The 72,089-nt window shown below is 37.8% G+C and overlaps 2 protein-coding genes and 1 long non-coding RNA gene across 4 annotated transcripts; all 3 read right to left on the bottom strand.

Moving 5' to 3' along the window:
• Positions 1-23,538: 23,538 nt before the first annotated feature.
• Positions 23,539-28,338, bottom strand: LOC133061435 (uncharacterized). 2 transcript variants are annotated; one of them, XR_009693983.1, is made up of 4 exons: positions 28,263-28,338; positions 27,790-27,866; positions 26,937-26,968; positions 23,539-25,496 (listed from the first exon to the last, which is right to left on the bottom strand). It is a non-coding gene; the product is annotated as an uncharacterized LOC133061435 (long non-coding RNA). The 2 variants fall into 2 exon arrangements; XR_009693984.1 differs by lacking the exon at positions 26,937-26,968 and having other exon boundaries at positions 23,539-23,838; positions 25,390-25,496.
• Positions 28,339-36,089: 7,751 nt separating this feature from the next.
• Positions 36,090-49,883, bottom strand: MARCOL (MARCO like). The gene is made up of 4 exons (XM_061152248.1): positions 49,835-49,883; positions 44,710-45,755; positions 42,595-42,716; positions 36,090-36,501 (listed from the first exon to the last, which is right to left on the bottom strand). Exons 1-4 carry the CDS (start codon positions 49,881-49,883, stop codon positions 36,090-36,092), a joined length of 1,629 nt encoding a protein of 542 aa, XP_061008231.1.
• Positions 49,884-56,561: 6,678 nt separating this feature from the next.
• LOC133061434 (serine protease inhibitor Kazal-type 12-like) lies at positions 56,562-64,181 on the bottom strand. Its single transcript, XM_061149452.1, has 4 exons — positions 64,067-64,181; positions 62,424-62,449; positions 56,986-57,110; positions 56,562-56,741 (listed from the first exon to the last, which is right to left on the bottom strand). The coding sequence occupies exons 1-4, from the start codon at positions 64,125-64,127 to the stop codon at positions 56,696-56,698; spliced, it is 258 nt and encodes an 85-aa protein (XP_061005435.1). The 5' UTR covers positions 64,128-64,181; the 3' UTR covers positions 56,562-56,695.
• Between the last annotated feature and the right edge of the window lie 7,908 nt (positions 64,182-72,089).

Here is a 72,089-nt window from a genome sequence, read left to right as displayed (position 1 = left end):
TACAAAAATTTAATGAAATATATCCACCATCTAGTCAAGGCTATGGTTTTTCCAGTGGTCATGTATGGATGTGAGAGTTGGACTATAAAGAAAGCTGAGCGCCAAAGAACTGATGCTTTTGAACCCTGGAGAAGATCCCACTCCAGTATTCTGGCCTGGAGAATTTCATGGAGTTGCAAAGAGTCGGACATGAGTGAGCGACTTTCACTCTGACTTCCCATTTCATACACATGTGGGTTTTGCTGATTTCCCTCATAGACTGTTTTGCCTATGTTCTCTTCTAGGAGTTTTATGGTGTCATGTGCTAGATTTAGTCTTTAAAGCATTTTGAGTTTATTTTTCCATCTGGTGTAAGAGAGTGTCCTAATTCATTGATTGATATATGGCCATTCTGCTTTCCTAGCACCACTTGGGAAACAGACTGTTTTCTTTCCATTGTCTGTTCTTGCCTCTTTTGTCATAGATTGACTGTAAGTGTTTGAGTTTACTTCTGGGCTCTCTATTCTGCTCCACTGATCTCCATGTCTGTGCTTGGGCCAATACCATGCTGTTTTGATTACTCTAACTTTGTAGTATTGTCTGAAGTCTGGGAGGGTTATGCTTTCATCTTTAGTCTTTTTCCTCAGAATTACTTAGGCAATTCTCTTTCTTTTGTGGTTCCATATAAATTTTTGGATGATTGGTGCTAGTTCTGTGAAAAAAGTCATGGGTATTTTGATAGGGGTTACATTAACAAGATAAGAGAAACCCAAGTAAGACAGTAGGTGTTGTGAGAGGGCATCAAAGGGCAGACACATTGAAACCACAATCACAGAAAACTAGCCAATCTGATCACATGGACCACAACCTTGTCTAACTCAATGCAACTAAGCCATGCCATTTGGGGCCACCCAAGATGAACAGGTCTTGATGGAGAGGTCTGACAGGATGTGGTCCACTGAAGAAGGGAATGGCAAACCACTCCAGTATCCTTGACTTGAGAACCCCATGAACAGTATGAAAAGGCAAACTGATAGGATACTGAAAGAGGAACTCCCCAGATCCTTAGGTGCCCAATATGCTATTGGAGATCAGTGGAGAAATAACTCCAGAAGAATGAAGGGATGGAGCCAAAGCAAAAACAACACCCAGCTGTGGATGTGACTGGTGATAGGAGCAAGGTTCGATGCTGTAAAGAGCAATATTGCATAGGAACCTGGAATGTTAGGTCCATGAATCAAGGCAAATTGAAAGAGGTCAAACAGGAGATGGCAAGAGTGAATGTCAACATTCTAGGTATCAGTGAACTAAAATGGACTGAAATGGGTGAATTTAACTCAGATGACCATTATATCTACTACTGTGGGCAGGAATCCCTTAGAAGAAATGGAGTAGCCATCATGGTCAACAAAAGAGTCCGAAATGCAGTCCTTGGATGCAATCTCAAAAATGACAGAATGTTCTCTGTTCATTTCCAAGGCAAACCATTCAATATCACGGTAATCCAAATCTATGCCCCAACCAGTAACACTGAAGAAGCTGAAGTTGAACCATTCTATGAAGACCTACAAGACCTTTTAGAACTAACACCCAGAAAAGATGTTCTTTTCATGATAGGGGACTGGAATGCAAACGAAGGAAGTCAAGAAACACCTGCATAACAGGCAATTTGGCCTTGGAGTACACCACAGTTTTGAACACCACAGTTCAAAAGCATCAATTTTTCAGCACTCAGCTTTCTTCACAGTCCAACTCTCACATCCATACATGACCACTGGAAAAACCATAGCCTTGATCAGATGGACCTTTGTTGGCAAAGTAATGTCTCTGCTTTTTAATATGCTATCTAGGTTGGTCATAACTTTCCTTCCAAGGAGTAAGCATCTTTTAATTTCATGGCTACAATCACCATCTGCAGTGATTTTAGAGCCCCCAAAATTAAAGTCTGACACAGTTTCCACTGTTTCCCCATCTATTTCCCATGAGGTGATGGGACCAGATGCCATGATCTTAGTTTTCTGAATGTTAAGCTTTAAGTCAACTTTTTCACTCTCCTCTTTCACTTTCATCATAGGCACACTGAAATCACAACTAACTGTTGAACAACCATTAGTAAAAAAGACTGGAACCTACCAAAACAGATAGCATTAGTGTTAGTCACTCAATCATGTCCAACTCTTTGCAACCCCATAGACTGTAGCCCACCAGGTTCCTCTGTCCATGGGATTATCCAGGCAAGAATACTGAAGTGGGTTGCCATTTCCTTCTCCAGGGGTTCTTCCCAACCCAGGGATTGCACCCAGATCTCCCACCTTGCAGGCAAACTCTCCACCATCTGAGCTACCAGGAAAGCTCCAGATATATACTACATCTTCGTTATCTATTCATCTTTCAATGGACATTTAGTTGCTTCCATGGCTGTTGTAAATAGTGCTGCATTTACTTTGGGTGAACACTGGGTGGCCTGTGTCTTTTCACTTTATAGATAAAACACTTCCCTTGATCTTAGACAAAAGTGTAGTCCAATTATTAAAAAAAAGAAGTCAAAGAAAGCTGAGCCATCATCATTTTCTGCCTCAAGTAAAAAGAGCCTGGTGTCTGAAATGAGAGGGAAGCTGCTGCAGAAGGTTGACTAAATCTGTTTTAGTTCCTGGCCTGTGCCCCCCAATGCCTTGGAGCTCCAAGAGCGAACATGCCAGCTATGCCTTTTAGGACAGAAAACCACACACATTCTTAAATGATTTGCAGAGTTTCATTTTCCCAAGTATACATCTGCAGGAGGAGATACAAATATCTGCAGATATTCTACATCCAATGACATAAAGAAGAAACCACTACTAGGTGGTAGAAGGAGCACACTCACAGTATAATCAAGTCTCATACCCAGCAGTAGGCCACTTACAAAGTGGAGAAGTATTATATCACAGTTCTTCTACAGAGAGAAAGTTCTGAGCCCCACTTCAGATTTCCCAGATGGGGGTCTGACGTTGGTAGAAGAAATCCCCAGAACATTTTCCGTTGAAGTCCTGAATAGCCAAAGCAATCGTGGGAAAGAAAAATAGAGCTGGAAGAATCAGACTCCCTGACTTCAGATTATACTACAAAGCTATGGTAATCAAAACAGTATGGTACTAGAACAAAAACAGAAATACAGCTCAATGAAACAGGATAGAAATCCCAGAAATAAATCCACACAGCTATGGTTAATTAATCTATAACAAAGGAGGCAAGAACATACAATGGAGAAAAGACAGTCTCTTCTATAAGTGATTCTTGGAAAACTGGACAGCAACATGTAAAAGAATGAAATAAGAACATTCTCTAACTCCATATACAAAACTAAAATCAAAATGGATTAAATACCTAATTGTAAGATAGGATACTATAAAACTCCTAGAAGGAAAAATAGGCAGAACACTCTTTAATGTAAATCCCAAAAGTATCTTTTTGAATCCATCTTATAGAGTAATGGAAATAAAAACAAAAATAAACAAATAGAACCTAATTAAACTTAAAAGACTTTGCATAGCAAAGGAAACCATAAACAAAACATAAAACCTACAGAATGACAGAAAATATTTGCAAACCAGGTGACCAAGAGGAGATTAATTTCCAAAATATATAAACAGCTCATGCAGCTTAATATCAATAACAACTCAGTCAAAAAATTGGCAGATAACCCAACTAGGAATTTCTCCAAAGAAGCCATACAGATGGCCAACAGGAAATGAAAAGATACTCAACATCAATAATTATTAGAGAAATGTGAATCAAAACTACAGTGAGGTACCACCTCATAGCAGTCAGAATGGCCATCATCAAAAAGTCTACAAATAATAAATGCTGGAGAGGGTGTGGGAAAAAAGGGGCACTATTGGTGGGAATGCAAATTGCTACAACCATTATGGAGAATAGTATGATATTCCTTAGAAAACTAAAAATAGAGATGCCATATGATCCAAGATTCCCTCTCCTGGGCATACATCCATAGAAAACTCCAATTCAGATACACGCACTCAGTGATTACAGCAGCACTACTTACAATAGCCCAAACATGGGACCAACCTAAATGTCTATCAACAGATGAACAGATAAAGATGTGGTACATATATGCATACATAGACACACACAATGGAAAATTACTCAGCCATTAAAAAAGAGTGAAATAAATAACATTTGAAGCAAAATGATGGACCTAAAGATTGTCATACTAATTGGAGTAAGCCTGATATTGCTTACATGTAGAATCTAAAACAAAATAATACAAATGAACTCATTTCCAAAACAGAAATATACTGACAGATGTAAAAAACAAACTTATGGTTAGCCAATGGGGAAGCCAGGAGGGATAAATTAGAGTTTGGGGTTAACAAATACACAATACCATATAGGGGCTTCCCTGGTGACTCAGACATTAAAGAGTCCACCTGCAATGCGGGAGACCTGAGTTCAATCTTTGGGTTAGGAAGATCCCCTGGAAGAGGACATGGCAATGCACTCCAGTATTCTTGCCTGGAGAATCCCCATGGGCAGAGGAGCCTGCCAGACTACAGGCTTTGGGGTTGCAAAGAGTCAGACACAACTGAGCGACTGAGCGCAGCACAATACTTGCCATGTATAAAATAGGTAAACAACCAAGACCTACCATATAGCACAGGGAACTATACTTAATGTGTAATAACCTAGAATGGAAAGAATCTGAAAAAAAGTGTGTGGAAAAAAAAAAGTGTGTGTGCACACATGTGCATGTGTGCATATATGTATACATGTGTGTGCACACATGTGCACACATACATATATGTATATACATACTTTTATATATACACATATAGCTGAATCACTTTACTGTACACCTGAAGCTAACAGAATATTATAAATCAGTATTCTTCAATTAAATTTTTAAAACATTTTTACAAAGTAAAAGAAAGAAAGCATGCATGAATTTACCAGCATTCACTGAACAATGCTTTTATATTTTAAAAAAGACCATGAAAGTAGTTGAAAGCATTTTTATAATGTGGCTCCAAATTTGTACATTTTAATGGTTATTTTCATTAAGAATTAATACTAAGGAAGGTAAATGAAAGTAACTCCCATGTAGATTATCTCTTAGAGGTGAAAATGTTTACTGAGATGGAGAGCAGGTCTGATACCACATATGTAGCACTTTGGAACTTGCTTTCTAGTAGTCTGCATTTCTGCCATTATAACCAAGCTTTAAATGAGTTTTTGACTAATCAAGTTTCACTCAGTTTCTTGTTGGTTAAGAGGTAAAGAGAAATATTGAAGCATCAGACTTGGACCACAAATGAATATCCTAGATCAGTAAAAGTAGAGTTGCCTGGCCTGCCAGGATCACTGAACTGTCCCTTGATTTATGAGAGAAAATAACATAATTTTTTTTTTCTCTCAAACTTCAGAAATCATACAATATATTTGAGTAGTCTTTGCACTTCATTCAGTTACATTAATAGATATATCTTTTGTTTTATAATTTAAGTCTGTCCTGGTTAACATTTTTGATCAGAAGATTGACGTGGAGTATTTATGAGAATTCAAGTCCCTAGATTCCTCTTCTAAAGGGTTTGACTTTTTAGAATAAAGAGAAGCCCAGCTGTCTGTACTTTTAATAAACTCCCAAGTAATGGATTATTTGTTGACTTTTGAGACTTTTTCCTTAGTGATAGTTACCAGAAGTATTTGTGTGCTGTAATCCAATAATACAACCAAAAAAACAAGAAAGAATATTTTAATAAAGGAATGCTATTTAACATTTTATTGATTGAAACATTCAATATTCATGATTACAAATTCCATTAGATTTTCTGTTCTCAAACACACAATTAAGATAGCTTTTCAACTATCAATGTATAATTGAAGAAAGAAAATGGAAATCCTTCATTGAGGGGTTCTTAGAGTTGAAAAATTCTCCAACAATATATATTCTGTCTTGTGTGCTACTGAAGGCTTAGTCTGGTCATCTAAGAATTTAAAGCCTTGACTGAGAAGACTAATTGATTGTAGAATCTATAGCAAAATAGGATTGCAATAAAAGCCATAGGAATGTGTAGCTGAGGCAGAGTTAACAACAACCCCAATGACTAAAACCAGCATTTCCTCTACTTTTTCTGTAAAGAAAGAAAAAGAAAGAAAAATTATTTTTGAAAAATATTTTAAATTGCCTAAGTATTGCACTGAGTGCTTCTCCACGAGGAGAGTCTGACTGTGACAGAGCTAGGAGGGCTGTGCTCCCTTCCACAAGCACCGGGGCCCCTCCCACCCCCCACCCTGCACAGGTCCTCCTGACCCCCTGGGGCTCCTTGACTCTTCCTACATGCTCCCTCCTGACTCAACCTGGGAACCCTCCCAGACCTCAGGAGGAGGATTAGAGACTGTTTTCTTAGTTCTCTAGAAATAGAAGCCCATCTGGGGATTCAGTGAGAGGAAACACCAGTGAGAGAAAAGGAGGCGGGAAGTAGGATGGCTGGCTGAACCTTCAAACTGGGAATTCCCTCAGGGGGAAGGAGGCAGGCAGGGAGGTTGGGCAGAAGCGTCCCAGACTGCCCTACTCTCTGAGGAAAGTTTGAAGTCTTGTCATGGAGTTCAGAGGACAAAGTGAACCATCAGAGGAGCTTTTTCCTGATATAAATTGCCAATTGTGAAGGATTAAAATTTATGAAGTTGGTAGCGTTTCTTGCTCAATTATTCTCTCTGTAGCTTGGAGCTTGACTTCAGCCTCTGAAGTTAAGAGTTACTTTATGTTGGTGACCAGATTGCCAACAGTAAGTGATAGTAATTAAATCAAATTAATGTAATTGGTTTATGCTGTGGGTAATATCCAGCAGGGATATACCTCAAGGTCAAATAAAACTACTTTTAGGAATATGACTTCAGGGAAAGGTACCAGTGTGTTTCTGTGGCTTTGCTAAGAAAGAACAATTGTTTTCCATGTATATTGTGCCTTGACTATCAGAGACATGGATGTTCCTATTATTTTCTGATTGTTTGTTCATTATTTTGGAAGGGGCAATATTGAGTCTTGTGCCCTTACAGCTTTTCAGTGCAGAAAATGCATTTATTGGCGTACGTGTGGCCATTGGTTGCACAGACTGGATCTAAGTCTTTTGTGCAAATATTTGGTTGATCCACATACTCGTTACAATCTGGCTGTTGAACATAAACAGACAAGATAAAATTTTTCAGATAATGAACTTTTTGAATCAAATATTCTTTACTCTTAATACAACATGATATGCATCAAAATCCAATAAATATTTTCTATATTGAGGCTAAAAATAAACAGCAAGTATCAACAGTCTGATTATATATAAATATATATATTGATATATTTTTACTACCCCAGCATTACGTTTTAAAAACATACAAATAGCTGAATAAACTCGTTTTATAATTTAACCACTCTGCCTCTATTTCTCCTCATACCTGGGTGAGATTTCCCCCATTATCTCATACCACAAAAATTATAAAGGTGGATGTGTTATGATTCTCCTTTTTCTCAATAGTTTTACTACTATATAATCTGATAGTTTAAATTATCACCATATATGTATGTGTTCATATATATGAGCATTTGTATATGTGTATTTAGCCATATACATGTATATGTAATTTGGTGAGTAATGGCTCTGTAGGTAATACACATAAATAAACAATGTATGTAATCTTACATGGCCTGCTTTCTGAATGTCTTAAATACCTTTATTTTTTTAGATATTTAGAAGTATAGTTGATTTTCTTCACCTCTATGTAATATTTGGCCCTGTGACAATGTAAAAATTAGTTTACATTCCTCTAAGTAGAAAAAAATTTTTTTGATGTTCTTGTTTGCTAGGATTATCAATTCTACATTAAAACCACTTTTCAGATGTCTGTATATAAGAAGTTTATTCCCAATAATTTTGAATAATGTGATAATTTTACCTTGTATGAAAAGGCAAACAGTTTTATGTGACTGGCAAGATACTATTTCTTGAACTTAGTGGAATAATGACAGTTTGTTACTTTTTGAAGTATGTTGTACACTTTTTTGGTGAAATTTGCTATTAAAATTTTATGCATAAAATAATAATTTTTTTTTCATTTCCCAAATTAATTGCTGTGAACTTGCCCCTCTGTGAGTTTCTCCGGAAGGTGCAAAAGCAGTTTCTGCAACCAATAGACAAAAGAAAAATTAAAAAGAAGAAGAGGAGGAAAAACAGTGTCTTTAATGGGAAGTACCCACATCTTTTGGGCTTCCCTAGTGGCTCAGATGGTAAAGAATCCACCTGCAATGCAGGAGATGTGAGTTCAATCCCTGGGTTGGGAAGATCCCCTGGAGAAGGGCATGGCAACCCACTCCAGTATTCTTGCCTGGAGAATCCCATGGACAGAGGAGCCTGGTGGGCTACAGTCCTTGGGGCTGCAAGCAGTCAGGCACGACTGAGCGACTAAGTCACACACCCACATCTTTTACTAGCAAAATACTATGTAAGTTGCATACTCAAAACGTCTCACATAATGAGGTGAGGCTTTTGTGGCAGTATCAAAAAAATAATTTCACAAAAGAACTCGAAATCTGGAAACAGAATTCTAAATTCATCTTAATCTGTGAAAAATTACTAAGTACAGTTTAATAATTGCCAGATCTTTTGGAGATACTACTTTTTTTCATATTTGTACCTGACGCATTGTTGTCAGAGAAAACAGGGCCTTGCCTGTTGTGTGTGTGTGTTAGTCACTTAGTTGTGTCCAACTCTTTGTGACTCCATGGACTGTAGCCCACCAGGTTCCTCTGTCCACGGGATTCTTCAGGCAAGAATACTGGAGTGGATTGCCATTTCCTTCTCCAGGGGATCTTCCTGACCCCGGGATCAAACCCAGGTCTCCTGCATTGCAGGCAGATTCTTTATCATCTGAGCTATAGGGAAGTCCCTAATATGCCTGTATGAAGTCACTTAATATGAACAAGTTATTTACTACTTAATTCTTTCACACTTAGCTCAAGTATCATGGACAACTTTCATACCTCACAGTTACTCTACTTTGAAATTGATGGGCTACCTCTGTTTAAAGGAAGATAAGTTGTCAGCAGAAGGATCAATTAGTTCTCTCCTTACACAAAATCTTGACTTTAGTGCACTCAGAGCTGGCAAACAATAAATTGGATTGTCAAGGAATATTGGATCTAGAGGACAGTATTACTCCCCACACTCTGCATTTAGCAACCATGAAACCTGACCTCCAAAAAGGGGGGAAATTAGATAAATATCTTTAGTCATAACTTATCAAACACCTAAATTCTATTGCTCATTCTAACCATCCCTTCTGTCTCCATCTTTCTAAAGTGGGAAATGAGAAACCAATCTACTGATGCAATTTTTAAAAAGATATTTGTGACATGTCTCATTTCATTTGCCAGTTTAAGTATTACACATCCAGCACAGCAAGTTCCTCCATTCCTGTGTAATAGTAGTTGTTTCCCTCATCATCTATGATGCTTGAACTGCTTCATTCAGAAGTGAAAAATATACTCACCAGAATAAAGACGAAATGCTAAGCCAACGATGAAAATAATGTTGATCCATGATGAGAAGGACATGTTGTTATCAAGTCTGTGGAAGACACCTTTAGGAATGTCTGTAACAGTTGTGCATGCCACTTTAGATAGAATCTGAAGCCAATTTCTACTAAAGAAATTGCTTCCACCTAGATGGCTTTTCCTTTTGCTTTCCCCACAACCCAATGATTCAATAAAACATGGTGTCATTGTTGGAAGGCTTACCCAGAGACATTTAAGAGAGCCCAGGAAAATAACACTGTTGACAAAATGGAAGGAACTAATTACTCTCTCACCTTCTCCATCAGCCGAGAAGGAGCCTGGTTGCCTGTATTACCAGTGCACATTGTGTCTCAGTTATTTTCCTCAGGAAATAGAAACAGTTATTTCTGGAAAGACTAACCTGGAGCAGTCCTCCTGGGAATGGTACAAGCCAGGGTACCCACACCTTCCTAGATTCCCCACCTGACCTACCTGACAGCGAGATAATAGGGAGTGATGTCAGCAGCTCTGGAGACTGTGGCTGTCCTGTTCACCTGCCTCCTCAGCCATCTCCTCGCAGCTCAGTCTCTTTTATTGTTCCACTGGTGAGGAGTTTGATGGGGTAAGATTGACAGCCCAGGACAATAAGACACAGAGCTATTCTGTGTCCTCACTGGAAGCTGTAAAGTAGGTCAGGAGAGATGGTTCACAAGTAACCCTCCATTAATCTTCCCTCAGTAGGAGGCTTGGGGACAACTTGATCTCATGTACCCAGAAATATGGGAAAGGGTTAGAGATCCTCAGATAGAGAAGAGAGGTGAAAGCTTTCCAAGCATGTGAGTTGAACAAAGTAAAGAGAATCAAGCAGGAAAGAGAAGAGTCTGGGAATGGTAGTTAGATAATTAAGGACGTAAGCTCTCAAACATTTTCAAAACTGTTGGCATATTACAGTTACCTGGGAAATGGTAACAATAATGCATTCACCTACTGGTAATCAGAATTGTGAATCAATTGTTAGAGGAGTACACCTGTGAAGTGGAACAGTGTAAAAGCTCCCAGAGGAGTTTCATGTGTAGCCAGGTTTCGGGGAAGCTTGTCTTGAGGAGAGGGTGCAAATATATGAGGTTTTTTGTTTGTTTTTAATGGAGATAATTGACATACAACATGACACATATTTAGGGTGTACAGTGTGTTGATTTGATCATTTATATATTTCATTATGATTACCGCTATAGTGTTACCTAACACATCTGTCATGGTAATTCATTCTTTTTTTGTTGTTGTTTGTAATAAGGGCAATGAAGTTTATAACAGAGTACTGTTGACTGTAATCACTACACTGTGCATTAGATGTCTGGAACTTACTTTTTGGAGCAGGAGAGAGTGAAAGATGGGGAGTGAAGTTGAGACTGAAGCAATGCCTAAATTATGGTAAAAATTTGATTTTACATCAGAGGTTCTTGGGGATATTTTTGAGACATTTTGAGATGTCGTAGCCCTTTTTAAAAATGCAGAGATTTTTTTCATTGGTATTTTCTCTTAATCATCTCCTTCAGTCTGACTCAGTAGAAAGAGCACTGCAGGTGAAGGATACAAGTACAAACCCCATGTACCACTGAGTCACCTGGACTCAATACTCAAACTGCATAATCCACAGTTTTCTTATTGTAAATATGAGAGTTACAGTATCCATCCTATATGTTTGTGATAAATGGGGCTAAAACATTTAAACTTTCTGTGCTTAAGTTGTATGTTGGATGGTCATTTGTCACCCTAATCCTGCCTGCTACTTTTCGCAGAGAAGTCTAGGATACTTAGATAGAAACTTTGAGATTAGTAATATTTCATGCTAATTTAGTTGAAGAGCTCACATATAACAGTACAGAAAATATTCCTTTACTATAGTAAAATGAATATTGTGTTTGTACTTCTGTTTGAATTCTTTACAGAGACACCATCAGGGATGCCTGCGGGAAATCAGTCCTTCTGGGGCAGGACATTTTAGAGAAGAGTAAGCTAAAGTCTAGAGGTGGAGTTGTGGAGAAGCTCTTTATATTCCTTTGATACATATTTGTCAGCAAAAATTAAGAGCAGGAGATAAGGTCTGTGAATCATGGCAGGCTACAAGTATTTTTAATTAACTAGTGAAGATAATGTTAGGTAGCTAAATTATTTGGTGTAGCTTCATGAAGAAAAAAGTAAGCAAGGAAATGAAAATCTTATAGAATGAAAAATTTAAAAATTTCTAGGATTTCCCCAGTGGTCCAGTGGTTAAGAGTCCACCTGCCAGTGCAGGGGACATGGGTTCGAGCCCTGCTCTGGGAAGATTCCACATGCCAGGAGGCTGTTGAGCTTGTGTGCCACAAGCACTGAACCTGCGCTCCCGATCCCCTGAATTGAGTTTTGTAAGAAACTACAATTATTGTCTTCCAAAATTGTTGTAGCAATTTTGGAGCATTTCCAAATGTTCCACATCTGGCCAACATCTGTTGTTCTCAATATTCTAGATTGTAGCCATTGTATTAGAAGTGTAATGGTATCTCGTTTTTTTATTTGAATTTCTCTGATGACATACATGATTTGAAGTATCTTTTCATGTGATTATTTGCTACCCATATCTCTTCTTTGGTGAGGTATTTGTTAAGGTCTTTGGCTTATTTTTTAATCTGGTTGTTTGATTTTTATTTTTTAGTGGAAGTAGTTGATTTACACTATTGTGTTAGTTTTAGGTGTACAGCAAAGTGATTCTGATATATATATATATATATATATATAAATTATTTCCATTATAGGTTATTTTAAGATATTTACTATAGTTCTGTGTGTTATAGACTAAATTCTTATTACTTATATTTCATATATGGTAGTGTACATCTATTAACCCCATACTCCTAATTTTTCCTCCATACTCCTCTCCCCTTTGATAACCTTATATTTAATTTCTATACCTGTAAATCTGTTTGTGTATTGTAAATGAATTTATTTACCTTATTTTTTACATTGCATTATTTAAATGATATCATACCATATTTGTATTTCTCCATCTGACTTAGTATAACACCTAGGTGCATCCATGTTGCTGAAAGTGGCAGTATTTTATTCTTTATGACTGTTGTTGTTGTTCAGTTGCCCAATCGTGTCCAACTCTTTGCAACCCCATGAACTGCAGCATGCCAGGCCTCTCTGTCCTTCATCATCTCCCGAAGTTTGCCCAAGTTCGTGTCCTTTGCATCGGTGATGCCATCCAGCCACCTCATCCTCTGATGCCCTATTATCCTTCTGTCTTCAATCTTTCCCAGCAACAGAGACTTTTCAAATGAGTCAGCTGTTCACATCCATCAGATGACCAAAATATTGGCGCTTCAGCTTCAGTCCTTCCAACGAGTTTTCAGAGTTAATTTCCCTTAAGATTGACTGGTTTGTTCTCCTTGCTGTCTAAGAGACTCTCAGGAGTTTTCTCCAGCACCACAGTTTGAAGACATAAATTCTTCAGTGCTCTGCCTTCTTTACGGTCCAGCTCTCACAACCATATGTGACCACTGGGAAGACTATAGCCTTGACTGTAAGGACCTTTGTTGGCAGAGTAATCTCTCTGCTTTTCAGCACATTCTCTAGGTTTGTCATAGCTTTCCTGCCAAGATGCAAATGTCTTCTGATTTCATGGCTGCAGTGGACATTCGCAGTGATTTTAGAGCACAAGAAGAGGAAATATGTTACTACTTCTACCTTTCCCCACCTCTATTTGCCATGATGCACTGGGGCCAGATGTCATGATCTTAGTTTTTTTAATATTTAGTTTTAAGCCAGCTCTTTCACTCTCTTCCTTCACCCTCATCAGTTCAGTTCAGTGCAGTCACTCAGTCGTGTCCGACTCTTTGCGACCCCACAAAACCGCAGCATGCCAGGCCTCCCTATCCATCACCAACTCCTGGAGTCCACCCAAACCCATGTCCATTGAGTTGGTGATGCCATTCAACCATCTCATCCTCTGTCAACCCCTTCTCCTCCTGCCCTCAAGCTTTCCCAGCATCAGGGTCTTTTCAAATGAGTCAGCTCTTCACATCAGGTGGCCAAAGTATTGGAGTTTCAGCTTCAAAATCAGTCCTACCAATGAACACCCAGGACTGATCTCCTTTAGGATAGACTGGTTGGATCTCCTTGCAGTCCAAGGGACTCTCAAAGAGTCTTCTCCAACACCACAGTTCAAAAGCATCAATTCTTCTGCGCTCAGCTTTCTTTATAGTCCAACTCTCGCATCCATACGTGACTGCTGGAAAAACCATAGTCTTGACTAGACAGACCTTTGTTGGCAAAGTCATGTCTCTGCTTTTTAACATGCTGTCTACGTTGGTCATAACTTTCCTTCCAAGGAGTAAGCGTCTTTTCATTTCATGGCTGCAGTCACCATCTGCAGTGATTTTGGAGCCCAGAAAAATAAAGTCAGCCACTGTTTCCACTGTTTCTCCATCTATTTGCCATGAAGTGATGGGACCAGATGCCATGATCTTAGTTTTCTGAATGTTGAGCTTTAAGGCAACGTTTTCACTCTCCTCTTTCACTTTCATCAAGAGACTCTTTAGTTCTTCACTTTCTGCCATAAGGGTGGTGTCATCTGCATATCTGAGGTTACTGATATTTCTCCCGGCAGTCTTGATTCCAGATTGTGCTTCCTCCAGCCCAGTGTTTCTCATGATGTACTCTGCATATAAGTTAAATAAGCAGGGTGACAATATACAGCCTTGACGTACTCCTTTTCCTATTTGGAACCAGTCTGTTGTCCCGTGTCCAGCTCTAACTGTTGCTTCCTAACCTGCATACAGATTTCTCAAGAGGCAGGTCAGGTGGTCTGGTATTCCCATCTCTTTCAGAATTTTCCACAGTTTATTGTGATCCACACAGTCAAAGGCTTTGGCATAGTCAATAAGCAGAAATAGATGTTTTTCTGGAACTCTCTTGCTTTTTTGATGATCCAATGAATGTTGGCAATTTGATCTCTGGTTCCTCTGCCTTTTCTAAAACCAGCTTCAAAATCTGCAAGTTCATGGTCCACGTATTACTGAAGCCTGGCTTGGCGAATTTTAAGCATTACTTTACTAGTGTGTGAGATGACTGCAATTTTGTGGTAGTTTGAGCATTCTTTGGCATTGCCTTTCTTTGGGATTGGAATGAAAACTGACCTTTTCCAGTCCTGTGGCCACTGCTGAGTTTTCCAAATTTGCTGCCATAGAGTGTGGCACTTTCACAGCATCATCTTTCAAGATTTGAAATAGTTCAACTGGAATTCCATCACCTCCACTAGCTTTGTTCATAGTGATGCTTCCTAAGGCCCACTTGACTTCACATTCCAGGATGTCTGGCTCTAGGTGAGTGATCACAACATCGTGATTATCTGGGTTGTGAAGATCTTTTTTTGTATAGTTCTTCTGTGTATTCTTGCCACCTCTTCTTAATATCTTCTGCTTCTGTTAGGTCCCTACTATTTCTGTCCTTTATTGAGCCCATCTTTGCATAAAATTTTCCCTTAGTATCTCTCACCCTCATCAAAAGGCTCTTTAGTTTCTCTTCGCTTTCTGCCATTAGAGTGGTATCATCTACATATCTGAGGTTGTTGATGTTTTTCCCGCCTGTCTTTATTCCAGTTTGTAACTCACCTAGCCTGGCATTTCTTATGAAGTTCTCAGCCTATAGATTAAACAAACAGGGTAACAGCAGACAGCACAGTCCTACTCTTTTTTCTCAATCTTAAACCAATCACTTGTTCCATACAGGGTTCTAACTGTTTCTTCTTGACCCACATACATGTTTCTCAGGAGTCAGGTAAGATGGTTTGCTATTCCTGTCTCTTTAAGAGCTTTCCAGAGTTTAGTATGATCAACACAATCAAAGACTTTAGCATAGTTGATAAAGTGGAGGTAGATGTTTTTCTTGAATTCCCTAGCTTTCTCAGTAATCCAGTGAATGTTGGCAATTTGATCTCTGGTTCCTCTTCCTTTTCTGAACCCAGCTTGGATATCTGGAAATTCTTGGTTCACATATGCTGAAGCCTAGCACACAAGATTTTAAGCATGGCCTTACTAGCATGAGAGATGAGTACAATTGTCTGATGGTTAGCACATTCTTTAGTACTACCCTTCTTGGGAATTAGGATGAGGATTGATCTTTTCTAGTCCTGTGGTCACTGCTGAGTCTTCCAGATTTGCTGACATATTGAATGCAACACTTTGATGGCCTCATCCTTTAGGGTTTTGAATAGTTCTACTGGAATTTCACAGCTTTATTAACAGCTGTGCTTCCTAAGGCCCACTTGACTTCGCCACTCCAGAATGTCTGGCTCTGAGTGGCTGACCACACCATCATAGTAATCCAGTTCATTTGGATCTTTTTTGTACAGTTCTTCTGTGTATTCTTTCCATCTCTTCTTGATTCTTTCAGCATCTACTAGGTCTCTAACATTTATGTCCTTTATTGTGCCTATCTTTGTTTCTTCTAGTTTCATACACTGTTCACTGAAGAAGGCCTTCTTGTCTCTCTGTGCTGTTCTTTGGAAATCTGAGTTTAGTTAAATATACCTTTCCCTTTCTCCCTTGCTTTCCACTTTTCTTCTTTCTTTTGCTATTTGTAAGGCTTCCTCAGGTAACCACTTTGCCTTCTTGTTTTTCTTTTTCTTTGGGATGGTTTTGTTCACTGCCTTCTGTACAGTATTTTGGACCTCTGTCTGTAGTTCTTCAGGCACACTGTTTACAAGTTTTAATTCCTTGAATCTATTTTTTACCTCCACTGCATATTCATAGGGGGTTTGATTTAAGTTGCACCTGGCTGGCCTAGTGGTTTTCCCCACTTTTTTTTTTTTAGTTTAAGCCTGAATTCTGCTGTGAGAAGGTGATGATCTGAGCTACAGTCAGCTCCAGTTCTTGTTTTTGCTGACTGTGCATAGCTTCTCCATCTTCACCTACAAAGAATGTAATCAATTTGACTTTGGTATTGACCATTTGGTGATATCCATGTGTAAAGTCATGTCTTGTGTTGTTTTGAAAGGGTGTTTGGCATGACCAATGCATTCTCTTGGCAGAATTCAGTTAACCTTTGCCTGCTTCATTTTGTTATCCAAGGGCAAACTTGCCTGTTACTCCAGGTTATCTCTTGACTTCCTACTTTTGCATTCCAATCCCCCAGTGATGAATAGAACACCTTCTTTTGGTGTTGGTTCTAGGAGGTCTTCTAGGTCTTCACAGAACTGATCAACTTCAGCTTCTTTGGCATCAGTGGTAGGGATTACTTGATTACTTGGATTACTGTGAGGTTGAATGGCTTGCCTTGAAAATGAACCAAGATTATTCTGTGGTTTTTGAGATTGCACCCAAGTACTGCATTTTGGACTCTGTTGATTATGAGGGCTACTCCCTTTCTTTTATTGGATTCTTGCCCATGGCAGTATATTTAATGGTCACCTGAATTAAATTTGCCCATTCCTGTCCATTTTAGTTCATTGATTCCTAAGATGTTGATGTTTATTCTTACTATCTCCTGCTTGACCATGTCCAATTTATCTTTATTCATGGACCTAACATTTCAGGTTCCTATACAATACTGTTCTTTGTCGCAGCAGATTTTATTTTCATCACCAGACACATCCACAACTGAGTGTCATTTTTGCTTTGGCCCAGCTGCTTCACTCTTTCTGGGGCTATTAGTAGTTCTCCTCTGCTCTTCCCCAGTAGCAAATTGGACACCTTCAGATCTGGGAGACTCTTCTTTCAGTGTCATATCTTTTCGTCCTTTTGTACAGTCCATGAGGTTCTCAGGGCAAGCATACTCGGGTGTTCTGCCATTCCCGCCTCCAGTGGATCACGTTTTGTCAGAACTCTCCGCTATGACCAGTCTGTCTTGGGTGACCCTACATGGCATGGCTCATAGCTTCACTGAGTTATGCAAACCCCTTCAACATGGCAAGGCAGTGATCCTTGAAGGGGTTTTATAGCTGAACAGTATTCTATTGTTTGTTTACGTGTATACATGTGTAAAATCTTCTATATCCATTCATTTGTTGATGAACCCTTTGTTGCTTCCATATCTTGGTTCTTATAACAGTACTGCTATGAATATTGAGTTGCATGTATCTTTTCAACTTAGAATTTTCATGTTTTCCAGATTTATACCCAAGAGTGGGATTTGTGGATCATATAGTAGTTTTATTTTTTGTTTTTTAAGGAACCTCCATACTGTTTTCCACACAGCCTGTTTACACTGCCATCAATAGCATAGGCGTGTTCCTTCTCTCCACCCTATTTTCAGCATTTATTATTTTCAGGTTTTTTGACAAAAGTCATTCTGACAAGTATGATATGATACCAGTGGTTCTGAATTGCTTTTCTCTAATAATTAGTGACTTGGAACATTTTGTACATATGCCTGTTACCCATCTATATATCTGCTTTGCAGAAATGTCTATTCAGGTCTTATGCCCATTTTTTGATTAAGTTGTTTGTGTTTTTGATATGAGTTATAGAAGCTATTTGTATATTTTGGTAAGTAAACCCTTATTGGTTGCATAATTTACAAATATTTTCTCTCATTTTGTGGGTGTCTGGATTTTGCTATGATTTATGTCATAGAATGTTCTGCCTATGCTCTCTTCTAAGAACTCTATGGTGCCATGTCCTAAATTTAGTCTTTAAAGCATTTTGACTTTATTTTTTCGTTTGACATGAGGGAGTATTCTAATTTTGTTGATTGATATATGGCCATCCTGCTTTCTCAGCATCAGTTGGTGAAGAGACTATCTTCTCTTTATTGTGTATCTTTGCCTCTTTTGCCACAGAGTAATTGACTGTAGATGTATGAATTTACTTCCAAGCTCTCCAGTCTGTTCCATTGATCTACCTGTCTGTATTTATGCCAATACCATGCTGTTTTGATTACTCTTAACTTTGTAGTATTGTCTGAAGTCTGGAAGGGTTATGCTTCCATCTTTAGTCTTTTTCCTCAGAATTACTTTGGTAATTCTCTTTCTTTTGTGGTTCCATGTAAATTTTTGGATGATTTGTTCTAGTTCTGTGAAAAAAGTCATGGGTAGTTGATAGAGATCACATTAACTGTGTAGATTGTTTTGGATAGTATGACCATTTTAGGGTTGTTTACTTTCTTATCTTTGAGATTTAAATGTTCTTTGTATATATTGGATAACAGTCCTTTATCAGATGGGTCTTTTGCAAATCTTTCTCCAAGTCTGTGGCTTGTGTCTCATTCTCTTGATATCTTTCACAGAAGTTTTAATTTTAATGAAACCCAGTTTGTCCTTTATTTCTTTCATGGGTCAAGCCTTTGGTATTTTATCTAAAAAGCCATCACCATACTCAGGGTCATTTAGGTTTTTTCCTATGTTATCTTTTAGAAGTTTTACAGTATTGCCTTTTACACTTAGGTCTGTGATCCATTTTGAGTTCATTTATAAGGTCTGTGTCTAGATTAATGTTTTTGCATGTAGATTTCCAGTTGTTCCAGCACTGTTTGTTGAGAAAACTATCTTTGACCCATTGCATTGCCTTTGCTTCTTTGGCAAAGACTAGTCAGCTGTATTTATGAAAGACTATTTCTGAGCTGCATAAAATTAAAAGACGCTCGCTCCTTGGAAGAAAAGCTATGACAAACCTAGATAACATATTAAAAAGCAGAGGCATCATTTTGCTGAGAAAGGTCCTTATAGTCAAAGCTATGGTTTTTCCAGTAGTCATGTATAGTTGGACCATACATGAATTGGACCATAAAGAAAGCTGAATGCTGAAGAATTGATGCAGAATTTTGAAATGTGGTGCTGAGAAGACTCTTGTGAGTCCCTTTGACAGCAAGATCAAACCAGACAGTTCTAAAGGAAATCAACACTGAATATTCTTTGGAAGGACTAATGTTGAAGCTGAAGCTTCAATATTTTAGCCACCTGATGCAAAGAGCTGATTTATTGGGAAAAAACCCTGATGCTGGGAAATATTGAAGTCAAGAGGAGAAGGAAACAACAGAGGATGAGAAGGTTAGATACATCACTGACTCAATGAACATGAACTTGGGTAAACTCTGGGAGACAATGAGGGACAGTGAGGCACAATCCATGGGGTCACAGAGTCAGACATGACTGAAGGACTGAACAACAACAATTTCTAGTCTCTCCATTCTGTTTCATTTATGTATTTCTTTGCCAATACTACACTCTTGGCTAATCAATTGAGTTTTGACAAGTCTTTTTCCTGATTTCTGATTGATTTTTTCCTCAGAAAACTAAAATGCAAAACAATATTCTTTTCAACAAATTGTCCTGTGACAGCTGGATAACCACATGAAAAAGTAGAACTTTTACCCATAATTCTCACCATATACAAAAATTAACTCAAAATGGATCAGAGCTATAAATGCAGGTACTATTACTGTGATACTCTTAGAAGGAAATCTAGGAGTAAATCTTCCTGAGATAAGATCAGGAAGTAATTTCTTATATATAATATAAAAAAGCACAGGCAATAAAAGAAAAAGAGAGAAGTTGAAGTTTACTAAATTCTGAAATATTTTACATCAAAAGATGCTGTGAAGAAAGTTCAAAAGGCAACTCAAACATGGGAGAAAATATTTACAAGTTGTATATCTAATAAGGGCCTTTTGTGTTGTTGTTCAGTCGCTAAGTCATATCTGACTCTTTGAGAGCCTGTAAACTGCAGCACACCAAGCTTTCCTGTTCTTCACCATCTCCCTGAGTTTGCTCAAACTCATGTCCATTGAGTCAGTAGTGCAATCCAACCCTCTCATCCTCTGTTGTCTCCTCCTCTTCTTGCTCTCAATCTTTCCCAGCATCAGAGTCTTTTCCAATGAATCAGCTCTTTGCATCAGTTGCCAAAGTATTGGAATTTCAGCTTTAGCATCAGTCCTTCCAATGAATATTCAGGGTTGATTTCCTTTTTTGAAACTGAAAGTCACTCAGTCGTGTCCGACTCTTTGCGACCCCATGGACTGCATAGTCCATGGAATTCTCCAGGCCAGAGTACTGGAGTGGGTAGCCTTTCCCTTCTCGAGGGGATCTTCCCAATCCAGGGATCAAACCCAGGTCTCCCGCATTACAGGTGGATTCTTTACCAGCTGAGCCACAAGGGAAGACCAAGAATGCTGGAGTGGGTAGCCTATCCCTTCTCCAGCAGATCTTCCCAACCCAGGAATTGAACCTGGGTCTCCTGCATCACAGGTGGATTCTTTACCAACTGAGCTATGAGGGAAGCCATGATTTCCTTTAGGATTGACTTATTTGATATTTGAGCCCAATAAAATGAAATCTGACACTATTTCTACTTTTTCCACATATATTTGCCAGGAAGTGATAGGGCCAGATATCATGATCTTTGTTTCTTCAATGTTGAGTTTTAAGCTAGCTTTTTAACCCTCCTCTTTCACCTTCATCAAGAGGCTCTTTCCTCTTCACTTTCTGTCATTAAATTAGTATCATCTACATATCTGAGGCTGTTGATATTTCTCCCTGCAATCTTGATTCCAGCTTATAAGTCATCTAGCCCAGCATTTCATATGATATATTCTGCATATTCGTTAAATTCGCAGGGTAACATTAGAGAGCCTTGACATACTCCCTTCCCAATTTTGAACCAGTCCGTTGTTCCATGTCCAGTTCTAACTGTTGCTTCTTGTCCTGCATGCAGGTTTCTCAGGAGGCAATTAATGTGGTCTGGTATTTCCATCTCTTTAAGAATATTCCACAGTTGGTTGTGATCCACACAGTCAAAGGATTTAGTGTCATCAATGAAGCAGAAGTAAATGTGTTGTTTTTTGGGGGGGGGAACTCTCTTGCTTTTTCTATGATCTATCATATGTTTGCAATTTGATCTCTGGTTCCTTTGCCTTTTCTAAATCCAGCTTGTATGTTTGGAAGTTTTCGGTTCACATACTGCTGAAGCCTAGCTTGAAGAATTATCTTGCTGGTGTGTGAAATCAGTGCAATTGTATGGTAATTTGAATGCTCTTTGGCATTGCTTTTCTTTCAGACTGGAATGAAAACTGATCTTTTCCAGTCCTGTGGCCACTGCTGAGTTTTCCAAATTTGCTGGCATAATGAGTGCAGCAATTTTACAGCATCATCTTCTAGGATTTGAAATAGCTCAGCTGGTTACTAGTGCCTAGTAACCATATTATATAAAGAACTCTATCAAATCAAAAAACGAATTTTAAGAACCTAACTTTTAAAACTCAGCATTCATAAAACTAAGCTCATGGCATCCAGTTCCAACACTTCATGGTAAATAAATGGGGAAAAAGTAGAAACAGTGACAGGTTTTATTTTCTTGGGCTCCATTGCAGTCACCACTGTGGACAGTGACAGCCATGAAATTAAAAGACGTCTGCTCCTTGGAAGGAAAGCTGTGACAAACCTAAACAGCATATTCAGAAGCAGAGATATCACTTTGCTGACAAAGTCTGTATAGTCAAACAATGGTTTTTCCAGTAGTCATGTATGGATGTAGATTTGGACCATAAAGAAGGCTGAGCCCTGTAGAATTTTTGCTTTCGAATGTGGTGCTGGACAAGACTCTTGCGAGTCCCTTGGACTGCAAGGAGATCAAACCAGTCAATCCTAAAGGAAATCAACCCTGAGTTTTCATTGGAAGGACTGATGCTGAAGCTGAAATTGCAATACTTTGGGCACCTGATGCAAAGAGCTGACTTATTTGAGAAGACTCTCATGCTGGGAAGGATTGAAGGCAGGAATAGAATGGGGTGACAGAGGATGAGATGGTTGGATGGCATCACTGATACAATGGACATGAGTTTGAGCAAACTCCAGGAGATAGGGAAGGGCAGGGAAGCCTAGCATGCTGCAATTCATGGGGTCTCAAGGATTCAGACATGACTTAGTGACTGAACAACAACAATTTTTTAAAAAGACAAAGAATTTAAATAGACATTTCTCTAGAGAAGTTATGCAAGTGGCCAATAAGCACATGAAAAAACATTAAACACTGTTACTCATAAGGGCATATAAATCCAATCCCAATTGAATATTAATTTATACCCACTAGGATAAATATAATTTTTTAAAAATATAAGATTGTGATTTGGTTTGAGAATATGGAGAAATTGGAACTCTTTAACAACCCTCATGAGGGAGGAAAGGGTCCCCGCTCTGCTGCAAACAGTTTTGCTGTTCCCTCAAAATATATTAAAGCATTATCTCTACATTTCTTTTACTATAATAAAGCTTTAAATGAGCAGTGGGCCCCTTAGTCAATGTCTGCTTTTTGTTAGTGGGAGATGGAAAGTAGTGGAAAGCCATCATCAGACTTAGACTAACTTAAACTAGAAATGGATAGCCTAGGTTGAGGAAAGCAGTCCCATCTAGCACTTGAATATCACTCAACTACGTTTTGGCTTATTTATGAAACAGAAAGAAAATAACATGTAAATTTTTCCCCAAGCTTCAGAAGTCCTATGCTATCTTTGAATAGATTTTTCAACTAATTCAATTATAGAACTTAAGTTCTAATTAATTATTTAACTCATTAAGGTTCTTATTGTTTAACATTTGTGGTCATAACATTAACCTTAAATGCTTATTAGAATTCAACTTCCTAGTCCCTTTTTCTTGGAGAATTTGATTCAATAGGATAGAAAGGAGCCAAAGAGTTTGTACTTTTGGTAAATACCAAATGATTTCAAAATAGTTCAAATTTTCATCTTTGAAAATATTGAAAATATATTTGATTATAGTTACCAAAAGTATGCATATATCCTAACCCCTTATTGAAAGAAAGGATATTTTAATAAAAATAACACCATTATTAACATTTTTTTCCTTTTTTTTTCATTTATTTTTATCAGTTGGAGGCTAATTACCTTACAATATTGTAGTGGTTTTTGCCATACATTGACATGAATCAGCCATGGATTTACATGTGTTTCCCATCCCGATCACCCCTCCCACCTCCCCATTATTAACATTTTAATGAGTGAAATATTTACTATTTTAAATTACACTAGCTTTTATGTTATCAAGCATGCAAATGACATTAGTTTTTCAAACTACCACTGAATAAATTGAACACAAAGAATGAAAATCCTGAAATCATAAAAAATTAATTTTGGAAAGAATCTGAATGCTCTATATTCTATCAATAGCTCTTGTTTCATAGAATTGACCTGGTCAGCTTCTGATTGAGAAGACTCTAATTGCCTGTAGAATGCACCACAAAATGTAATTACAATAAAAACCAAATTATGAGTTGCTTCATCAATATTCACATTCACCAAAATATTGAAAATAAATATCGGTATCATTATTCCTATAAAGAAAGAGAGGAAACAATTAGAGTTTTAAGGAAGAAATAAAGTACATTACACTTAAAAAAATTAAAAAGGATATTAATGGAAAAACTGGTGAAATCCAAACAAATTCTGTAGATTAGTTAATAGTGATAAACCAAAGTTAATTTGTTACTTTTGACACATGAGCCAGATTTCCATAAGGAGTTAATCTTAGGAGAAACTGGATAAAGGATACAAAAACTTGGTACTATCTTTGAAATTTCTCTGTAAATCTAAAATTACCCCACCATAAATTTTTATTTAAAAAGGAATATTTTAAACTGCCAGTATAGTATCACTGAGAAAATTACACTCAATGCTGTGAGTTCTACCGTAGCTTGTACAGATTGGAGTCATTTCTGTGGTACAGAAATGTAGATAATATGCATGCAGAATAGAGTTTGGATGTTAAACACAAAAACTCCAAAAATCTTTTCAATAAGGAGGATTTGAAAGTGGAACAAGATAGAGTGGCAGTGTTCCACTTGCAGAAGCAACTGGACTCTGCTTGCTCCTAGGGCCTGGCACATGTCCTGTCCCCATCTGGGCCCACCTGACTCTTCCTGTGTTCTCAGTCCTGATCCAGGTTTGGGACCCACCCAGATCTGAGAGAGGAGAGATTGGAGACTATCTCAGCAGTCTTCCAGAAACACATGCCTCTTTGGGGATTAAATGTGCAAAGATTTTGTGAGAGGAAATACCCCATGAGAGGAAATGAGGCAGGAGGTAGAAAGGCTGGCTGAACCTTTAGACTGCAGACTCCCTCAAAGGAAGGAGGCAGAAAGGGAGATTAGATAGAGGTGCTCTAGAATGCCCTGCTCTCCAGGGAAGCTTTGGAGGCTGTCATCGTGGCTCAGAAGGTAAAGCATCTGCCTGCACTGTAGGAGACCCGAGTTTGATTCCTTGGTCGGAAAGGTCCCCTGGAGAAGGGAATGGCAACCACTCCAGTATTGTCTGGAAAATTGCATGGATAGAGGAACCTGGCAGGCTACAGTTCATGGGATCTCAAAGGGTTGGACACGACTGAGTGACTAACACACACACACAGTTTTTGAGACATAGTCAACCTTGACAGGAGTCCTTTTCTAACATGAATGGGCTGATTATGATAAATTTCTGAATTCAGTGGTCTGTTTGGTTCTTGAACAATTATGCTCCCTTCAGCTAAATCTGCAAGGGTCAATCACATGGCCACCACAGAGAGCTATCATTCTGCATCTGGGCTCTGGAATTACATTATATTGGTTGTTAGTCTGCCATTAGTAACTCATAATTAAGTTAAATTAATTGTTTACACATTTGCACAGTATCAATCAAAGTTATTGATAGCTCAAACACAAAATTACTTTCAGAAACAAGAACTTCAGGGAAAGAAACAACAGTGGCCCCTAATATTTTACAATGAACTTACAGTTATTTTCTATATACATATATTGTGCCTTGGTACAATCAGCAACACAGATTTACCATCATCTTGTGATGATTTCTTCATACCTTGGAAGACCAAACATTTACTATTGTGTACGTACATCTTTTCAATGCAGAAAGTACATTCATTGCTGTAGGTTTTTCCATCACTTGCACAGATTGGATCATATTCTCTGGTGCAAACTTCTGTATACAGTTGACAGTCTGGCTGTTAAATGTAGAGAACATAAAATTCATCAGGCAATGGAAGTCTGAGTAAAATTTGTTTAATCTTGATATTAAGTGCCATGCATGAAAACTGGGAATATATTTTATATTTAGGTTTTTTAAAAAATTATTTATTTATTTTTAGCCTTGCTGGGTCTTTGTTGCTATGTGGGCTTTCTCTAGTTGTGGTGAGCAAGGACTGCTCTAGCTGCAGTTCGTGGGCTTCTGACTGTAGGGCTTCTCTTGTTGCAGCGCATGGACTCTAGGACACGTGGGCTTCAGTAGTTGTGGTTCCCAGGCTCTAGAACACAGGCTCAATAGTTATGGAATGCAGGCTTAGTTGCTCTGTGGTATGTGGGATTTTTCCTGTTCAGGGATCGAACCTGTGTCTCCTGAATTGGCAGACAGATTCTTTACCACTGGGTTACCAGGGAAGCAACCTATGTTATAGTTTTAAAAACTACTATCTATAACACTAGAACTTATAAAACTAACACATATCCCATTTAAAAGTAAAATATTATTGTTTTCATAAACTTGCTATAATTTTTTTAAAGAGGTCATATAACTGGCTAAATGTGTTTTTTTAATTTTGTGACCATCATCTTCACTTCCCTTTCGAACTCAAGAAGAAATCATGAAATTAGATTGTTCTTTTTCTCATTCCCTTTCTTGATAATTCCAACTAAATCTATGGTGTTTGTGCATGTGTGTGTATGTGTGTGTGTGTATATCTATATCTATCTATCTATCTATATAGATATACAGAAGATACAAATGCAGTCTGTTTACTGTTGACAGTTTTGGTAATTGACATAATAAAAAATACTGTGTATCTGCTTACATCATCTACTTTTTAAATGTGTGACTGTTTATTCAGATATTTAGAGCTATAGGCTTTTTTTCACCTTTATGTAATATCATACTATGTGGATCTGTAGAAATTTTCATCTTAAATATATATTTAGGTTGATTCTTTTTTTCCTTTGTTATGCTAAGATGAACACTACTACTCTAAACACCTTCAACCTTTCTCAGATGCTTGTATGAAGCAACATCTATGCCCATTAATTAAATTTTTGTGTAACAGGATATGCACATTTTTATGTTGTCTAGATAATGACAGATAGCTTTGTATGGCTAAGTTTCTATTTTTTGACCTTGGTGTAATACTGCTGCTGCTATTTCTGCTAAGTCACTTCAGTCATGTCCAACTCTATGCGACCCCATAGACGGCAGCCCACCAGGCTCCTCTGTCCCTGGGATTCTCCAGGCAAGAATACTGGAGTGGGTTGCCATTTCCTTCTCCGGTTGTAATACTATCTTTTTAGTTTTGGAAAGACCTCTCTGATGCACAATTTTTGATGAATTTTGCTGTTAAAATTTATAATATATGAAAGTTAATTGCTTATCTTTTTCAGCCCTCATCTGATTAACTTACCGGATATCTGAAATCACGTTCACAATAAATTTCTGCAACCAACACATAGGTAAAAAAAGAAAGTTAAAAATGAAGGAGGAGTGGGGGAAGGGGCATGGGAGGAGAGAGAGGGAAAGGAAGATGGAGAGGAGGAGAAAGAGAAGAGGAGGAGAAGAAAGAAATAGGAGTGGGGAGGGAGAAAAAGGAGGAAGAGGAGGAGAAAGGGAAGGGGGAGAGAAGAATCAATTTCAGTAAACAAGGCCCATATTTATTAGTAGCAGAAACATGTACACATTAAATATTAGAGACTCTACAACTAATGAAGCGAGACTTTCCTGTCATTAACAAAACAAAAATCATAAAACAATACCAAATTTGGAAATATTTTATTATTATTTATTATTCAATTATTAAAACTCTGTGAAAATTAACGTGACATATTTTTGAATTCCAAACAGCTTTCTTTGAAGGTATCATAAGGGATTCAGATTGGGTGATAAAAAAATCAGAATATCAAGCAACACCAGATCTAGAAAAGATCATTTCTCCCCCCAGGTTTGCCTTTAACAATCTGACCGCCAGAAAGAAAAAAACATAGGTCATGTTCAATAGTTGTAGACAAAGAAAGAGCAAAATTCTAGTGCCCACTGTAACCCACTCTACTCTGTCTCTACTTGTCCAAAACAGGAAATGGGAAAAAGCAACCCACTGATGCCTTTCAAAAGACATTTGTAATATGCCCTTTTTCACTTTATCAGTTTAAGATTTACAAGCCCAGTACAAAAACAACCTCCTTCATTCCTAGATTAGAGTTGTTTCCCACATTTTCTAACATATGTAAAATATTTCACCTTGCACTGGAAAATTCACTCACCGGAATAAAGAGGAAATACCAAGGCAATGATGAAAATAGCTTTGATCCATGGTCAGAAGAGAGACATTTTGTCAAGTCTGTGGAAGGAAACTTTGACATGTTTGTAACACAGAGACAAATTTCTATTTCTAGATGAAAGTTTCTTATGATATAGAAACCCCTCCAGCCCCACAGACTCCTAATTATAGTGGGCTATTCCCTTCTCTTCCCTTAACCCACAGAATCAGCATGACACATATGTGAACAGAAGGCCTTGTACAGACTTGCAAGAAATGCTAGAACAGGTCCTGTTTGTCCACTTCAGAGGGAACCAACCTTGGGCTCAGCCCACAAGGAGCCCGGCTGCATTTAAAGAAGTTCAGTTTTTCCTCAGAAAATAGAAACAGTTATTTTCAGGAAGGACTGATCTGGAGCGGTCCTCACGGCAGTGTGACACACCAGGGCAGCCTCCATAGCATCCCCACCTGACCTACCTGACACAGAGAAGGTGGTAGAAAGCAAGGACAGCAGCTCCAGGGACTGCGCCTGCTTCTATCTCCTTTTCTTTTCAGCCACTTCCCCCCACTGAGCTGTCTCCTTTATTGGGCTGTTGGTGAGGAGCCTTGTTGGGGGAAACAGATGGTCTCCAGCAGATAAGACTCTGAGGTTTTCTGTATTCTTTCTCACAAAGATCTCACACAGATCCTCTCTCTATAGGAGGCCTGGAACAATTTTATCTGATGAACCCAGAACTATGAGGAGAGGAGAAAGAAATACAAAAAATGATAGATCTTAAGATAGAGAAGAGATGTGGAAACTTTGCAGGCTACTGAGTTGGAGAGGACAAGAGAATCAAAGTCAGGAGAGTCTTGTGAACTATAATTAAACACATGCTGAGAGCCTCTATTTCACAACAGAGCATTGTAGACTCAAGATTTATTGTAAATTTAGACTCTCCTTAAAGTTTAAATTTAAACTTTTTATGTTGAGATAGTTGTAGATTTATTACATAGAGTTGTCAGAAATAAAAGAGGTTCTCCTGTATCTTTTAACAAGTCTCTCCCAGTGGGAATGTCTTATAGAATTACAGTACAAAGTCCCCACCAGGAATTGACATCAGCTGGAGACCTTTTATCAGTGTTGGTTATCAATACCAAGACTGTGAATCAATTGTTGAATATATGAGATCTGGGCAATGGTATGTTTGCAAAGCTCCCAGACGAGTATTGGGACAGTTTTGGAACCCTGAACTTAAACAATGTTATGTGTCAACTATATCTCAATAAAACCAGAGAAAATAAAAGAAGGCTCATTGGAGTGAGGTTGAGTCCACGTGGAGCAATGCCTTAAATTCTATATTAAATAAGGTAAGTGGGTGACATTGGAGGCTTTGAAGTAAGATAATATTTAATCAGTCATTGTCTCCCTAAATAATGTATCTCCTTCACTGATTTCTAGAAAAAGTTCTGGCAGTTGAAAGACTTGAATTCAAATTCAAATACTACCACTCAGTAACCATGACACACTACTTAGAATTTCTAATACAAAAATTCTTTATTTTAAATAGGGAACTGACACTTCCTGCCTCTTAGATGTCAGGGATAAAATATTAAGATAATCTGCCTACAGGTTTGGTGTAGATTTACATTTGCCACCAAAATCTAACTTGCCTTTTATAGCTGTGGAGAAAGGTAGGATTTAGAAAGGAAACTTTGAGTGTAGCAGTGTTCAGTTCCAACTTAATCGGAGAATACAAAATCTGATGAGTGCAGAAAGTACTCTATCATTATAGTACAGTCAATATTACTCTTACAGTAGCTATTTGAATTATTTACATAACTACAACCGGAAGTGTCTGCAGTACACCAGTCCTTCTGGTGCAGGACATTTGAGGAAAAGTAAACTGAAGTTTAGAATTGAAATGTCTTCAGGTTGCACACACTAGATCTCTCCTTTTATATATGTGCGTCAGCAGAGATCAAAAGCAGAAGAGACTGCCTATGAATCACAGCAGGCTACAATATTTTCATTTTTTACCTAGCCAGTAGAGGGAATGTTAGATGTGTGAATTAAAAGTTCCATGAAGATTAAAAAAGAACATATTACTCAACTTGACCCAGAGGTAAGAAAAATACTCTGTATTTAACATAATAAGGGTATTAAAAGAGAGAGAAAAATAGGAAATAAGAGCAATCTCTAGTCTCCCTGGTGTCACTGCCTCATATGTTGTGGGCAAAGTAACCCAGCACTTTGGGCAGTAACAAGAAAGAGCTACTGAATTTAACCTACACATGTAAAACAGCAACTAAGACGCACATGTGAACGTCCCCTGGTCACTGAACAAAGTGTGCTTTGTTTGGGGGATCTTTTGTTTTTTGGAAACTTTGTACTGTTAAAGAGAGAATAACAAAAGTCTCCGTTTACCAGTATTTCAAAGGAGACTGAAGTCTTCTAGTCTGTCTTTTGTCCTAGAAGAGACTCAAGTTATTGGGTGCCATATAGCATGCTTTAAAAGATACCTCAGGCTATGATCAATATAAATGTCTGGACAAGAACAAGTCTTATCTCATTTGTCCAGGACAAGAAAACCTAAAATATTATGAGAATATTTGTTCTGCATCAAGACATTGCAGTTTCTTCTAGGGAAAGTGAAAGTGAAAGTCGCTCAGTTGTGTCCGACTCTTTGCAACCCCATGGACTATACAGTCCATGGAATTCTGCAGGTTAGAATACTGGAGTGGGTGACCTTTCCCTTCTCCAGGGGATCTTCCCAACCCAGGGATCGAGCCCAGGTCTCTTTTAAGGAAATAATATTCTAAATGCAAAAATCATTTTACTAAACATAGTATGCCACCATTTTATGTTCAAGATTATACTTAAATTATGTCAGATATGACTTTAATAGCAAGCCAGAACTTTCCAACAGAGGTGACGATAGTATTTGCCTGCTGAATATTTTACACTCAGTTATAGGAATATCTAATCCAACAGCTGAATATTAATTATCAAAAGACCAAAAAGACCATAAAATAACATTTTTACTTTAAATACATTTGGGAGATAATTTTCCTTTAGGGACTCATAAATGCCTGCATATCTTTTTAATTGTATACAGTCACAACTCTGGGTTATCACATCCACTAAAAGTTATCCAGTGAAATTCAGATCTAGAGCTTATCATTCCTATTGTTCTAAATTGAAAAAAAAGAACAACTGCTTTTTTTTTTTTTTTAAACCAGAGGTAGATAATAGAACAGAACTGGGTTTAGATAATACAACTATTAAAAAGGATGACTGAATTTTGAAATTATTTCTTACGCTTATTAAATTATCATTTGTATACAGTATAACTCAACTTTCATAGTTGTATAGTTCTATAAATTTAGACAAGCTTATTGTAATTGTGTAAGCACCACCACAATAAAAATATAGGATATTTCTTGAACTCGCCCAATTTCCTTTCTGTTGTTTTGTAATCAATTCGTTCCCCTTCTCCTAGCATTTGGGGACCACTAATCAGATTTCTCTTTACTATATTTGATCAATTTTATGTCGAAATAGATTTAGATTCATGAAAGATGTAGAAACAATATAGTCAGGTCCTATTTTGTCTTACCAATCTTCCTCAGTGATAAAGTCTTACATAATCACAATCACAAAGAGGAAACGAGTAAATTGACATGGTATACTACTGTTAACTGAATTATGTACCTTATTTGGATTTCAACATTTGATAAATGAACTCTTAATTCTTTGATGCATAGTTCTATGGAAAGTGTTTCATGTACAGATTAATATAACTACTACCATATTCAGGATATAGAATGCAGTCATCACAAATGAGCTCCCCTTTGCTTCCCCTTGATGGGGAAACAGTGGAAACAGTGTCAGACTTTATTTTTTGGGGCTCCAAAGTCACTGCAGATAGTGATTGCAGCCATGAAATTAAAAGACGCTTGCTCCTTGGAAGGAAAGTTATGACCAACCTAGATAGCATATTAAAAAGCAGAGACATTACTTTGTCAACAAAGGTCCGTCTGGTCAAGGCTATGGTTTTTCTAGTGGTCATGTATGAATGTGAGATTTGGACTGTGAAGAAAGCTGAGTGCCAAAAAATTGATGCTTTTGAACTGTGGTGTTGGAGAAGACTCTTGAGAGTCCCTTGGACTGCAAGGAGATCCAACCAGTCCATCCTGAAGGAGATAAGTCCTGGGTGTTCATTGGAAGGACTGATGCTGAAGCTGAAACTCCAATACTTTGGCCACCTGATGCGAAGAGTTGACTCATTGGAAAAGACCCTGATGCTGGGAGGGATTGGGGGCAGGAGGAGAAGGGGACGACAGAGGATGAGATGGCTGGATGGCATCACTGACTCGATGGACATGAGTTTGAGTAAACTCTGGGAGTTGGTGATGGACAGGGAGGCCTGGCGTGCTGTGATTCACGGGGTCGCAAAGAGTCGGACACGACTGAGCGACTGAACTGACTGACTGCTTCCCCTTGATACTCTCTCTCACCAACCATAACCACTGCCATTCATTCCTTTTTTCTTCATCATTATAATTTGGCAATTTGGATAGTGATATATGAATAGAACCATAAAGTAAATAAGATTTTGAGGTTGAATTTTTACCTCCTGATTATAATGTAGCTGATCATAATGTGTCCACTTGGATTGGTGTATACATCTTTAGTCTGTTCCTCTTTATTTCTGGGTAATTTTTTTAAATTTTTATCTTATATCAGAGTATAGTTGATTAACAAACAGTGTTGTGATAGTTTCAGATGAACAGTGAAGGGACTCAACTGTACATATACTTGTAGCCATTCTCCCCCAAACTTCCCTCTCTGGGCAGTATTGTATTGTACAGATATACCATAATTTATCTGTTCTCCCATTGAAGGACATTTGAGTTGTTTCCCATTTGGGGATATTATTTTTAAAATGCTTTTAGGAAGATTCAGGCTCAGGATTTTGTATAAATCTAAGTTTTGCTTTTACAGGATAAATGTCTAGGAGTACAATTCTTGAGTCATATGGCAATTTTTAAAATCTGCCAAGCTGATTTTTGAAGTATGTATACACTGCACCTGGCAATACATGATAAACCAATTCTTCCTTATCCTTGACAGGATTGCCTACTGTTAGTATTGTTTATTCTTGCCAATCAAATAGGCATGCAGAGGTATCTCACTGTGGCTTTGATTTGCATTTTTCTCATGGTTAATGACAGTTATGTTGAACATCTTTTCCATGTGCTTATTTCCCTTTCAAATACATGCACATTGACACACCAGGGCTGGTTGTGTTCTTACTGTTGAGTTTACAGAGGGCTGTATTCTGGATACAAATCTCTTTCAGATACTTGATTTTCACCCTTTCCCTCCAGCTCTGTCACTGGACTTTTCATCTTTGTAACAGGGTCTTTCCCAGAGCAGAGTTTTTAAATTTAATGAAGTCAATTTATGGTATGTTTTTTAAAATAAATTATGTTTTTGTTTAAACTCTAAGAACTCTTCATTTAACTGTAGATAAGTAATAATTTCTTATTACTTATAAAGTAATATAATTTCTTATTACTTATAAAAAAGGTTTTTATAAGAAGATAATTTCATTTTTACATTTAAACACTTAAATCTGTTTCATTTTGGTTTACTCTTTTAGTAAAGTTGTGGGGTATTTTCAGATTCATTATTTGACTGCTCACGTTTAATACTTCTAACACCATTTGGTAAAAAGTGCCTGCTAAGTATGTTCATTAAATTTCCTCAAGACAATTTGTAAACTAATTAAAGTATGCTTCACTGTCATTGACTGAAGATAGAAATTAAAATCCTCAAGTCATAAGATCTTAGAACTGATCAGGACCTTGAATATCCTACATTCCTTCCTATTTTCTCTAGAAGGATTCACCTGGTTTAGGAACATAAGAGCCTGAATTATGAAGAGTACTTATAGAGTCTGCTGCAAAATGGAGTAAAAATAAAAGGCATACTATTATGTAGCTCCATCAAAAATGTCCATCTTCATAGAGTTCTGCACACTTTTCCTTCAGAGAAAGATGAGTTACAGAGAAAGAAAAAGAAATAAAAGAACACAAACTCCCCAGGACATCTACAAAGTGTTTCTCAATAAGAAGGATTTGAACTTGGACACAGTGAAGAGGTTGTGCTCCATTTCCTCCAGCAGCTGATCCTGACTGGCTCCCTGTCTTCACACACATCCTCTCCCCTTTGGGGCGGAGTGTCTCTTGATACTTCCTGTATGCTCAGTCCTGACTCAGAACTCAGACCTGACCTAAGAAAGGGAAGCCTTTACATACTGTATTATTCTAAGTCCAAGAAACAGATGCAATTTAGAGATTAAAAGTGCAAAAATTTTGCAAGAGGAAATGCCTATATAGGATGGAGGGGAGGGGTGGAATGGGGAGAGAGACAGAAAGGCTGTCAGAGTTTGAGATCACAAACTCCTTCCGGGTGAAGGAGTGAGGGATGAGTGGTTGGAGCCCTAGACCACCCTGAATGGTAAGAAAGATTTGGAAAGTTTTCATGGAGCTTGTGAAACAAGGTAACCATCCAGAGAGTCCTTTTCTAGTGTGGATGGGCCCACTGTGATGGATTTGAGTTCAGCAGTCAGTAAGGTTCTTTGGGTAGGGTCAGTAAGTATAACAGTATGCCATGTAAACAACGAAATGCCAAAGTCAAGAGGAGGAAGAGAAAAAAAAGACTCATAATAAAAGGTACAGGGGAGCAGTAAAGAAGGGCAAAACATACAGAATTTTAAAGCTACGATAAGGATTGTGGTCACAATCCTTCCTAGGATTGCCGTGGACCCTAGATGCATTAGAAGTACTTTATGAAAGATATGATAAGATTGACCCCTAAAAAATATTCCTCTGGTTATAGCAGTGGAATAAAAAAAATGGCTAGATGGATATAGATAAAAATACTTAGGAAATCATTGCAATAGTCTTGAGTAAGAGAACATAGTATCTTATACTTATTTGGTTGATAGTAAAGAGACATAATAATTGACTTTGAAAGACAACACTGTTGGTGAGGTGGACAAGGAGAGCTCACTGTTGGTGAGCTGCATCAAGGAGATTCAGAATTTCTGACTTGTGTAATCAAACCACCCAGTGAATTTTAAACCTTGTAAGTGAAGCACATTGCAGTGGAGCAGGAGAAGGATATTAGTTAAGTTTTGACATTCTGAGTTTAAAGATTAAAAATGATGTTTTGAAGTTGAGACAGCCAAGTGCAAATATCATAGGTCAGTGAATATGTGTTTAAAAATTCTGGACACAGATTAAAATATATGAGTGAAAAAAATTTTTTTTTAATGTATGAGTATTCTTTATGGATATGTGATAATTGAAACGTCTGCTATTGTCAATGAGATCATTACCAATAGAGTGTAGTGTGTATATATATATATATTTATATATAATTACATGCTAAGACAGAAATCTGTGGGAATTCAGAATCACTGGCTGATAAAGGACATTGAGGATGGAAAAATAAAGGTTAAAAACAGTTTAAGTAGAAGGAAAAAAAATTATATATATATATATATATACACATACACTAATACGGGAGGGATAATAATCCCAAATAAAAATTAATTTATGAGAAAAAGGAAATAGCTTTGGACTGAAAAAGTTAAGAAAATGTATATTTTGTTTATCTTCTGGGGGCCAGGGAAGGGGTGATTTAAAAAAGAACCCCCCACCCCCCCCAAAAAAAAAAGAAAACCCACAACTCCCCAGTGGTCCATTGGTTAGGACTTGGTGTTTTTTCCTGCCAGAATCAATCCCTGGCCAGGGAACTAAGATCCCACAAGTTGCACACAGTGACCAAGAAACAACAAAACAACCTCACTCTTGCGTTGAAACCATGTTTCTCATGCTTACTTTATATTTAAAGGACTACAAAGGCACAATGGTCTAAAAAATCACTTATGAAAATGCTCATTTTGTTTGTATTTTTACGTATCTTGTAGGTTCCCTAACCTTGGAGAATTGGCCTTGTGCTGGAGAAGTCCTGGGCATCCCAGCAGCACACGCCCCTCTCATCACCCAGGCTGTGTGCTCTAGGGCTTCCCTCTCTGAGGGCGGGGTGGGCCTTCCGTCGCCGCAAGCTGACTGTGTGGGCGGCCTGTGGGCGGGGCTGGCCCCAGGCCCAGCCTTGCGCTGGAGCCGGTCACAAGAGGGCCCTGGGACTAGTGCTGTCTTGGGGTCCTGAGGACTCCGGGACTGTTGCTCGCCTAGTTACTGGTGGGTGAAGCCAGGTCCTGGCTGATTGGCAGGCAGAGCTGAGTCCTAGAGTCTGGTTGCAGGACCCAGGGGTCCCAGAGCCAGTGTCAGTGCCGGGCTGGTTCCTGACACAGCTGGACTTGGGGTCTGGGGTATCCTGAAGCTTGTGTTGAACTGCAGTCGGGCAGGACCAGGGCCCAGCTGGTTCCAGGGCAGGGTCTGACTTTCTGTGGGCAGGCCGGTCCGCAGGCTATGGGACTGTGGTGGTGGTGTCTGCCCCCTAGAGGGTGAGGCTGCCCCAGAGGCATGGGCCGGCTTCCTGGAGGGCAGGGCCAGGGCCCAGGGGATTCTGGGACTGCTCCTGCGCACTGATAAATAGAGCTGAGTCCTGGCTCTTAGGTGGGCGGGGCGTCTGTGTCCAGAGGCCTTTGTGGGGTCCAGAGGCCTTTGTGGGCTCCGAAGTACTTTCTGCTGTGGTCTGCTGAAGGGTGGGACTGTATTCACATCCAGTTAGTTGCTTGGCCTAAAGCATCTCAGCACTGGTGCCTGCAGGCTGTTGGGTGGGGCCAGGTCTTGGCACTAATAAGGTGAAGGGAGGATTCTGCAGTGGCTCCTGCCAGCGCTGGAGCTCCCAAGAATGGCTGCTGCCACTGTATCCATCCCCAGGGTGAGCTGCAGCTCCCTGCTGTCTCTGGCCGCCTCTCCGGGAGACTCTCCAAGACCAGCAGGTGGGTCCAGGCCAGGCTCCTGGTCAAGTCACTACTTCCGCCCTGTGCCAGAGCCTGTGAAATTTTGTGTGCTCCCTTTTCCAGTGAAGTCTCTATGAACCCCAGTCCTGTTTATATACCTAATGGAGTATTATTCAGCCTTTAAAAGAATATAATGTTGCCATTTGAAAGAACATGGATGGACCTGGATGGTATTATGCTAAATGAAATGTCAGACAGAGAAAGTCAAATATTGTATGATAGCACTTGTATGTGGAATCTGAAAGCTACAACAAACTAGTGAATATAGCAAGAAAAAAAAAACAGACTCACAGATATAGAGAACAAACTAATGGTTACCAGTGGGGAGAAAGAAGGGGGACAAGATAGAGGTAGAAGATTAAGAGGTATTAATACAACCTATTATGTATAAAATAATCTACCTCCTATTAAAAAAATACATGAAAAATTTTCTAAAAGTCTGTAAGGATATACTGTAAAACATAGGTAGTACAGTCATTATTTTATAATAAATGAAGTATAGACTTTAAAAATTGTGAAACACCATATTCACAGCTGTAACACATATATATTATACATCAACCATACTTCAGGTAAGAAAAAATAGTGTTCCAGAAAACAACAAAAAAAAGACACTTAAGGGACAGCTGGTTCTATTTCACAGATAAGGAAATTAAGACTCAGGGTAGTGAATTACCTGGTCAGCATTGTAAAGTCAGCTCAAAGTTTTTGTACATTTTCTCAAATAATTTATAATCACAATCTGTTCATGAGAAAAATACCACACAAATCTCAAATGAGAAACATTCTACAAAATAGCTGACCAGTGCTATATAAGACTATCAAGACCTTCAAAATAAGGAAAGTCTAGAACCTTGGTAGTTAGAAACAGTTGATAGATATGATGATCACCTGAGGAGCTTTATAAACAGCACCTGGTCTCCTTCTCAGATCATGATTCAGGTGCTCTGCCTTAGAACTTGGGCGTTGATCTTTAAAAGTATCCAAGCTAAATATGTGGCTACAGTTGGGGGGGAACACAACGAGAGGTAGAAATATTTCTGGAACCCCATTCCAGCCATTTTTTACTATTGTAAACCAGAGGTTTTGTATTTACTAGAAGCATAAACTTTTCTGCAGCTTGCTTTATTTACTTTACCAGATAAGCTGGGCTTTTTCAATGCAAAAAAAAATTATTCTTTGGAAATATTAACAAGATGCCTTTAGTGCTACGTGTTAGTTTAAGCATCCATATTAATAGAAATCTACTCATTTCACTCATGCTCAGAAAGATTTAATTTTTCCTTTGCCTGTTGGAAGAAATCTTGACTCCAGCTTGTGCTTCACCAATGATGTACTCTGCATATAAGTTAAATAAGCAGGGTGACAATATACAGCCTTGACATACTCCTTTCTCAATTTGAGAAATTAAGATTGCTGGGAGAAATTTCAAAAACCTCAGACATGCAGGATGACACCACCCTTTTGGCAGAAAACGAAGAACTACAGAGCCTCTTGATGAAAGTGAAAGAGGAGAGTGAAAAAGTTGGCTTAAAACTCAACATTCAGAAAACTAAGATCATGGCATCTGGCCCCATCACTTCATGGCAAATAGATGGGGAAACAGTGGGAACAGTGCAGACTTTATTTTGGGGGGCTCCAAAATCACTGCAGATGGTGACTGCAGCCATGAAATTAAAATCCTTGGAAGAAAAGTTATGACCAACCTAGACAGCATATTAAAAAGCAGAGACATTACTTTGCCAACAAGTGTTGGTCTAGTCAAAGCTATGGTTTTTCCAGTGGTCATGTATGTATGTGAGAGGTGGACTATGAAGAAAGCTGAGTGCTGAAGTATTGATGCTTTTGAACTGTGGTGTTGGAGAAGACTCTTGAGAGTCCCTGGGACTGCAAGGAGATCCAACCAGTCCATCCTAAAGCAGATCAGTCCTGGGTGTTCATTGGAAGGACTGATGTTGAAGCTGAAACTCCAACACTTTGGCCACCTGATTCGAAGAGCTGACTCATTGGAAAAGAGTCTTTCCCACCTGATGCTGGGAAAGATTGAAGGCAGAAGGAGAAGGGGATGACAGAGGATGAGATGTCTGGATGGCATCACCGACTCAATGGACATGAGTTTAACTAAACTCCAGGAATTAGTGATGGACAGGGAGGCCTGGCGTACTGCAGTCCGTGGGGTCACAAAGAGTCAGACATGACTGAGCGACTGAACTGACTGATGGTAGGAGAATAGATTTCAAGAAGTTCTTAACTCCAGTGTTGCAGAAGGACTAAGAAAATTCACAGGTCCTGATTTGTAAGTAATCCGTGGATTCCGATAGTGGGAAGATCTCTGTGGTTAGGCAGAAAAAGTTAGAGGATTCCAGGCAGACAATGACTTTGAACAGACAGGAAGGAGCCAGGGACTTGCTAGTCTCATGAGCTGCTAAGGATTAAGGGTATTGATGATAAGGAAAAGAATGTGCAGTGTTTTTAGAAAAGGATTTCTAAACTCTTTGGAATGATCAAAAGTGGCTGTAGTCAAACTAGCTATTAGGACAATGATTATCCTGTGGATCAGGGGTAGAATATGGAGGTCGTCCTAAATATTAGGGACTCAAGGGTTGTAAACTAGGATAGCAGTAGTACATCATAAAATGCATATTTCAAGCAGGTCACTCTTGCTACTCTATGATGGAAAATAAAAGGACACAAACCATTTAAGGAGATCTTGCAGTGTTTCAGGAGGAAGACAGTGAATAATAGCTTGCACTAATATACAGGCAATTGAGAGAAGTGAACAGCACCTGTTTCACTGGTCTTCTCCTGCATTGATTGATCGATGATTTATTCATTAAAACAAATTTCCTAAGTCCCTTCTGCATACAAAAAAAAGTCTAAAAATTTCTCCCTCAAGATGCTCACTGTATATTTGAAAGATTGCATTAATGTCTTTTCATGTGATTATTAAATGCCTCTTTAATATTACAGACTAATTATTGTGAGCATACTCAGTTGTAGCTTCTGCCACAGAACATTTTCCTGAGATAATTCTGATAGTAAAAATACAGAAATAATTTATTTGTGCATGTTTGCAAAACAAATCTGGGTAGATATAGAACTTCATTACATCTTTTATACTTAAGTATTTAAGAAAAATTTACAAGTTCTGTCTATGTAGTGGCATCATTGTGTCTGAAGTCTGAGGTCTGTGTTCAATATGAATTGTTTTGTTTGTGAGGCACAGGCAAATAAAGAAAACTAAACTAACTTATTTAACCTTAATGGTAATTAAGTCCTGAGGTATTTTCCAGCATTAAATTCTATTCTGTATATAAGTGTATATTAATTTAAAAATAATTTATTTAGTTCCACAATATGAGGCATTTTGCTCCAGGCTCAGTCATTCCCTCTGTTTAATCTTCCATTAAACAGAATCACAAGGAAACATCCTAGAGTACTAGGAAAAGTCCAAGATAAGAGTTTGCTTAGATTCTACCCATTTGAATTTGGGATTGAGTTTCTAGTTGAATGATGTATGAGGGGATTCCACAGTTGATCTCTGAGGTTTGTTCATTGCCAATTAGATATGCAGAATTGAATGCCCTTGGTATGCCTCTTAATGACTCACATATCCCTCAGTGATAGCTTTCTGCATCTTTTTTTTTTCCCCTCACTTTCCCAGACCATGACACATTATGTTTTTCTCTCCTTAGATTTAACCACTTATCATGTCTGATACCACAGCTTCCCTCTACATTTTCATCTGGACCATGTGCCTTATTCCATTGTCTGTATCCTGCTATGATTGTTGGGGTCTACCCATATATTCCAAACATAGATTGCCGTCTGAATCCCTTACTGTTGAATAGGGCTCCTGTGGATATAAAAGGACCTGTAGTTATCACTGACCTACAGAGCTTGTGCAAGCTCTCTGACTTCATTTTCATTAAACCATTCTTATCACCAGCTCTGATCCCAACATCATGTTGGATCTTGTTCCCTTTCTTGGGCCCCATCTTGCTAACCAATATGATTAACATCCTGGTGAGATTTCTTCTAAGCATTCTGTTTTGGGATGATGCCAGACGTCAAACACAACTTCAGATAGTACAATAAATTTCTATGTTTCAGGTCTGTAGATCAGTGGTTTTAAACTCTAGTTGTGCTCACATATCCCTTTAAGAATCTAATGAGGGGATTCCCTGGCAGTCCAGTGGTTAGGACTAAGCGCTTCCATTGCCCCGGGTCCAGGTTTGATTCCTGGTCGTTGGGGAACAAAGATCCCAGAAGCCACAAGGAGTGGCCAAAAAAAATAAAAAATAAAAATTAACAAAAGGTTTGGATACTCTCTTAAGAAAAAAGTTTCCAGAGAATTTATTTTGTGTATCATTTCCATAGACCCTCTGAAGCCAATCATTGCATCCTTAAGAAATCTTGAATCAGTTTTACATCAAGTATCCAGAGACCACCTTTGTTAGAAACACCTGGAATGTGGTTTCAAGCTCCACTTTCTTGAGCTCTAGCAGAGACCTACAGCACCAGTATTTCTCAACTGGGGAATCTTTATTTTTTACATGCAATCCTGAGATTTTTATATTAATTAGGATTTCCAAATTGCTGCTGAAGTTGCTGGTCCTAAAGTCTTAGCCATTTTGGCACTTTGGGAACAGGTGGATCATAGATGCAAGGTTTGGGAAAGTCTAGAAAATAAACAATCCCAGAAATTGGAAGCATCTCTGGAACCGACTTTATTTGCAGTGGAAAAATCTAGAGAATAATGTAAGATCCAATGTATCTATAAGACTCCTGCTGGCCTCAGTAGAACTCCCAGGGAAATCCATTGTTTAAAGAGAATTGAAAGTGGATTCTGAGGTTCCAGGTAGTTGGTTGTAACAAATGCTTAACATTTCCCCTCATGGTTCAGACTCAGTTTTCCATTACTCAACCTGAAAACAAGATAATGAGAGCAATCAAGGACCAGGTAATTGTGACATGACCATAAAGAGACAAATGGGAAGGCCAGGCCTAGGCTGTGGCTAGCCTGTTTCACATGGAGTACTCTGAGAATTTGTATACTCTGTGGCAGTCTTTTCCTGTCCCTGGGCCAGGTGCCTTATCTATAAAATGAGAAGCTGTCCAGTCTGCCTTCCAATTTATATTTTATAGCTATAGAGGACACTTACCTTTAATATTTACATTAACATTAACCTTAATAAATTCTGGAACTGTCCAAAACAGAAGAAGTGTGATTTTTACTTTATTCCTTTCAGAGATGTAGTCATTAATTTTGAAAGCTGAACTATCTCTTAGCCACACATTCCAATTTTAAATGGCTTTTTCATCTTATTTCTTATAGATAAGAGTGTAACTCTTAAAATTTGGCTTACCAAATCCAACATTTAATATTATTTACATTTAAAGTATATTTTAGTAGTCAGCACTCAGTAATCCATGAGATTCATAATCCTTCTTTGCCCCCTAATATATTTTGTCTGCTGCCTTTCCTTGCAAAAATGAAGGCTCCATGGAAGCAAGAGATTCTGTATTTTGCTCACCATCTTAGTGCTTTGAACAGTGCCTGGTACATAGCAGATGTTTAATGAATATTTGGTAAGTGAATGACTCAGTAATAAGCTTGCACCTATTTAAAAAGCTGAATGTATCACATTCTGTCAGGAAGTGACTGACTTTACTGTTCAAGTGTCCTTTTAGGTTTCCTTTGGACAAACATCCAAAGTATTATTGAGAGATAACGAATGTTTTTCATGACATCTCCATAGTTCAGTCCTTTTGGATCAGAATAGTACTTGCTAATACAAACAAACCTGAAGTCCTCTTACCTTTTTGCTTCATTGAATGCACAGCGGTTGCCATAAGTTTTTCCATCAGAACCACAGACTGGTTCATATTTAGATTGACATTTTGTTTTTCCAGTTGGGTTCTTGTTGCTAGTACGGCCAGTCTTCAGTAATGTGAAAGACCATTAGGTAAATATAGGATACTCTAATTATGTTATTATAATAAAACATATTTATTACTCATTAACTACTGATTAAGCATTGTACTAAATTAATTATTTTGTTGACCCTTTACATTTTAATGTAATCTGTGCAACAGTATGAAAGAAGAGTTTATCTTTTTCCAGGAGGACAGTGCATTTAAGTGACATGCACAAAATCATGTATGGACTAACTACCCAATCTGGGATTGAAACTGAGTCATCTGATTCCAGAACGTCTGCTCTTACTATGTATCTCAGACTGCCTCACTCGAATGCTTTGTACACAAACTGGCAAATACAAAACACACATGGTCATTACTTATTGAACCTTTCTTTTTTCTTGTTTCATAAAAGAAAATGAGTCAGGAGGTGGGGTTATGAGGGTTAAGTTAACTATAATCGTACCTGAAGCATATCTCAGAGTCGAGTTATAGGATGGCAGAAGGCTGTGAACATAAAGAAGCTTTGACTAGCAAATGAGAGCAGAGGCACTAAATGGAATGGTGAGTACCTCTAGTAGGGAGCTTAGACTTCCTAGAGCCAAGGAAGTTGACAGATAACTCTAAACCACTGGAAATGACAGAGGTTTGCTCCTCATTTTATATACATCTGTTATTTTCATTCACACCTACTCTGTGAATTGGACAGGGTTATCTCCCCCATTTTAGAAAAGAATATAAAATTGAGAAAGATTAAGTGATGATTTAAACATTCAGAAACCTGCAGGTGATGGCATTAAGGTCTGGACAGCAGGGATGTCCCTGGGAGATTAGTACTACATGCTAGAAGAGGCATAAGGGCAAGGCACATTAGGCTGCTTCTACTTGAAAGGGTATTGATGAATGACACGTTATGAGTTAAAAAATGAAGTTTCCATTAAGATAACAAGGTGGAGGAAGTGTTGTAGAAAACGGTTTTGAATCTACTAAGTGGAGTGTCCAAAGCCATTGCTGAATGGAATTAGAAAGCTGGCTGTTGGGAAAGAGACTGGCAAGGAAAGGCAAAGCATAGCAGGACTTAGAAGGGAATACAGGAGTCATGGATATGTACCTGTTTGCAGTGATGCCTCTCAAATACAAGCCACTTATTTCCTCATCTGACAAATAGTTCAAGAGAAATTATTATATGCCTATCTTGTTTTAGGGTCTGGGAATACAAGTTTGAAAAGAAATGGCACTTTGTCTGGAAATTCTCTGGCAGTCTAGTGGTTAGGACTCCGGGCTTCCACTGAAAGGGGCATGGGTTTGATCCCTGGTTGGGTAACTAAAATCCTGCAAGCCACATGACCAAATAAATAAATAAATGAAATTAAAATGGCACTTTCTTTAAGAAGTTAATGCTCTAATTGAATAATAGTCTACTGTAAACAACAATGTCCATTCTATGATAGAAGATATCATTAGTATCAAGAACACATTCTTGGAAAACTACAATGTAGCTGGTGTGTGAGCAAGAGTGACGTGAAGTATCCAATCATGTTTAATCTTGGGCTTGAGGTCTAATCATGACAAAATCTTATGTGCCATGCTCAGGCATTTGGGTTTTATAGTCTAGGTAGTGTGGTTTCACTGAAGAATTTTTAGTAGGGAAGTGATAGACTTGTGACTCAGAAATATCGTTTAAGTGGTTTGTATATTATGGGTGGGATGAAAATAGACATGAAAGTTAATTCTGGTGGGGATGGAGACTCAGTTATTGAGGGTCTGTGCTAGTCCAATTATATGTGGAAAGGCTTGAGTGCAAAACAGTGGAAGACAATGAGACAGAATGGAAGAGCATGACACTCCTAATGATTATAGGTATATAGGAAAGTAACCACCTCCAGTTCCCTCTCATTTTGTTAAATCAATGTTGTCACCAACTGTTTGTCATTAGTACAGTGTATTCTTTTAACTAGAAAATAGAATGGCTGAAGTAAGCTGACTGAGGAAAAAAAAGAGAAATTAACACTAACCTGAATCTCCATTGTATTGTCATTCAAAGGGTTGACTCCAGTTTTTCTTTCTTCTTGATTATAAAAAGACTTTGATTTTCTCTGTTGCCTAGACAATCCTGTCTTTCCTTTTTGGCTAGATGACCCTGGCTTCCCTTGCTGGCTGGATGACCCTGGCTTCCCTTGCTGGCTGGATGACCCTGGCTTCCCTTGCTGGCTAGATGATCCTGACTCTCCTTGCTGGCTGGATGACCCTGGCTTCCCTTGCTGGCTGGATGACCCTGGCTTCCCTTGCTGGCTGGATGACCCTGACTCTCCTTGCTGGCTAGATGACCCTGGCTTCCCTTGCTGGCTAGATGACCCTGGCTTCCCTTGCTGGCTGGATGACCCTGGCTTCCCTTGCTGGCTGGATGACCCTGACTCTCCTTGCTGGCTGGATGACCCTGGCTTCCCTTGCTGGCTAGATGACCCTGACTCTCCTTGCTGGCTGGATGACCCTGGCTTCCCTTGCTGGCTGGATGACCCTGGCTTCCCTTGCTGGCTGGATGACCCTGACTCTCCTTGCTGGCTAGATGACCCTGGCTTCCCTTGCTGGCTAGATGACCCTGGCTTCCCTTGCTGGCTAGATGACCCTGGCTTCCCTTGCTGGCTAGATGACCCTGACTCTCCTTGCTGGCTAGATGACCCTGGCTTCCCTTGCTGGCTAGATGACCCTGGCTTCCCTTGCTGGCTAACAGATCCTGGTTTTCCTTGCTCATTAGAAGCTTCTGGATTCCCTTTTTGGTTAGATTGTCCTGAATTCCCTTGCAGACTCCCAGGCTGATTGAAAACTCCTGGCCTCCCTTTCTGTTTAAAATTTTCTGGTTTTCCTGGCTGAATAGAATACCCTGGTTGTCCTTGCAGAATGAGTGGCCCTGGTTTTCCTTGGGTGTTGCTTCTTGTTTCCCTTTTAGGTTCTTTTTGTCCTCCTTGCTGATTAGCTTCATTTTCTCTCTCTAGAATAAGTGCAGGTTCTGGACTGTCTCCTACTTTAAAAACACTTGTCTTCAAAGGCTGGGTTGAAGATACTGGAATGATAACCATAAGCACAAAAACAAAATTATTTATCTTTAAGAATATAAAACCAACAGTATTCATCCCAAGATATAGCATGTATTTAATGCCTCCTTGATCTTTTAAAACCAAACCCCAAGCTGTAGTCTTCCCACTATGTCTCTTAACTTGATTTTTTGAGTCCTCCTTTTTTTCTTGACTGTATTACATGGTTTCCAAAAATAATGGTGTCAAGTCATCTTTCCCCTTTTCAAAATCAGAGTCTGAATTATTTGAACTGGGCCTTCACATTATCCCGAGCTTCCCTGGTGGCTCAGATGGTGAACCTGCCTGTAATGTGGGAGACCCAGGTTCAATCCCTGGGTTGAGAAGATCCCTGGAAAAAGGGATGGCAGTCCACTCCAGTATTCTCGCCGTGAGAATCCCATGGACAGAGGAGCCTGGTGGGCCACAGTCCATGGGATCACAAAGAGTCGGACACAACTGAGCAACTAACACTTTTCAGATTACCCTAAAGTCCTGATTTAATGGATTACTAATTAATCAAATGCTTCCCTGGTGGCTAAGCTGGTAAAGAATCCACCTGCAGTGTGGGAGACCTAGGTTCTATCCCTGGGTTGGGAGGATCCCCTGGAGAATGGAAAGGCTACCCACTACAGTATTCTGGCCTGGAAAATTCCAAGAGGGGTCACAAAGAGACGGACACAACTGAGCGACTTTCACTTTCAATTAATCAGACAGCCTCTTCTTAATACCTGTTGTAAGGATGTGAGAGTTGGACTATAAAGAAAACTGAGCGCCGAAGAATTGATGCTTTTGAACTGTGGTGTTGGAGAAGACTCTTGAGAGTCCCTTGGACTGCAAGGAGATCCAACCAGTCCATCCTAAAGGACATCAGTCCTGGGTGTTCATTGGAAGGACTGATGCTGAAGCTGAAACTCCAATACTTTGGCCACCTGATGCAAAGAACTGACTCACTGGAAAAGACCCTGATGTTGGTAAAGATTGAGGGCGGGAGGAGAAGGGGACGACAGAGGATAAGATGTCTGGATGGCATCACCGACTCAATGTACATGTGTTTGGGTGGACTCTGAGAGTTGGTGATGGACAGGGAGGCCTGGCATGCTGTGGTTCATGGGGTCACAAAGAGTCAGATATGACTGAGCAACTGAACTGAAAGTTTTCAGCACATCACGGAATACACATACTGAACCTCACTGTACAGAAGATGCCATCATTAACTCTCCAGACAAAAGCTATCAGGCATGAGCCCTCTTTCCACATCCTTTCTCCCATCTCCATACATGTTTTCTGTAGTCATCTTCTTTCCCCCTTGTCACTGTCTCAAAGGCAGTCATTTCCCTTCTTAAGAGACCTTCCAAACCTTTGGAAAGTATACTAGGATTTCACTTGGATTTGCAATTGGTCCTGCTTTATATTTCCATGAATATACACACTTCCATAAGTGTGTCTTTAAGTGTGTCTTTAGATTTAGCTACAAATCAAATGCCTCATAAATTGTTTTTTATTGAGTATGCTGTGGTATTCTACATTGATAGTGGTTAAGGTCCTAACCCAGGCATAGGAGTTTAGCAGTTAGTAACATGGTTTATTCAACTGTGGTATAGCCTAAGGTGAGGTCTGTGGGTATAATCTAGCTGTTCATTCAATGTACCAAAAAATATATTGAGAGTCCATTACTGTGCCAAAACTATAGTAAAATCTAGAGATAACAACTCTGAACAATGCATGTATGATTCTGCCCTCAAGAGGCTGACAGGGGTCTGTGTAATAGTGGGTACAACTAAGCAAATAGGAATTTATAGTAGAATGATCAGTGCTATAATGTAAGAAGTAAATTAGACAATAGACCCAGAGGAAGATAGCAAGGAGTAGAGCACCTTCCTGGAGGAGGTGACATATAAGAAATATAGGCCATAGCCTGAAAAATGGATAAGAAAAGAAATATTTTTGACAGAGAGATAAGTTTATGCATGAATTCTAAGAAATGTTCATTAACAGCACTAACTTCAAGTAAAATCAATGAGAATAGAGATGTGGATGAAATGGAAAAAATTAATTGGTCAATCTGGGGTTTTTTTGTTAATTATGTTTAGTTTTTTTAATAGTTCATACAAGTAAATTGCATCAAATTCTAAAAATACAAAGGTGTAAACAGTTTAGAGTAACTTTTCCTTCCTTTCTTGTTCCAATCCCCTCATATCCTTACCTAGGACACAATTACATTTCCCAGGGTTTTCTGTATCATTCCAAAGATAACTTGTGTGTTTACAATCATATTTGAATATATTTTCCCACAAAATTGGTAGCACACCATATATGCTGTTCTACTCATTTTCTCTCTGACACTACAGTGAGGCAATTTCTAGATCAGTGCTTACAGAGCAACTTCTTTATTTTCCTTAGTGACTGCATACTATCTCATTTGTTGCATTTACCATAATTTATTTAACCAGTCTTTTAGCAATGAGTAGTTGGTTTATTTTCCTCTCTTAATATTACAAACAATGATTTTATGAAAACCCTAATATATCATTTATTTATCCTATATCATTTCTCACATGGATAATATAAATTTGTAGAATAGAAACTAGGAGTGGAATTTTTAGTTAAAAAGATAACTAAGATATAAGAATGTGTTTTATCCATCTATTTTTTTAAGCTAAAATTGTGTAAAATAAGTATTTTTAGTTTTGGTTTTGTAGTTTTCTGGTTTACCCAAATTCTAAATACGTGATTGGCACAGCTTTATATTGTACTAGGCATTCCTGAGTCCTCTCTCTCCTTCACCCTCCAAATCCATGTAGTCACCATGTCTGATACTAATATATGTTCTTTCATTAACAAATGACTACTGAATATACACTAAATGTCATTCAGCGAGACGCTGAAGTACACAGGAGATACGGTACCTGACATTGTGAAACATACCTGTTCTAGTGACCAGAGTGGCAGCTGTATGTTTTTTTTCTTCTGAAAAGTATACTCTTTTCTCCTCCCTTCTCCCATTCCGTCACTTCACTCTTTATTCTTATTTCTTGACACTACTACTTCAGCAGATCCCTAAATGTCACTTCTGTACAACTTTTCTCACATGTAATTCATTTTCAGTATCCCTGTAAACTGATATTCCATAACAGAATGGGTCTGATTACCCCTGTACTCAACAGTCTGAAATAAGTGCAGTGTTTTCAATGAGAAGAGAATCATTATTTCTTGTGTTCCCATTCTAAGCAGCTGAAGGTCATAGACACTTTACTTCCATTATTTCGTTTTACTAGATGTAGGGGGAAAATGGTCAAGTAGGAGGTCATAATTTGGAGATAGTAGTACAGTGGAATTGGTTTCATTTATCATACTTTTATTACCTCAAGAAATGTATTTTCTGTATCATTTATTATCTTGACAAATGTATTGCTAGCTAGGAATTTACATCTCTGAAAACAGACAACCTCAACACACTGAGGTAAAGAATAGAGAGAAGCATGTTGAAGGAGAGTTGCTTGTGAAGATCTCAAGTAATGATAGCTAATGTTATCATGATTCCTGTGATAACCCGTATAAATGTATAATTATTTCCATTTTTGCAAATGAGAAAGCCGAGGCTTGAAAAAGTTAAATTGCCTTTAAAAGTTAAAAGTTAAAGCGCATAAATAGAAAATTGAACTGCCAGAATTTGAACCCATTTCTATTTGACCACACTGCCCTGGATCATCACACAAAACTGTATCCTTTGTGGACTGTGAACTTGAATATACACAAATTCTCATGATCCTGTCACACTGAATTTTCTTTCCAGCCTAATGTCTTGCTTTTCTCTCTCTCTTTTTTTTTTTTGTTGGCCTCTGCTACTCTTAAGCCACACCAAACTATTCACTGTTGTCTTACCTGGTCACTATCTTTGTGCCTTTGGTCTATATTTAAGTTGCTTGCTTGTAATTACCTTCTTTCATTCCTCTGACAAAGATTTCCTGTTTTAAGGTTTCTGACAAAACATTACTAAATCACTCAACATTTCTAATTCTTTACATTTAGAGTTGGAAAGAAAGGCATTGAATGTAACTTTTCTTACCTGAGAACATGGCCAAGAACATGAAGGGGAGGAAAATGAAAGCCTCCATGTTAGAACCAGTTGGTGTTGGATGTTCAGTAGATACTTTCTGAATAAACCATGCTGATTGCCACCATGTTATATATTTGGAAAATTCTCCACCCTTGTTGCTAAACACAGTCACTGTGTTTAAAAAAAAAATTACAGTAATTTTTGAAACCTGAAAGGTGTTTCTTCTTAAGTAGATTATCATGTTTAAAATTAGCTTCACACCCTAACTCTCATAAATATTCAAAGTTTAATATGCTCCTATCAGATATCTTCCTCACAGAAAAAATTTAAAAGGCTTTCATGCACTGGAGAAGGAAATGGCAACCCACTCCAGTATTCTTGCCTGGTGAATCCCAGGGACAGAGGAGCCTGGTGGGCTGCCATCTATGGGAGTCGCACAGAGTTGGACACAACTGACGCAATTTAGCAGCAGCAGCAGCAGCCCATCTGAGAAAGTGATGAGTTCACTGTTCATTTTTTGTTAAGAGATGACTGATCTTCAGTCAGTACTATTATTGATACTCCACGTTTAGAGTGTCACAGTAGAGACACTGTAGAGATTCCCACGAAATTTTCCTACAAATGAGTTATGTGCAAAATATTTACTTCAAATTATATTTTATAAGCAAGTGAAAATGCATTGATATTTGTCACTAGCAAGTGATGAGTACACCCAGTGGGGAATGCTAATGGGTAATGTATTTTTATGAGGTAGCAAGAGACAAAGGATCTCATGTTTGAGAATAACATTATACTATCGGCCCTTTTGCCTTAAGCTATTACACCAAACAAGCTCATGTGAATATCACCTTGGGACTTTTAGTCAGTAATTAACTCAGTATTATGAAACACTAAAGTATGTGTTCAAGATTGGCTGCCCTATACAGGAGAAAATTAAGCATGGCCAAAAGAAGGTGACTTTTATAATGTGAAGCTTAAGAGACCATATAGCATAATAAGGTTGGTTGATGGTGCTAGGAAACATAAGCTTGAGTAAAAGCAGACTTAGGAGTAATATTGCCATTGGAGTCATCATTTGAAGAGTGTTAGTATGGAGATACAAGATATTATTTGATCTGCATAGTTCAGATGGCAGAACTAGTTCCAATATAAGAAAGTGCAAGACAAACTTTTAAATCCTAAAGAAAATTTCTGCTTTGGAAAGGGTGGTGAACTAAGTGATTCTTATAATCCCTTCCAATTCTAAGATACTCAGATTTAGTGGTTCTGGATTGTGTTTGATTTTCACTTTAGCTTATTTAGAAAGGAAATTTTGAAAATGATAAATGATTTATTTTAACCAAACTAACAATTTTAAGGCATCAAAAAGGAAAATTTTGAATTTTCAGTAATAAGGTAACTTTCCCCCCTACCTAATTTTTCTTTGTTCTGACTGGGCTTCATATGAATGTCAGAAGAGGTTGTATTGAACCAGAAGGCCTTGAATTGTATGTGTGTGTGTGTGTGTATAGACACACATACATATATGTTTATGTGGCAGTGGTTTAGTCACTAAGTTGTGTCTGACTCTTGGGACCCCATGGACTGTATAGCCCACTAGGCTTTTCTTTCCATGGGATTTCCCAGGCAAGAATACTGGAGTAGGTTGCCATTTCCTTCTCTAGGGGATCTTCCCAATCCAGGGATCGAACTTGAGTCTCCTGTATTGACAGATGGATTCTTTACTGCTGAGCCACCAGGGAAGCCCCCGTATATTTATATATGCATATATTTTATTTATAAATAAATATATATAATAAATATATATATAATACCCCATATAATATGTGTATATTGTTTTTAAACATCCTATAATTTTTACTGAAATTTTATTACAAAAAGTTTCAAAATACCAAGTTAAAAAACTTTGCAATGAAAGCCCACATACATGCCACCAAGATTCTTTAGTTCATCACTTGCTCTACCATGTGTATTGATAAAAATGGGTAAACTTTATGCAAATTATTTTTGCATCCAGATACTCAGGTGTAGATCCCAATGCAGCACATTCTCAACAGCAAATGGACCACAAGAGCTGCATCTACATTTTGCTTTAAACAAATGCTTCTTACATAATGCCATCATATCTATCTTACCCATGTTTTTTTTCCTAACTTCAGCTTTGTCATACTTGAAAATAGCCTATGTAAAAACTAACAAATATGATGAGTGCCTTGTATGTGAGGATACTGCAGTTAGAAGGTAAAGTCTCACGGAAGCCTATGCTCTGAGGTCTCAGCGACTGCCTCTGTGGATTAACTGAAGGTATCATTGATTGTGCTGAGTAAGGTAGCCCTTTATCTCTCTTTAACATATCTCTTCTCCAAACCATTCCAAAGAGCTTTTTGAATAATTGCTTTTAATCCTCCAATTTTCCTAAATGGAAAATCTAATTTCTCCTTTAATTGTGGGAACTTTCCAACCTTTAAAATTATCTTCCATTAGTATCTTCCTTTACACTTTGGAATAAGGTCGAAATTCTATTTTGGAGTAGGCTCAGAAAATGCTCCCCACAGTCACTTGTTAGAGAAGGGAAGAAGGTGTTTCATGTGTTTTGGAGTGAGATTCTAAATAGAAGACATCCTTTCAGTAGTCATCATATCTGGCTGGAAATAATAATAATAGCAGTGAAGTCAGATAACCTGAGGTTGTGTGTCTCCTCTCATTTAGCTATGTGATCTTAACACAAATTTTTCTTTCTCTTTCCATCTGCCTTTTTCCGTCTTCCTTACTATTTCTAAAATCATGATAATAATACTCCACTGAAAGAGTCAAATTTTGCTAAGTGAATAGCCAATATGTTTTGCTGGTGAATAGCCAATATGTTTCCTTTTAATCCTTTCTGGGAGGATGGGGACTAACATGTGTCAAGTATTGTTCTTTGAATCCAAGGAGATATGTAAAAATTGAGCACAATAAAGGACCGAAGACATCAGTTACGTGGCATTCATTAGGTTATTCATGTTGTTGTTGTGTTAGTTGCTCAGTCGTGTCCGACTCTTTGCGATCCCATGGATTGTAGCCCACCAGGCTCCTCTGTTCATGGGATTGTCCAGGCAAGAATACTGGAATGGGCTGCCATTCCTTCTCCATAGGTTATTCATACATAGATGCAAATAGGTTAAACTGAATTCAGCAGGCAAACTGATTTTTTGCTTTGGTTTTTGGAGTAGAAGACATAGTACATCTTAAACTCCATGTCACTTTGCCAAAATTGTCAGGGGGAGACTTGCCAGTTGGTTACCAAGTTTCATTAAATACTTCACAATATTAAGAAAGAACCCAAAGATCAAGCACTTAGGTAATCTCTACCTATGGCTCTTCACCATTTCTCAGTTTATTTGCTCATTTCACCCAGTCTTTACCCCATTGGAAGCATTAGTTTCAGAACACTCAAGTCCTGGAGACTGGCTGATGCTTGAGATAGAATCTTGGGCATATTCTCTGCTTTGGTTGTCAGTTTCTTTATTTAACACATAATGTCTTCATGTAAACTGAAATTCAAATATATTCAATTTCATCATTATTTGAGATGATGCAGATATCTGATACACATTAATGTTAGCTATTGTTAGTATACTTAGGTGAACATTTGAGTTTAGAAACATGACTACTCCCATCTTTACTTTAGTTGAATACACATGATGTGACTGGAGAACAATAAAATATAAGGTAGAACATAATTATGATAATCATGAACTAAATTTGTTATAATTAAAGTGTTTACTGACTTATTGCCTAGACTCTCATTGATGTGCAAGGGTGCAAAATTCTAGGGATAAAATCTGAAGCATAATCTGCTTCTCACACCCAAATTAACTTCCTCTTCACTACCATAAATACAATGACTTCTTTTTTAAACCTTATCTTCATACTTAAGAGTAAATAAATTACATAGTTTGGTCCTCTGTTGATCATCAGATTTATTTAACTATTTGAGTCCAAGTTTTCTGTTACTTGTTTCTTAAACCATATTTCTAGTCATCCTCTGTATGATGTCCACTGATAATTAGTCTTAGAAATATATTTTAAAGGAAAGAGTATATTTTCAGAATGTTATTTATAAAGGTTAGCATTAACGAATCCTCTTCATGCAACTTACTCCTCTCCTACAGAAGAATCCATCCCACTCCCTTGAATCCGAGCTGGGCCAGTGACTTCCTTTGACCAATAGAATGTAGTGAACATGACAACATGCCATTTTTAGGTCTAAGCCTTAAGAGCCTGGCAGGGTTGAGTGAGAAACTGCAGAGAGACAGAGACAGGGAGACAAAGAGAAACCTCTCTATCACCGCCACAGAAACATTCAGAAATCCACTGAATTCTTCGTGGATCCCAAGGGAGCCACACAGCCAGCAGCATCTGGAGCAGAGGCAGGCCGTTTCTGCTGAGCCTGCACAGGTTGCAGAATTGTGGGCAAATACTGTAACTTACTGTTTTTGTTTTAAGCCAGTAAGTTGGAGATGATCTGTTATGCAAAGAGAGATAATTGTTATAATACTGTTGACAAGATAGTGATTACTTTTTCACATTGAATCAAGACCCCATGATAACCAAAATAGGTACCATGTATGAGAAGCTCTATGTACATTATCTCATTAACTTCTTCAAACAGTATTTGGTCACACCCTTAAATATATGTTGAGGAAACTCAAGCACAGTGTCATTGAATAGCTGTTTTCACACAGTTAACCCTAGTAAAGATATTTTAGCATGTCTGTCGAAGTAACCCCAATGCTGTGCCTTGGCTCCCATGGCTCTCTATAAACTGACTTCTCTCACCCTTGATCATGGCAACCTTATTTACATTTCAGGGTTTTGTTTTTGGTGTTTTGTTGTTTTTATGTTTGTTGTTCTCTTTACTCAGAGCACCCTTCCTCTAAATTTGCTTGTGCCCAAATGCTTTTCAGCTTTCAGGGTTCAATTTAAAGTAACTGATTTCAAATAATTACTCTCTCCAAAATGTACCCAGTTTTCTCTGTCATATGTCTCAACTTTGCTTCCTTTATAAATTGATTAATAACTGAAAAATATTTTTAAAATATTTATTCTTATGCCCCCAAGGATCTTGTCTTGTTTGCCCTATCCTGGGAATGGTATCTAGCATAAAGTGAGGTTGGTCAGTCGTGTTTGACTCTTTGTGACCCCATGGACTGTAGCCTGCCAGCCTCCTCCGTCCATGGGATTATCCAGACAAGAATACTAGAGTGGGTTGCCATTTCCTTCTCCAGGGAGGAATCTTCCCAACCCAGGGATCGAACCTGGGTCTCGCACATTGCAGGCTGACTCTTTACCGTCTGAGCTACCAGGGACTCCTGGAATCTATCATAAGCATTGAATTAATTAATGAATGAAATAATTCATGCGCAGTGATTTTATAAAATAAGAGTGTAACAAACTATACTTTGAAAGTGAAAATGTTAATTGCTCAGTCGTGTCCAATTCTGCAACTCCCTGGACTATAGCCCACCAGGCTCCTCTGTCTGTGGAATTCTCCAGGCAAGAATACTGGAGTAGGTAGCCATTCCCTTCTCCAAGGGAACTTCCCAACTCAGGGATCAAACCTGGGTTTGCTGCATTGCATGCAAATTTTTTATGGTTTGAGCCATACATTTGTTGGTTGCTGTAAATTTTTCCCTCCAAACAGTTTGAAGATACAATCTTGTCTACCCATCTTTAGATTTCCGAGGACATACTACATGCCAGTAAACCTATACTTTCAAGCTTTTTCACAATTTATCATGCATAGAAAATTACTTTATGTAGTAAACTGATAAAGCCAGAGACAACTAACCTAAAGGCTTCAGCTGTTGCATAACCTGTTCAGCTGCCCCAAATGACTGAGGTGACCAACATTTTGTCTCACTTGTTACTTATTTCTCATCTCAGGGTACAAGTTGAGAAGCTCTAAAACTAACTCAGTATGTCCCTAAGGAAAAATACTTCACAAATATATACTAAAGAATGCTAGTTAAGGCTATGGTTTTTCCAGTGGTCATGTATGGATCTGAGAGTTGGACTGTGAAGAAAGCTGAGCGCCGAAAAATTGATGCTTTTGAACTGTGGTGTTGGAGAAGACTCTTGAGAGTCCCTTGGACTGCAAGGAGATCCAACCAGTCCATCCTAAAGGAGATCAGTCCTGGGTGTTCATCAGTTCAGGACTGATGCTGAAGCTGAAGCTCCAATACTTTGGCCACCTCATGCGAAGAGTTGACTCATTGGAAAAGACCCTGATGCTGGGAGGGATTGGGGGCAGGAGGAGAAGGGGACGACTGAGGATGGGATGGCTGGATGGCATCATCGACTCGATGGACATGAGTTTGAGTAAGCTCCGGGAGTTGGTGATGGACAAGGAGGCCTGGCGTGCTGTGATTCATGGGGTCGCAAAGAGTCGAACATGACTGAACAACTGAACTGAACTGAAAGGATGCTAATTTGTATCAGATGATGTATATTTTCTTGGATTGAGCTTTCTTGTCCTTGACTTCATCTGCATAAATTTTGAAGAATTGAGACTCAGAGTACTGGTTGGAGAATTCTGGATTTGAAAAGTGTGACGATAATTTCTGTCCTGTGGTTTGTTTTCAAATTGTATCATTTTGTACTATGGCAGTCTAGCAGTTAGTCTAAATCAAATAAAGGTGGCTCTATTGTTAGCTGAAAAGAACATCAATGTAGTCAGTCTGCTGAGGTAACTTTATTGAAAGTGCTTTCTTTATGCAAAATAACTGATGGGAAATACATAGCAGTGGAGATTGGATAAACAGAGACAGAATCTTCTGATGCAAAAGGCGAATTGTAGGCACTTCCAGCTTTGCAGGATCAGGTGAATCAACATTTTCCTTCATGTTTGAAATTGAGCTTCCCATTTCTTTCCCTGAAAGAATAGAGATACTGCTCACAGTGAAGTGTGGTAGATGTGGGTTAAGCCCAGTATAAATGAATTGGGAAATGATACTTAAGCTTTCTAGGCCTGAGGCTAATAATATTGCTTTATTTTAAATAAGAACTATCTGTAAAATACTTAGCATAGTAAAAGGCTTAATAAGTAACTTCCCTGACTTATACCCCATTGACCTAAACCAAAGATGCTATTCCAAAGACAGCTTTCAGGTGCTTACTTAGCTGCTCTGCAGAATTCACAGAGGTTGTGGTAAGTTTGTCCATCAGTGCCACATACTGGCTTGTTAATCTTGGGACAGGGTTTTCCATTTGTAGCTGTTTTCTCATAATTGCTGCAAAAAGCCTGTGATTAAAAAGTTCTTTTTTAATTTCATGAATAATGGCATTGACATCACTACCTCTCTCAAGTGATAACAAAAATATTCTATTTATGCTTATAAATCCATTTTAAAAGTTCTTATCTTATTATTACTAAACTCTTATTATTATTATCATTATCTTATTATTGAATCCTTGTAAAACCAGGATTCAAACAAGGACAGTTTAACTCTAGAGCCTATACTCTTAGCCATTATATCATTCTGACCATATGGGAACCCACTAATCTAGCCAAATTGGCCATTAATAACCTGTGAAAACATTTTGCTTTTTTTCCCAGCACTATACTACTCTTTCCTCCTGCAATAAATTTTCTCTTTTATGTCATTCTTTAATGAAATGAAATAACACCTCTCAAATACCATCTCATACTCTGAAATTTTCCTGATAATCCTCAGGCAAAAAAAGATTGCTTCTGTTTCCAAATGCCTACAAGTTTATTATCTGACATCAACCTTTAGTAGTACACAAATGTTATTAATATTTTTATTTATATTTGTTTTGTTTACTTATTTTTGTTTTACTTTGGACTTCTATGGTGGCTCAGACAGTAAAGAATCTGCCTGCAATGCAAACTCTTAGGAGTAAGGCATAATAAAATATATGTGCACATAATCATAGTTCTATAATTGATTGCTTCATTAGCTATCTCTGTAACTACCTATCATACAATGCATGGTATAATAGAACCGTTAAAAATACAGAGCAGCACAAAAGGGATAGATTTAAATCATGTATAGAACACTATCCAGAAACTTTCACTATTGATAGTACCTTTCCTGACATCTTCTCTGTTTATATATTTTTCCCAAGTCTCATTACCATTGATAGCATTTTATAAAATGGTTTAAACTTGAAATATTATTTCAGTATCTTTCTGCATCAATATACATTCTATATTACCATTTTGAATAGTTACTATATATTGTATTAATTATTATTCAATGCCCTATTTGGAAACATTTGGTTTGTTTCCATGTTTTTTCCTTTTCTTGTTTGTTTCCATATTGTTTGCTAATGCAATCTATATTGCTAGGAATATCTGTATAAATGCATTTTCAGTTCTTTCCTTAGGCTCCATTTCTAGAAGTAAAAAAACCCTCTGTTTTTAATTTGCCTTTTTAAAGACTTTTGATGCATTTATCAAGTAAAACGTCAGGGATTTTTTTTTTTTTCATATTTCTATTTCCTTTAGGCCTTGACCATAATAGGAAACTCATGGAACTTTGTTGAATAGTGTGAAAGTGTTTTTATATAATTACACAACTTCATAGGTAGAATGAAAGAAAATCTGCTCACAGATTTTCCTCACGGAAATAAAGGACAGACTTTAGTAGCCATCTTTTTTATTCTGCTTTCATTACCCTTACTTCAAGCAAAGAAAGTCTGTGTTTATCTGGTGTTACTTTTACCTGTTGAGATTTTGCTTTCGGTTTAGCTGAAGGGCATTTCTTTGAAAAGCATTATTTCCTATGCTCTAATTTTACAGATGGGGACACTAAGGCTCAATTCCTTCTGGAAGACATTCTTCCAACATTTCACATGACATGGGGACAGAATTAAAACCTAGATATACCATTACATTTGTGGCTCAGCTGGTAAAGAATCCACCTGCAAAACAGGAACCCTGGGTTCGATCCCTGGGTTGGGAAGATCTCCTGGAGAAGGGAAAGGCTACCCACTCCAGTATTCTGGGCTGGAAAATTCCATGGACTGTATAGTCCATGGGGTCGCAAAGAGTCGGACATGACTGAGCAACTTTCACTTTTACATCGCTTTCATACCATTATATTGTGATTTTCCAGTTTGCTTCTTCATCTATCATGAACCCATTTTTCCAAGAACCTAATTTTGCATACTAAGCCCCTCCTCTCAAGAAGTTCCTGACAGTAATGCAGTTTATAAAGTTATTATTTAATCTCAGTAATATTTCAAATATATTTCTAGACTTAAAAGTTCAACATGAAAATATGTAACTCCACCTGCCTCCCAGAATATAATTTTCCTCATATGGTAAAGAGAACAAAATGTAACTGTTCGTTTTCTTGCTCTAAACATCAGAAGAATCAAAGTTAAGAAGAGTCTCATCAACTCTAATAGCATGACTTTCTAAATTGTCATGGATTAAGGAACTGACTTGTTACTTTTATGCTTTCTGCTATCACCAGCAGAAATAGAAGGCATTAAGAAGTGGAATAGAAGGCATTAAGAAGTGGAATAGAAGGCATTAAGAATCAATTTCTAGGTTGTATCAAAGCACAGCAGATTAAAGATTTAAGTGAAATTGAATTGTCTGTGAATTGGTAAGACATTTAAAAAAAAAACTCTGTATGTTTCATATAGTACAGTTTAAGCAAGACCAAATTTGTCTTTTTTAAACATTTTCTTTTGCAAAAACAATTTCTGATATGTAAAGTTTACATGTGTGTGTGCTCAGTCGCTCGCTTATGTCCAACTCTGTGACCCCATGGACTGTAGCCCTCTAGGCTCCTCTTTCCATGGGATTTTCTAGGCAAGAATACTGGAATATGTTATCATTTCCTCTTCCAGGGGATCTTCCTGACCTAGGGAGCAAACTCATGTCTCCTCCGTTGGCAGGCAGATTCTTTACCACTGAGTCACCTGGGAAGCCCCAGAAAGTTTATTTTGGTGTGAAAGAGGGGATATGCTTTACCAGAAGTTAATTTCTAAAGATAGTACATTCTCTTCTGTATTTTCTTTTATTCAGCATGATTTAATTTTCATACTTTTTTTTCTCTTTTTTGTTGCTTAGTTTCCTTTATAATTCCCTTTTGTATGGTTCCATGGAGAAATCAATTTTATTTCTTTACTTTTTACTCAACAAATATTGAATGCCTACTTTGTGCCAGTAACTAGAAATTCCAAAGCAGTCTTATCAAATTTCTAATTAAAATCTTACAACTGAGTTTTGCCTCAAGAAAGTAGCTGTTGCTTAGAGTTGAAGAGAGACTGAGCAGACAAAAAACTATATATGGTCTCAGAGTAGATCCTACAACAAGAGAATCATATGATATTTCTGGGGCAGCTAGTGAAGTTTAAACAGGATTTCAGGTTAACAAGTTAGGTGTACAGTTCTGTATCAGTGTTCATTTCCTGATTTTGATGACTGTACCAAAGTTATGTAATGTGAGCTGCATGAAAGATACATAGTATGTAATATTTCTTTGGGCTACTTTTCAAAATGAAAATATTTTTTAAAAACATAAAAGAATCCAAAAGTTAATTTAGACCTCCATCTTCAACTAAATTTTTAGGTAAGATGTATAGATTATATAACCTTATCTCAAAATTCTTGTAGGTGGCTAGTTTTCAGAAGGTAGAAATACTATATATCACATCTGTTATTATCTTGTACATTCTAACATTTGTTGAATCTTTCACTCATTCTTAAATCCATCTCTTCAGCTATCAATCCATTGATTTATCCATTCAATCATCTATCCATTTATTAGGTGAGATTTTTATTGAAGCTGTGCCACGTTTAAAGACCTGGGATCCGAACAAGACAGAAAACACTTCCTCTGGCCTTAAGGAGCTTACTTTCTAAGAGAGAAGGCTATCTGTGATGGATAGCATAATATGATAAATGTTGAATTTAGTATATCAGTAAAATCCAGTAAAAATACAGATGAGATCTTAGTAAATCATTCATAGGGATGATAGAGCAAAATTGATTTTGTTCTCAAGAGATTTCCGCATGAGGGAGGATATGAAGGTCCTTCAAAATGAGAGCATGAGCACAATTTTCACAGTGGTGTGACTGGTAATTGTCTTTCAGAATGTAAGAATAGCCTTAACCAAGGCATATGAGAGATCTTGGTATGCTAGAAACAATAGGCTATTTAGTGTGGTCAAAGAACTTGGATCACAGGGTGGTAGAGAATGAATGAGGCTGAACAAAGAGACAGCCAATAGATTGATAAGGGACATGAAAGCCAGGCTAGGGAATTTGGATATTATCTTATTGGCATTTGAAAATTATCTATGATTTTGAAGTTAAGAGAGTCATGTGAATAAAGTTAAAATGTTAGAATTTTTTAGAATTGGCGTGGAGGATGTTTGTTGAATGAATTAATTTTTTTTAAGTTCTAGAGTTGTTTCTCTTTATATCTCTTTATAAATATTTCATTTAAAATATTTACTCTTTAATTAGAAAACTAAAATTGGATAAATGTGACTTAGTTATTAGGATTAAATCATTAAAATAAAAATTTAATAATAGTTAATTTTTATTTAGTATTTACACTGAACAGTCTTATGGGCTGTATATAAATTAGCTCATGTAGTATTGAATTGAGTACTTTATTAGCTGAATTTTATAGATAAAGAAACTGAGGCACAGAAAGGTGAAGTAAGTTACCAATGATCAGACATTTATTGAGTAATAGAACCAAGCCACCTGTCCATATGTACACAAAGAAGAGAAGGAAATGGAGAAAGAAAGGGCAGCCCACTCCAGTATTCTTGGCTGGAGAATCCCATGGATGAAGGAGCCTGTCAGGCTGCAGTCCATGGGATTGCAAAGAGTTGGACATGACTGAGCGACTAACACACACTCCAAGATACCAAAGGATTTAGTATCTGTGAGTCTGGCAAGTACTCTCTCTCCATACCTAAGTGTGTTTATTAAGATATAGAGCAGTGATTCTACAATTTTAATGTTAGGGGCTTCTTAAAATGTAGATTCCTAGGCCTCAGCATCCCTCCCTAGACATCCTGGTTCAATCAGAAGATCTAATATGTATGTGCAGGAAACAGGAATGCATTTCATGAAGCATTCGTAGAGACTTCTGAACAAGGTACTCAGATCTATAACCGTACGTTCTGAGTTGGCTGAATAGTCTCAGTTTATGTCTTCTCTATAAAACTGTGTAAATACTACTTTCACTCTCAAAATTTTCCTTATTTAGAAAATAAATGATATTCATCCCATATTTTTATAAACAATGTATTATTTTAGAGGCTTTAACTGTGTACATACTATTTCTTTGGAAATGTGACATCTGGCTCATCTAAAGAAAATGGGAAGTGATTTTTAAGTGCTTTTATACTGTTAAGGAAAAGGCATCTGCACTAATAGTGACATTTTTTTCTAAATAAGGATATCATGCTGTCATCCCACCTTCTCACCAGAGCAACCAAATGAACTCAGAAGACCTTAATGAAATAGTCACAGTACTTTCCAACTCAAAATCAGCTTTGTTGTAAGACAACCTCTTGTGATAGTAGAGGGCCCATAAGAGTGAGAAATACATACCTGGTAGCCCCCTTGGCTCACAGCCTCTGCAAGGAGAGAACAAACTGATAAGTCACAACAGGACAGGCAGATTCCAGAATCAGTGTGTTAGAGTTAAAATGATCCGCACAGACCTTCTAAGATTATAACTGCCATATTTAGGATGAAGAACTAAGGCCCAGAGAAGGGCAGAAAGCTTCTCCAGGACACACAGCTTGTTAACTACACAGCTGAACCAGAGGCCAGGTTGCAAACAACCGGTACAAAGCTCTTTTCACTACATTTGCTATTTATGATCTGCGTGGCTTTTACTTAATTATATTCACTTCTTTAATGTTTACCTTACAACCAGGCTTTAACTTAAGAAAGGAAGGCAAGAATATATGTCAAAGTGGCATATATTTAACCAGAAAGAAGTTGAAAATTCCAAAATCTGGAAACTGTTAGATTAAAGGATAAGCAAGACAATTGGCCAACAAAGAGCTAATATAACAATAAAATACAAAATAATTTGGAGAGCATTGAAAAAAATCATATAATTGACCCCTATTTCCACTAACAGTATCTACCATGTACTAAGGGATTTCTATATTTCAAGCACTGTATTAAATCTTACATATATTAAGTCATACTAATAGTTCTGTGTTAAATCTAAGGAAATTGCAACCTGGGGCAAATAACTCATCTGAGGGCATGTACCTTGTAAATGATAGAGCCAGAAAGCAAGCCCAGGTCTTAGATTCTAAAGACAATGTACATAACCATAACCTTTTATTGAAACAAGTCTTAGAGCACATAAGGGTCACAACTCTATTTTCATATGATGAACAGCAGCCAGAGAAAAGAAGTAGGTTGCTCAATATTAAAGAAAAAGATAGTAGCACAATGAAGGTTAGAGGCCAAATATTAAAATCCTACTCTTGGGGTCTTCCACTCATTCTCTCTTTTTTCTTTGCATACCTAGAGGCTAATTAAGAATGCCTCAGTTTTCAGTAGAATGGAAGCATCTCAGGAACATTTCAGTAGCTGAAGCTCTTTAGATAAGAATTTCTTGAAGGTGACTTTATGTAATAATTTCTGTTATAATTTCAATATAAGCTGTTTCATTGAAGAATGAAACTTATTTGAAATCTTATGCTCTTAATTAAGATTTGCTAGTTTGCAACTGGCCTGGAACTTCTATTTTTTTTGTTCCCCCTTGACCTCACTGCTTGGCTTGTGGGATACTAGTTCCCTGACCAGGGGTTGCACCCAGGCCCTTGGCAGTATGAGCACAGAACCCTAACCACTTCCAGGGAATTCCTGCCCTGGAACTTTTAGATTAGGCATTTGAGGTGCATTTGGTCTAGGACAGGCCATCTCATCCTATGGATTATAACATTGTTTTTGCAAGTAGATGACACTATCTCTTACATAGTATTATAGTGATAATTCATAATATTATCATAGTATTCATAATAGCATCATAGTATCATAATTCATAGTGTTATAGTGATAAATTGTAAGTTTCCTCTAAATTAATAGCATTATGGGTGGTCGCCATCAATAACCATCCTTATCACCGTCATCATCATCATAAACAAAGACATCACATCATGACTGCTAACATTGACCAGAATTCCATTTTGTGTGTGTGTCTGTGTATGTGTGTGTATAGTACTCACCTGCCAAGATGAACAAATAGGCCACACTGATCATAAGCAGAAGGGTGCCTGATAACTTCATGATGAATGAATCTGCCAAGTCTGCAGGGAATGTGTTAACAAGAGTTTAGCACTGTGGATGTTCTACAAGCTGTATTTATAAGTAGATCCATATGCATGCTTCTGAGTACCTATACATTTGGCAGCCAGCCAGATTCTCCACCCTGATTGTATAATCTATGTCCCCAGTGATTAGAGACATCAGAAACCAAAGCAGCTTATTTCCTGCCTTTTTTAGACAGGAACAATAGCCTGAAATGTTGTTTAGGCAGAATAAAATGAATTATATGTATTACACCCAGAATTTGCTCTCATCAGCAATCAGTAATAGTTGTGAGCAAGTCATTTTCTAGCAATTTGCATATATGAACCTATTCCCAGCAGAGCCTTGGGACAAGAAAGCTTCCATCAGGCAGTAACCTGTGTAATTTGTGCACAATATTAATAACGCTTGGTGTCACAACTACTAGGAAAATAAAAATGCTAATGTGAGGGATTTTAAGGTCGAGGAATTTATTGGACTAAGAGAGCATACTCCTAATGGTCATTGAATTAAAAACCCTTGATATTCCCTATGAATGTGAATTAGGGGCTATTTTCTTCAACCCCTTGCTGTTAGGCAAAACATACATGATGATTCTTACTTAACATTTTTACTTTAACAAGTATTTCACAGATGGATTTCAGTGATTGGGCATAAATACCATTCACACTTCTCTTGCTTCTCTCAAATACATCAAGTACTCTTTACCTTATGGCTCCTGCTCTTGTTGTTTCCTCCAAATGGAAGACTCCTGGCCAAGAAACTTAAATAGCTAGTTTCTTTCTTTCTTTTTTCGTTCTTAAGAAATATCAGTTCAAATACTACCTGCTCAGTGAAGATTTCCCTGTCAATTCAAAATACCTCCACCCCACCTCAGATCAGTGTGCTTTATTGCTTTCATAATGCTTTTCAACATCTAAATTATCTTTCTTACATAATTATTTGCTTGTATATTTCCCAACTACCAAATATATACAATCATATCGACAAATACATATACACTAGGATATAAGCTCATGGATCTTTTTTCACTCTAGTATCTCCACACATAGAACAATGGCTTGCACACAGAAGCATATAAACATCTTTCTGATTTTACAAATGCTAATTAGTAAAAGTTGCTTCCTTCACTCTAACATAATAATTGAACACCAATTATTGCAAGTATTACTAAATGCTGAAATGAAGTGACAACAAAGACAGATTCATACAGCTACATTCATCATTCTTTTCTCACTTCACTTACTGGGTGAAACCTACTGGTTCCAGGAACTTTGATCCTAGAAATTTAAAGACGAGTAATAGACGTTCACAATCAAAACAAGAAGAAAGCAACCTGACTAAAGTTATAGAGAAATACAAGGGGAGCTCGGAAAAGAGCACATTCCTCTGAGTAGGGTGAAGAAGGCATGGCAGAGAGGAGGTGGTCATGACCAGGCTTCCTAGAGTTATTAGAAAATCAGAGACACATAAAGTGATAGCCATTATTTCAAGAATAAGAAATCATGTGGAAAAAAGAAAACAAGAGCTAAGGTATATGTTTAGAAATGAGAGCAATGGTTAGACTTAATGCAGGCCTTAAGATAACAGCTTTCACAGACTTTGCTAAGGATTGTCATATTTCTTGGAGTCCTTTAACATCTCTGGATCTGTGAGCTTCTTGTGTCATCAAATTTAGACGTTATGTAACTATTTATTCAAATACATGTTTTTATTCCCTCATCACCCTCTCCCAAGCTTCATGAAGTTGTCCCCCAACTCATTAATCCTTCCTTCAGTACTTCTTTTTGTTTTCTTTTTTTCTCTGTATTTCATTTTTGTTCAATTCCAATGCTATATCCATTGTGGAAACAGTGGAAGCAGTGAGATACTTTATTTTGGGGGGCTCCAAAATCACTGCAGATGGTGGCTGCAGCCATGAAATTAAAAGACACTTACTCCTTGGAAGAAAAGCTATGACCAACCTAGACAGCATATTAAAAAGCAGAGACATTACCTTGCCAACAAAGATCTGTCTAGTCAAGGCTATGGTTTTTCCAGTAGTCATGTATGGATGTGAGAGTTTGACTATAAAGAAAGCTGAGCACCGAAGAATTGATGCTTTTGAACTGTAGTGTTGGAGAAGACTCTTGAGAGTCCCTTGGACTGCAAGGAGATCCAACCGGTCCATCCTAAAGGAAATCAGTCCTGAATATTCATTGGAAAGATTGATGCTGAAGCTGAAACTCCAGAACTCTGGCCACCTCATGCAAAGAACTGACTCGTTTGGAAAAGACCCTGATGCTGGGAAAGATTGAAGGCAAGAGGAGAAGGGGACGACAGAGGATGAAATGGTTGGACGGCATCATCGACTTGGTAGACAAGAATTTGAGTAAACTTCAGGAGTTGGTGATGGACAGGGAGGCCTGGCGTGCTGCAGTCCATGGGGTCACAAAGAGTTGGACATGACTGAGCGACTGAACTGAACTGATCACGTTTACTAATCTCTTCTTCTACACTAGCTAACTGCTGTTAATATCACATGGTGTTATTTTTCCTTTCAAACATTTCACTTTCTCAATACACTATTTCTTTATTTCTATATATTTTTATATCCAGATACATCTTCCATCTGTTTACTTCACATGCTCTGTTTTTCTCCTACCTTCTTGAACATAAGGGATAACTAATGATCTCATCTATCAATTATATAATTTGTGTCATTGCTGGATCTCTTTATTATGATTGATACTTTTCCAGAAAATATACTGACAAACCAGTGAAAGCACAGACAGAGTGATTGCTAACACAGATGGGGTTGATGGTGAGGACTGTGGTTGTCAAGGCCCCTAGTGAAAAGATAACCTTTGAGCTAGAGGATCAAAGGTAGGAATTCATGAAAAAGAATGTTTATTCCTTCTCGCCATCTTTTTGTATTTCATGGTCTACATGGTCAAACAGAGCTTCCCTTGTAGTGTGTCTCTGCAGCATTGTATTTCTCACCTGGGTAGCATGGTTCTACAGTTTCCTTCATACCAGACATATAAAGAGCTTATTAGCAGGTAGACACAATCTCTTCCCAGATTCTAGAATTTGGGGAACAAAAAGCTTGGGTTCCTGAGAGTGGTGGAGATGAAATGGTACATGGGGACATGTTTATGAGATTGTGCAGTTTCAGTTATGTAAAAGAGTATGATGGTTTTCAGGAAGTCCCACAAATTAGCTTATAGTTATGACATCTGTAGGAGGGGCTCACTGCCTTTTTAAAGACTCAGTAAGAAAGTATTTAATGATGTCTGCTTACACTGTCTATAAAACAGTTTTCAAAGCATTGCACATCTAGCAAGATTATTACCACAACATGAGTGAGATTTTATTGGATGAGCAAATAGTTTTTTGTGTAATGGGAACTTAAAGATATTTATTAAGTCAAATTATTCTTACAAAAATTAAAATAATTCAGGTAACTGCCATTGTTGCTTTGACCTGACAATGGTGTGGTTCCCTTCTCCCACTACTGCTTCCCTTTCTCAGGAGATCATCTTACACACTTCTTTCATACATACTTTTTCAATACTGTGTTATTAACTTTAGTCATCATGCTGTACAATAGGGCTCCACCACTGATTCATCTTATAATTGAAAGCTTGTACCCTTTCTCCACCCACCCAACCCTAGGCAACCACCACTCTTCTCTCTGGTTCTGTGAGTTTGACCTTTTAGATTCCTTGAGTTTAAGTGAGATTGTGCAATATTTATCATCCTGTGTCTGGACAATATAGTTAAGCATAATGTTCATTCATTCTTCTTGTCACAGATGGCAGGATTTTTTTCTTTACTTTTTTTGGATGAATAATATTCAATTGTATATATTGTTGGAGTAATAAACAAGGAAGCCATCAGACTGAGGTGGCTCTAATTCCTTAGTAGCTACCTAGTAAGCAAACCCAAACTGAGCCAGAATCAATGCACTTGAATCCAAGAAAACAAAACTTAAGAACAACTAATCTCTGTCAGCTTGGCTTTCTCAAATAAGACAGTCACTTAATCCATGGCTAATCAAATACTTCCTTTGCTTTACTTCCACATCTTCTCTTTACCTTTCCCCTAGCTTGTCAGCAGAGCACTCCTAAACATTTTCAGTTTGGTATCTGCTGAGTTGAATGGATGTTTGCCCAAATAAACTCTTGTAGATTTTAATGTGTCTCAGTTTATTTTTTAACAATATATACCAGAGTGTATCTGTTCCTCTATCTGTGGCCACTTAGATTGCTTCCATATCTTGGCTATTCTGAAAAGCTGCAGTGAACATGGGAATACAGATAGCTCCTGAGATCCGAATTCATTTTCTTAGAATATATACACAGAAGTAGGGTGGCTGAACAACATGGTAGTTCTGTTTTTAATTTTTTGATGAATTTCCTTGCTGTTTTCCATAATGGCTATACCAATTTATAGTCTCACCGACAATGTACGAGAGTTTCTCTTTTTGCCAGTACTTGTTTCTTTATTAAATGTTTTTATTTTATACTGGACTGTAGTTGATTTACAGTTCGTGTTAGTTTCAGGTGTGCAGCGAAGTTATTCAGTTAGACATATAATATTTTTCAAATTCTTTCCCATTTAGGTTTTTACAGAATATTGAGCATAGTTCCCTGTGCTATACAGTAGGTCTTTGTTGATTTTCTATTTTAAATATAGATATGTATTTATATGCATATGTGTCAATCCCAAATTCCCAATTTATTCCATATATCTATATGTGTGTATATATGTATATATATGTCAATCCTAAATTCCCAATTTAACCCTTACCCCTTACCTTTCCCTTTTGGTAACCATATATTTGTCTAAGGCTGTGAGTCTATTTCTGTCTTGTAAATAAGTTCATTTGTATCTTTTTTCTTTAGATTCCCCATACGAATGATACCATATGATATTTATCTTTCTCTCTCCAATTTACTTCACTTAGTATGATAATCTCCAGGTCCATCCATGTTGCTGTAAATGGCATTATTTCATTGTTTTTCATGGCTGAGTAATATTCTACTGTATATATGTATACCACATCTTCTTTATCCATTCATCTGTTGATGGACATTTAAGTAGTTTCCATGTTTTGGCTATTGTGATTTTCATTTCTCTAGTAATTGCAGTGTTGAGCATGTTTTCCTGTGCTTCGTGACCATCTGTATATCTTCTTTGGAGGAATGTCTATTTAGGTCTTTTGCCCATTTTTTTTAATTGATTTTTTTAAAAATATTGAGCCATGCTACCTGTTTCTAAATTTTGGACATTAATCCCTTTTGGTGGAATCATTTGCTAATACTTTCTCCCATTATGTGGGTTGTCTTTTTGTTTTGTTTATGGTTTCCTTTGTTGTGCAAAAGTTTCTGAGCTTAATTAGGTTCCATTTGCTTATTTTTGTTTCATTTCCATTGCTTTAGGAGATGGGTCAAAAAAGATATTGCTGTGATTTATGTCAAAGAGTGTTATTCCCGGTTGGATTTCTCATAATGGCCATCCTAAAGATGTGAAGTGATAGCTTACTGTGGTTTTGATTTGCGTTTTTGATGATAGTTAGTGATATTGAGCACCTTTTTGTGTACCTGTTGCCCATTTGTATGTCTTCCTTGGTGAAATGTCTGTTCATTTCCTCTACCCATCATTTTTTAAAATTTATTTTAATTGGAGAACAATTGCTTTACAATATTGTATTGGTTTCTGCCATACATCATTATGAATCAATCATCAATATACATGTGTCTCCTCCCTCTTAAACCTCCCTCCTGCCCCTCTAAGTTGTCACAGAGCACCAGGATGAGCTCCCTGCATCTTAAAGCAAATTCCCACTGGCTCTCTATTTTACATATGCTCTACCCATTATTTAATCAGATTTGTTTGAAGCTATATGAGTTCCTTATATATTTTAGATATTAACCTCATATCAGATACAAAGTTTACAAATATTTTCTCCCATTCTATAGATTGCTTTTTCACTTTTGTTAACCTTTTTTTTTCCTGTGATGTAGTCCTACTTGTTTAGTTTTGCTTTTGTTGCTTGTGCTTATGATGTCATATCCAAAATATCATTGTCAAGGCCAGTGTCAAAGATATTTCTCTCTCTCTCTCTTTTTTAAGGAGTTTTAAAACTTTGGGTACTGTTTTTAAATCTTTATTTCATGTCAACTTGATTTTGTGTATGATATTAGAATGGTGTCCAATTTCATTTTTTTGCATGAGGATATCCAGTTTTTCAGTAACTTTTATTGAAGAGACTATTCTTTATCATTGTGTATTCTTGGTGCCTTTGTTGAAGGTCAGTTTACTGTGTACATATGAGTTCTGTTCCATTGGTCTGAATACTATGGCTTAATAAAATTTGAAATCAGGTAGTGTGTTGCCTATAGCTTTATTTTTTCTAAAGATTGATTTAATCCTTCAGGGTCTTTTGTGGGTCCATATGAATCTAGGGATTTTTCTATTTCTGTAAAAAATGTCATTGGAATTTTTATAGAGATTGCATTGAATCTGTAGAATAGTTTGGGTAGTATGGACATTTTAACAATATTAATTCTTCCAATCCATGAATACAGGATATCTTTTCAGTTATTTGTGTCTTCTTCAATTTCTTTCATTAAGGTTTTAATAAGAGGTAAAGAGGGTTATTATTCAGTGATAAAAGTATCAATTCATCAACAGGACATAGCAATTGTAAACATATATGCACTCAACATTGGAGCATCTAAATATATAAAGTAAATATTAACAGAACTGTAAGGAAAAATAGTGCAATAATAGGAGAGGACTTCATTATCCTATTTTCAGCAAAATGTCATCCAGATAGGAAATCATTAAGGAAACATCTGATTTGAATTACACTGTAGATCAGATAGACCTAAGAGAGAGCACATGAAACAGAACGTTCCATCCAAGAGCAGAAGAATATGTATTCTTCTCAAGTACACAGAGAGCATTCTCCAGCATAGATCATAGGCTACACAACAAGTCTTAACAAACTTATAAAAGTTGAAATCATATCAAATGTCTTTTCTAATCACAATAGCACTGAACTGGAAATCAGTAGGAAAAAGACTGGAAAATTCACAAACATGTGGAAGTTAAACAACACTTTTCCAAAAACAGAACCAGTGGGTCAAAGGAAAGATCAAAAGAGGGGGAAAGCTTGAGTCAAATGGAAACAGAAACAAAATACCTAAACTTATGGAGTTGTGATTTATTATGTACATTCTTTTAGTATGCACGTCTTAGCAAATCTAAGGTGTAGCTGTGGTGAGATAAACTGGGCCTACCTTTTTTCTTGTTCAGTTCAGTTCAGTTGCTCAGTCATGTCCGACTCTTTGCGACCCTGTGAACCGCAGCATGCCAGGCCTCCCTGTCCATCACCAACTCCTGGAGTTTACTCAAACTCTTGTCCATTGAGTCGGTGATGCCATCTAAGCATCTTATCCTCTATCGTCCCCTTCTCCTCCTGCCTTCAGTCTTTCCCAGCATCAGGGTCTTTTCCAATGAGTCAGCTCTTCGCATCAGGTGGCCAGAGTATTGGAGTTTCAGTTTCAACATCAGTCCTTCCAAAGAACACTCAGGACTGATCTCCTTTAGGATGGACCGGTTGGATCTCCTTGCAGTCCAAGGGACTCTCAAGAGTCTTTTCCAACACCACAGTTCAAAAGCATCAATTCTTCAGTGCTCAGCTTTCTTTATAGTCCAATTCTCACATCCATACATGACTACTGGAAAAACCATAACCTTAACTAGATGGACCTTTGTTGGCAACGTAATGTCTGCTTTTTAATATGCTATCTAGGTTGGTCTTAACTTTTCTTCCAAGGAGTGTCTTTTAATTTCATGGCTGCAATCACCATCTACAGTGATTTTGGAGCCCAGAAAATTAAAGTCAACCATTGTTTCCACTGTTTCCCCATCTATTTGCCATGAAAT

This window comes from Dama dama, chromosome 9 (assembly GCF_033118175.1).
Source record: "Dama dama isolate Ldn47 chromosome 9, ASM3311817v1, whole genome shotgun sequence".
Classification (NCBI taxonomy): domain Eukaryota; kingdom Metazoa; phylum Chordata; class Mammalia; order Artiodactyla; family Cervidae; genus Dama; species Dama dama.
This window is presented reverse-complemented; position numbering and strand designations above follow the sequence as displayed.

What these genes read in the sequence shown, in the direction of transcription:
- LOC133061434 (XM_061149452.1), bottom strand. Translation starts at nt 64,127, where the DNA reads ATGAAGTTATCAGGCACCCTTCTGCTTATGATCAGTGTGGCCTATTTG. An exon ending in CTATTTGTTCATCTTGGCAG is followed by an intron (nt 62,450 to 64,066) that starts GTGAGTACTATA and finishes CTCTCCTTGCAG; the next exon opens with AGGCTGTGAGCCAAGGGGGC. An exon ending in GAATTCTGCAGAGCAGCTAA is followed by an intron (nt 56,742 to 56,985) that starts GTAAGCACCTGA and finishes CTATTCTTTCAG; the next exon opens with GGAAAGAAATGGGAAGCTCA.
- MARCOL (XM_061152248.1), bottom strand. Translation starts at nt 49,883, where the DNA reads ATGGAGGCTTTCATTTTCCTCCCCTTCATGTTCTTGGCCATGTTCTCA. An exon ending in GTTCTTGGCCATGTTCTCAG is followed by an intron (nt 45,756 to 49,834) that starts GTAAGAAAAGTT and finishes TTATCATTCCAG; the next exon opens with TATCTTCAACCCAGCCTTTG. An exon ending in ACAATACAATGGAGATTCAG is followed by an intron (nt 42,717 to 44,709) that starts GTTAGTGTTAAT and finishes ACATTACTGAAG; the next exon opens with ACTGGCCGTACTAGCAACAA.